The 72089-nt window shown below is 39.3% G+C and overlaps 2 protein-coding genes and 1 long non-coding RNA gene across 3 annotated transcripts; 2 read left to right on the top strand and 1 right to left on the bottom strand.

Annotated features, from left to right (window-relative positions):
- The first annotated feature begins 14098 nt into the window (after positions 1-14098).
- LOC134215414 (uncharacterized) lies at positions 14099-24594 on the top strand. Its single transcript, XM_062694613.1, has 9 exons — positions 14099-14207; positions 17397-17611; positions 17864-18012; positions 18507-18606; positions 18858-19193; positions 19249-19363; positions 19426-19556; positions 19617-19855; positions 24409-24594. Exons 1-9 carry the CDS (start codon positions 14156-14158, stop codon positions 24503-24505), a joined length of 1434 nt encoding a protein of 477 aa, XP_062550597.1. The 5' UTR covers positions 14099-14155; the 3' UTR covers positions 24506-24594.
- LOC134215412 (uncharacterized) lies at positions 20655-22464 on the top strand. The gene is made up of 3 exons (XR_009980149.1): positions 20655-21001; positions 21903-22174; positions 22235-22464. It is a non-coding gene; the product is annotated as an uncharacterized LOC134215412 (long non-coding RNA).
- Positions 23467-24171, bottom strand: LOC134215413 (RNA-binding protein spenito-like). Its single transcript, XM_062694612.1, has one exon. The coding sequence runs from the start codon at positions 24154-24156 to the stop codon at positions 23665-23667; it is 492 nt and encodes a 163-aa protein (XP_062550596.1). The 5' UTR covers positions 24157-24171; the 3' UTR covers positions 23467-23664.
- Positions 24595-72089: the final 47495 nt, after the last annotated feature.

Raw genomic sequence — 72089 nt, 5'->3', positions numbered from 1 at the left:
TCCAAAACGTTCTTGAAATCAGGTCGTCAGATCTACAAGTAGAAGCGCAATGGTTGTTTCAAATCAAGCTAAGGTCATTCTGCACAGCTCAAAGAAATCAAATGACTTACCTATTGAAAATCAAAAACAAAAAGTCAAAATCGTCATCGGTGACATGAACGCACAGGTAGGAAGGGAGAAAATTTATAGCCCGGTCATCGGACCGGATAGCCTGCATACCGTTTCGAATGCCAACGGCCAACGATGCATAAACTTCGCAGCCTCCCGTGGAATGGTAGTCCGAAGCACCTTCTTTCCCCGCAAAAATATCCACAAGGCCACATGGAGATCACCTGACCAAGAAACGGAAAACCAAATCGACCACGTTCTAATCGACGGTAAATTCATCGACATCACGAACGTCCGCACTTACCGCAGTGCGAATATTGAATCCGACCACTACCTAGTTGCAGTATGCCTGCGCTCAAAACTCTCGATTCGATCCGCCGTTGGTAGCACCGCAACCGCTGCACTTGGCACGGTGCCCCTGGATCAGACAAACGACTGGTATGACTGCGAATGTAAGCAGTTATTAGAAGAGAAGAATGCAGCATGGGCGCAACACCGCACGGGGGCGAACGAGGCACGATATAAACGGGCGCGGAACAGACAAAACTCGATTTTCCGGAGGAAAAAGCGCCAGATCGAGAAGATCGAGACCGTGAAGAGACGGAGCAACTGTACAGCGCTAATAACACACGAAAGTTCTATGAGAAGTTAAACCGTTTTCGTAAGGGCCACGTGCCACAGCCTGATATGTGTAAGGACATAAACGGGAACCTTCTTACGAACGAGCGTGAGGTGATCCAAAGGTGGCGGCAGCACTACGAAGAACACCTGAATGGCGATGTGGCAGACGAAGATGGCGGTATGGTGATGGACCTGGGAGAACGCGCGCAGGCCATAATTTTACCGGCTCCGGATCTCCAGGAAATCCAGGAGGAGATTGGTTGGCTGAAGAACAACAAAGCCCCTGGGGTTGACCAACTACCAGGAGAGCTATTTAAACACGGTGGTGAGGCACTGGCTAGAGCGCTGCACTGGGTCATTACCAAGGTTTGGGAGGATGAGGTTCTGCCGCAGGAGTGGATGGAAGGTGTCGTGTGTCCCATCTACAAAAAGGGCGATAAGCTGAATTTAAGCAACTACCGCGCAATCACATTGCTGAACGCTGCCTACAAGGTACTCTCCCAAATGTTATGCCGTCGACTAGCACCAATTGCAAGGGAGCTCGTGGGGCAGTACCAGGCGGGTTTTATGGGCGAACGCTCCACCACGGACCAGGTGTTCGCCATTCGCCAAGTACTGCAGAAATGCCGCGAATACAACGTGCCCGCACATCATCTATTCATCGACTTCAAAGCCGCATATGATACAAGAAGATGGAGGAAGCCTACATCAGACTGAAGAGGGAAGCCAAGCGGATCGGACTAGTCATCAACACGTCGAAGACGAAGTACATGATAGGAAGAGGTTCAATGTGAGCCACCCACCGCGAGTTTGCATCGGTGGTGACGAAATCGAGGTGGTAGAAGAATTTGTGTACTTGGGCTCACTGGTGACTGCCGAAAATAATACCAGCAGAGTAATTCGGAGACGCATAGTGGCTGGAAATCGTACGTACTTTGGACTCCGCAAGACGCTCCGATCGAATAGAGTTCGCCGCCGTACCAAACTGACAATCCACAAAACGCTCATTAGACCGGTAGTCCTCTACGAACACGAGACCTGGACGATGCTCGTGGAGGACCAACGTGCACTTGGAGTTTTCGAAAGGAAAGTGCTGCGTACCATCTATGGTGGGGTGCAGATAGCGGACGGTACGTGGAGGAGGCGAATGAACCACGAATTGCATGAGCTGCTGGGAGAATCATCCATCGTTCACACCGCGAAAATCGGACGACTGCGGTGGGCCGGGCACGTAGCCAGAATGTCGGACAGTAACCCGGTGAAAATGGTTCTCGACAACGATCCGACGGGCACAAGAGGCGAGGTGCGCAGCGGGCAAGGTGGATGGATCAGGTGGAAGATGACTTGCGGACCCTCCGTAGACTGCGTGGTTGGCGACGTGTAGCCATGGACCGAGCCGAATGGAGAAGACTCTTATATGCCGCACAGGCCACTTCGGCCTTAGTCTGAATAAATAAAATAACCTATTGAAAATTTTGCTGCGTGCCCCATAATGACATTCTAGAATGCGCGAAATGTTCTGAAGTTCAGCTCGTAAGACCTACGCTACAACGACCTCGAAAATGTTTTCGGCAGCTATCAAAAGAATTTCTAATAATTCATTTGATTTCTTTGAACTGAGTAGGACGACCTGAGCTAAATTTGAAACAAGCATTGCGCTTTTACTTGATTGTAGATCTGACGACCTAACCACAAGAACGTTTCGGATGGCCTTCAGTGTATTGAAATGCAGAATGAGCAGTATAACATTTCTTGGCATGTATCCAAGGATCTGTTGGGAAGGTTTTTGATAGCTGCCGAAAACATTTTCGAGGCCGTTGTAGCGTAGGTCTTACGAGCTGAACTTCAGAACATTCCGCGCATTCTAGAATGTCATTATGAGGCACGCAGCAAAATTTCCCATAACTCATTTGATTTCTTAGAACTGTGCCGGATGACTTGAGCTTGATTTGAAACAACCATTGCTCTTCTACTTGATTGTAGATCTGACGACCTGAACTCAAGAAGATTTTGGATGACCTGCAGTGTACTGAAGTGCAGAAAGATCGGTATATCCTTTCTTGGCAGGTATCCAAGGAGCTGTTGGGAAAGGTTTTGATAGCTGCCGAAAACATTTTCGAGGCCATTGTTGCGTAGGTCTTACGAGCCGAACTTCAGAACATTTCGCGCATTCTAGCATGGCATTCTGGGGTACGCAACAAAATTTCCCATAACGCATTTAATTTTTTGAACTGGGCAGGATGACCTGAGCTTGATTTGAAACAAGCATTGTGCTTCTACTTGATTGTAGATCTGACGACCTGAACCGAAGAACGTTTTGGATGACCTGCAGTGTACTGAAGTGCAGAAAGATCGGTATAACGTTTATTGGCATGTATCCAAGGATCTGTAGGGAAGGGTTTTGATAACTGCCGAAAACATTTTCGAGGTAATTGTAGCGTAGGTCTTACGAGCTGAACTTCAGAACATTTCGCGCATTCTAGAATGTCATTCTGGGGCACGCAGAAAATATTTCAATAAGTCATTTGATTTCTTTGAACTGTGCAGGATGACCTTAGCTTGATTCGAAACAACCATTGCGCTTCTTCTTGAATGTAGATCTGACGACCTGATTTCAAGAACGTTTTGGATGACCTGCAGTGTACTGAAGTGCAAAAAGATCTGTATAACGTTTCTTGGCATGTATCCAAGGATCTGTTGGGAAGGTTTTTGATACCTGCCGAAAACATTTTCGAGGCCGTTGTTGCGTAGGTCTTACGAGCCGAACTTCAGAACATTTCGCGCATTCTAGCATGGCATTCTGGGGCACGCAGAAAAATTTCCCATGAGTCATTTGATATCTTTGAACTGAGTAGGATGTACTCTGAGTATTTTTATGTGCACATTACCTTTCGCTTCTATGGTAGAATTCAAGACCTGAACTCACGGATATTTTGGATGAACTGGAATGTTCCAAAATAGTATTGATTACACATATGTCTACAGTTTTTTGTGATATTTTTACGTCCTGTCTGGTTTATTTCGTGATCAGATTATAAGAAATATGACCATAAATCTTAGATCAGGGATATGGCTTTCAATATCGGTAATTACAGTAATCGGATAACTTGGAAACGTTCAAAATCACTTCTACTTGATATATTTCATGTATCTACTTTATTTTATGCAGCCAGAACTTTATTGCACTTGATTGCTGAAGAAATTTGGCCATCATAGCAAAAAATAAGGAAAAAACACAGACATTTTCGATACTCATGAACGCGGGGAGGGGTCTAGCGGGGCGGCACCTATGTCAAAAGAAAGCTCTACTAATCCCCTTTGAGAAAAGCCCGGGGTCATGAAATTTGGTCAACGCTTTACTGAGAACGAGCACTTTGAAGGAGGTGACTGTCGTCCCGGCCTTTTAAGGGTTAATAGAAATCTTTCGGAATTTGAATTAGGATTCTTTTTTGGAAACTCGTACAGTATTTTTTTAGAAATTTTTAATAGCAATTTTTCCAGTAATTCATCAAAAAATTTCTTCGGAAACTCTAGGAAGATATTTTTGGTATTCTAGGAGAGATCGACTATGATGGTGTTGTTCGAGGTTATGGCTTTCAGTCTTCTTATGCTCAAAAACGGGTTTTACGTTTTTATCCGACGTTTCGGTTACATATATTGTACCTTTATCAAGGAGTTAACTCAGTCCCGTTTTATTGTTACATTGTCTTAGCATAGAACGTTTTGTCACAACTTTATGTTAAATTGCCCCCTCTATTTTTCGGTAGGGGCTGTGAAATTTGAATTTATCCGGGTACCAGGAGCTATCGTGTAGTACGTTTTTAGCGCCACTGTGGCCCCTACCGAAAAATAGAGATGGCGATTTAACATAAAGTTGTTTATGTTAAAGTCTTTATGAATTTCTGAACGATTATTCGAAGGAATTCTGAAAGGAATTTTTAATGGATTTTCCAAACAAATAGTTATTAGAGTTTACATGGAAATTCCTATATTTCTCCCGGAATTTCTTCGAAAGTCCGGACAGCAGTAAAGCAAACTCAGTTTCAACTCTAGAATCAATACTACATGCCAAGAAAAACTCCTAGAATATCGTGATTGCGGATATTCAGATATTCTCTCTTGGGAATTAATTTCGTAAATACCTTAAATAATTCCATAGGAAAAACATTCTGAAATTAATTCGTTAAGTCATCAAGAAACCCTTTCTACACTCACAAAAAACTACGCATTATATTCATGAGTTTACACATGGATTTTTGCAATGGGGTAGCGAAATGGATTCCATATTTTCGACACAAATATTCCATGTGCCCACATGCATAGCATGTACGTTCACACATACTTTCCATGTGGGTCATAGTATCCATGTGTGAATTTGTATGCATATAAGTATGTGCCGATGTGTGATATGTATATTTCAAAATACATGGATTTTTGCCATAAAGTATGTGTCGATTTTCCTGAGTGTAGTATGTATAACTTCGAAAATTCCGTCAGGAATTCGAACGGGAATTTCTCCAGGAATTCCTTAAAAAAAAACTCCGCAGATGAAACCAGGTTTTTTTCTTTGAAGTTTCCCTCAGGAGTTGCTTCGGAACTTCTTGGGACCTTAGGAAATTTCTAAAGGTATTCTTCTGGAAATTCTTCTAAGATTAATTCTGACAATTCCATTAGGAATCCGTTCAGAAATTCCTTTTGGAATACTTTTAAAATTGTCTACCCTTCCCCACAGTTTGAATGGATTTGACGCTCCCTTCCTCAAAGAAGCAATTCCTCGGAAAGCTAAAAAAGGATTGCGAATCTATTTATTAGTCTGTTGAAGTAAACTGTTGAAAGGAGTTTCTCTCTATCCCGCAGGCTTCTCGTAAATGTTTCTGCTTACGGGTCCGCCACCTCCGTTTCCAGCAGTGCATTGAAAGCAGAATGGTAATTAAATTCGACTTTACTATTGAGTGGAGCCATATGCAGAGCAAGACTCAAGCCAGGATGGTGGATAACTACATTCATACGCATTTTTGAAAATTTCTACAAATTTCCTTCGGAAATTATTTTAACAATTCCACAGGAATTTTTCCAGGTATTCTATAAGACATTCTATTCCCTAGGAAATTCATCCAGTGTTTCCTTCGTAATTTCCTCCGCCATTTCCTCCCAAAATTCTAAGACGTGACGTGCCCCAGCTCCCGAAGCCAAGTTACCGTTTTGCATTCGCATATCACGAGGCTAGACACAATGATACTCCATGCCCAGGGAAGTTAAAAAAATTCTACCAGACTGGGAATCCAAATCCAACATTCATTATAGTGTTAACTTGTAGCCGCGTATATAAGCCAATGCGACCATATTGAGGTTATTGTACATGAGGTTACATATGAGATTTGAAGTTCATCGCTACGATAGTTGATTTATTGGTCTGTATCCAAGAAGTTCTTGGATGACCTAACATTTAACACGCTAATGCGGGTAAAAGTGACAGAGATAAAAGCAAACAAATCTGCTAAATGTATAATAGCTATAGCTATTTATTTAATGATAGATTGCTTTGGTTGCTAGCCTAGCGGTAAGGTGCGCGGCTATAAAGCAAGACCATACTGAGGGTGGATGGGTTCGATTCCCGGTGCGAGTCTAGACAATTTTCGGGCTAGAAATTTTCTCGACTTCCCTGGTCATAAAAGTATCATCGTGTTAGCCTCATGATATACGAATGCAAAAATGTAACATGGCTTAGAAACCTCGCGGTTAATAACTGTGGAAGTGCTGTAAGAAAAGCAGCGAGGCGACAATGTCCCAGTGAGGGATGTAATGCCAATAAGAAGAAGAAGAAGAAGAAGGTTGCTTTGGTTCGGCAGATGAAAACGCACTGCAAACTGTGATGTTTTTGTTGGCCAATCATCGGCGTGAAATACGAAATTCGGCGGCGTGGAGTCAATCGGCGTATGGCGCGCCGCCGATACCATGACCGGCGTCGGCGTACGTTAATCAATGTCGGCGGTGGCAGCGCACAGGTCTACGCCAGAGGACTCACAACTTGGTCAGCGACTATTACGTGATATATAGTGTATAGATAGACCCTTTGTCACCTACTGCAGCGCGGGATGGACGGTTCAAAGGAGGGCTCACGAAGGGTATACTGCTAGTGACTATCACGAAATACGTTTTATGGTCAGCAATACCCCTAACAAAACCACAAGGTGGGTCTGTAAGGCTGATCTAGGATGGCGTACCTCGCAGTTCGACCCAGAACTGCTGGAAAAATTACTACGGTGGGAAAATCACTCTAGATATTAGTGGCGATGAATTATCCGATGTCTTGACACGAGCATGTGATGTAACAATGCCCAAGAGGACTATGCCAACCGCCAACCGCCAACCGGTGTCTTAGAGCTAAAAGAAGATTGCGACGTACTAGAACCAAAGCGGACAGTCTGGGAATGACGCCAGCAGTTCCAAACAGCGAGCAGAGCTCTGAACTACGAAACCAAATGTAGTAAGAGAGCGTGCTTTGAAAGGCTGTGCAGGATGGCCACCGATACTCCATGGGGGAATGCATACAGGATAATGATGTCTAGGACTATAATAGCACACCTTCCGAGAAATCCCCGGAGATGTTATCCAGATTGTCGAAGGTTTGTTCCAGAAGCATAACACATCGGACAGGTCCACTACACCGTACGAGTCACTGGACGTGGTACCGCTAGTGAATAACGATGAGCTTATTGACGCTACAAAAAAAACTTAAGCTAAATAAGGCACTGAGTCCGGATTGTATTCCTATCCTGGTCTTTAAGCACAATTGCGTCCCAGCAGTCCCAGCAGAAAGCGGATCATCGAGAGGCCGCCCCAATAGCACTCAAAAGAAATTTTCACGTAATTCGTTTTTTTACTGTTGGTGATGCAAAGTGAAAAGAAAATCAACATCAAATTGACATCAGTGGCTGTACTGAAAATGTATTCTGAATGGTGGCGACTTAGCGGAAAATCATCGAGTGACTGTCGGGCAGCAGCAGCAGTCAAGTGGAATTGCCAAGTTTTGACGAACGTTTGATTGCTATGAGTGATTGGAAAGGTGGATTGAAAAACGATTCTTTTAAGATCAATCATCTTACAGGGGAGAAAATTTTCTTCAAAGTGAAAATCATAACCGCTTGGCGACTGCAGAAAGTTAGAGTTGTTAGCAGTGAGAGCGCGCGTCGGAGGAAGACGCTGTATTCGCATGGAACAGTAACAGTAACACTGAAGTGGAATTTTCTTTAAAAAATCTGCTGGGGCTCTGAAAAGGGCCTTTTTGGGTGGAGCTATCCTCTCGTTTTCGTTTACTTGGAGCTGGTTTACTTGATGCAGATTCCTGTGCCATAATGTTTGGTTGTTCAGTGCTTCGTTCCAGTCGTTCTGCCGATTCTGTTGCGAAAACCGGAACCGTGGTCAGTACCCACTCCTTCGGCGGCCGCTACCATTAGCATCGATTCGCTAACTCCGCTTTTCGTTCGTTCGATACCAGTGTCATATTTCATCAAACAAACATTGCGCGGAAATGGAAATGGAAAATTGGAGCATAATTTTGCTTAAAAACGGATTGCGGCATAAGATGTTTTCGGTACGGTAGAGAAACATTCTCGGCTCTCTGGGCATAGTGTATTCATTGTACTTGCTACACAAGATACGTATTCATGCAATTAGTGGGCATATACAGGCCTTCAAATATTAACTGTGGAAAGTAGGCCATGTTCCAGTTTGAATGTAGAGCCATTGGAGAAAAAGAAGTTTTTGAGAGAAATGAATTTTATTCTGCAATATTCAAAATCTGTATAAAATCTGTTGATTTCTGAAGAATCTGTAATCTGTATTTACAGATTCTTGGTTCAAAATTGACTCAAAAATCTTTATCATTACAGAAAAATCTGTATATGTGGCAACACTGCACATATGGAATTGAAAACAGAGTGAGGAGGAGGATCTGTTGTTTATGTCTATGGTGGGTGGTGGGGCCAGGGATGCCAGATGATATTTTCAAATGTCTTCACAGTCGTTTAAAAATGTCTTCAAATGTCTTCAATATTAAAGTTTTGATTTTCAGCGATTATTTTCAAAATCCGATAGATTTGTGAATTCTGTCATCTCCTTGTTTTACTGATGTGGAATAATGTTTATTGTTTTAACATTCAAATTGTTAAAATACAAGAGAATATTATTAAAAAATCTCACGATATATTAAAAATTTCACGATAATGAGTTTCCCTTGGATTTTCTACTGAGTCTTTGATTAAAATTCCAACGGATTTTTTAACTGAATTTCCGCACATTCTTTTTTTAGGAAGAATTACTTGCAGGGATTCAAAATTTACCGTGAAAAACTTGAAGAAACACCCAGAGAATTTTCTGAAGGAACTTCCAGATAAATTTCTAAAGCAACTTCCGGATAAATTCCTGATGGAGCTTCTTATTACTTTTACGAATTTTTCTGGATGGAGCTTCTAATTACTTCTGGAAGATTCCAGAAGAAATTTCCCGAGGAATTCCTGTTGGAACATCCAAAGGATTTAGGATCCGGAGAAATTTCTGAAGGAACTTCAGAAGAAATTGCTGGAGGAATTCTTGGAGGCACTTGAGAAGGAATTCCTGTAGAAGCTTCGGGATGAATTCCACAGAGATTTTCTGGAGAAATTCCTGAAGGATTTTTCTGATGATTTTTTGAATATTCCTGAATATAACTGAAGAAATTTCTGAAAAAAAAACTTCTGGAGGAATACTTGAAGGTAGTGCTGGATGAATTCTTGGAGGAGCTTCTTGAGGTATTACTGCAAAATTTTTTGAAAGAAATCCTGGAGGAAGTCTCAGAGAAATTTCATAGTATACTTTCGAAAGCATTCTTGAAGAATATTTCAGCAACATACTTGGAGAATCTTCCAGAGGAATTCCTGAAAGAACTTCCGGTAAGTTCCTTGAAGGAGCTTCTACAGGAATTCCTATTATAACTGTTGGAGGATTTCGTGAAGGAACTACAGGAGGAGTACTAAAGAAACTTCTGGAGTATCTTCCGAAGGAATTCTTGGATGTACTTTCGCAGGAATTTCTGGACGATTTTACGGAGGAAGAACGACATGTTTATACATGTTTTTTTTATGGGAAATCCCTGAAACTTCCGGACGAATTCCTGGAGAAAATTCAAGAGGAATTCCAGTAAGAATACCAGAACGATTTTTTGAAGAAATTCATAGAGAAATTTTCAGAGAAAATACTGAAAGAATCTCCAAAGATACTTCTAGAAAAAATACTAAAGGAATTCAAGGAAGAACTTTAACGAAAGTGTGTAGGGAATTTTCTATCGAGTCTATAAATTAAAATTCCACCAATTTTTTGCGGAATTACTCGGAATTTGTTTTAAAAAGATATTCCTGTAAAAATTTACCATGTGAATTCTGAGAAATATCCATTTAACACCAGAATAATTTCGACTTGTTCAGAACTTGTGGAAATTAAGAAGAATTTTCTGTTTAATTTTTGGAGGATCTCTTTTCCTTTATTTTCCTTTATTTCTTCTTTATGGAAATTATTTTAAATTTCCACGATAATTTCTACTGAATTTTCAATTTCAATTCTCTTGAATTTAGACAAGAAACACCTCATTAGGTCTAAAATGCAGTTATCAGTTAAGAAGTCGCAGAATTGATAAGTAAGTAATAAAATTTTATTTTATTTTCACTGGCTTATTCCTTGTCTTCAAGCACAGACGAACAGACGTAACACTAGAGAAATTACCATCGACCATGACTTCAACGATCAATTTGAAATTGATTGATTGCGCGTTTCACAACTAGAGGCGCTAGCGTCGTAATCCTTCGAGTTTGACATTTCACTTCAGCGCCTTCTGGTGACAATGTCATACGAAACATTGTTTCGTGTAACATGTTGCTAGAGGAGTTGGGCGATTAATTTTTTAGAAAAATGTTCAAGCTGTAACGTCTGTTTGTCTGTGCTTCAAGTATCGAATAAGTATATATGCCTTCAAATATTTTGAAAAGTCTTCAAAATGTCTTCACGAAATAAATGTCTTCACAGAGATTCAAATGTCTTCAAATTGAAGACATGTCTTCAAATCTGGCATCTCTGGGTGGGGCCTAAAATTTTGACAGCTTCTTGATGAGAGAAACTATGCGATGCCAGCGCCTCCACGAGATTGCCACTTGTGTTGCATTTCAAAACGTCCGTTAAATTCCTTACACACTATTGAGAACGGACTTGTATGTCTGTTCTCTGTGACATTATGTTACCGTAGATATTTAAGTAAATATATCGGAATCCGATATAACCTACAATAAGTTGCTATGGGTCTACGAGCCTTGTATAAAAAGTTCTTTTATTGAGTGAAATGTTTACATATCGGTACAACTTTGTTATTCATGAAAGGTAAAAATCGATAAAGTATAATATCGAACTCCAGAAAATCGATCCAAAACAAAGATAAATCGAAGCGAAAATATCGGTAAATGAAATAACGTATAGATATCGCCCATTACTAAATGCAGCTTCATCGAGACAGAGTCTAGGTATTATATAATAGACCTGTGCGCCGAAGTATTTGCGAGCGGCGGCGGCGTAAGGCCATTTTTACACCGGCGGCGGCGGCGTCGGCGGCGTCACGCCGTAAGCAATATTCGGCGGCGGCGGCGGCGGCGTGAATCGGCGTGAAGAACTTTGAGCAGAGAAAAAAAAATACGCGGCACATGATGCTTTTTTATGAATTTTAGGGTTTTTTTGTACAATTGCTAGCTCCAGTCAGACTGATGGGGTGGACATCCTAATAGATTGTATCTCCACAGCAAAAGTTTGCATTACATCCTCCACAACGACATTGCCGCTTCACAGATATTCCTCAGAAAATTCGAAAACGGTATTACCTATAAGAATTCATTTAGAATTTTCCCAATGAATTCCTTCATAACTTCCTCTAAGAATTCCCTTTGAAAATTTATTTGAGTATTTCTTAGGAAATTTGTACTGAAGTTTCTCCAAAAGTTCCTTCAAGAATTTCCATAAAAATTACTTTAGGGATTGTTTCGGAAATTCCTTTACGGAGTCTTTTGCGAATTCGAAAACTCTTTTTTTAGGATTCCTTTGAAAATTCCTTCAGGAATTCCTTAGAAAATACCATTTGAAAATCGTTCGAGAATTTCTATAGGAATACCTATGGACACTGCTTTAGGAATACATTCGGCAATCCCTTTAGAAGAAAAACTTTGGAATTTGACTTAGGAATTTTCTAGAATTTTTTAGGATTTTTTTTTAGAACTTCCGTCGGGAATTTCTTCTAGGAATTTCCAATAAAAAAATTTCCAGTAATTCATAAAAGAATCTAGGAAGACTCTAGGAAGATATTTTTGATTTTCTTTCTTAATTTCTCTCTGGAATTTATTTAGAACTTTTTCCAGGAATTCTTTCCGAACTTTAAATAGGAATTTTTTCGAACATTCCTCCAGAAATTCATTTAACAACTCTTCCAAGAATTCCTGTAGATTAGACCTATTCATGTTTTCAAAAAGTATCGAAATTTGACTGGTCAGGCCAGGATCACGATTCTTATGCTAAAATAAGCCCGCTGTCGAACAAAGAAGCATGGGAAATTTTCGGAAATTTCGTTTGTAAGCTCCTTCAATTTTGTTGAATCGTTGTTTAACTGTTTTCAATTGAAAATAAGTTTGACACTCAAATAACTTCTTTGAAAATTCATTTAAAAATTTCTCTAAATTAGAATTCGCTCCGGAATTATTCATGCAGGAATTTTGTACGGTTTACTGAAGGAGTTTGCTAAGGATTTAGGAATTTCCTAAGGATTTCCTGGATGAAGTTCCGAAGGAATTTCTGAAAAAAATAAATAAATGGCCTTTCCGGAGGGTATTCTGAAGGAATCCCTGGACGATTTGATTCCTGGTGGCTTTTCTGAAGAGATTTTCCAAGAAATTCCTGGAGGAATTTCCGACTCAACTATTGAAGGAACAACCGAAAAAAAACTTGAAAAGATTTTCGAACAGAATTTTTAAATTAATTTCTGGAGGAATATCCTAAGGAATCCTATAAGGAATTTTCGATGGGGTTTTCAAACAGATAGCTATTGGAATGTAAATAAAAATTCCTATATTTCTCCAAAAAATTCTTCGAAAATCTGGACAGTAGTAAAACAAACTCAGTTTAGACTTTATGAGATGACGGATACTCGGATATTTTCAAAAATTCCTTGGGAATCAACTGCAAGATTTTGTACAATAATTCATTAGGAAATATATTACGGAGTTAATTCGGTAAGTCATCAAGAAACTCATTCTAGTAAATCTTCAATAATTTCTAACCATGTAGATGGGTACACTTCCCCACAGTTGTAATGGATTTGCCGCGCCCTTCCTCAAAGAAGCCATTCCTCGGAAAGCTCAAATAGGAATGCTAATATTTTTATTAGTCTGTTGGATTACACTGTTGAAAGGAGATTCTTATATATTCCATAAGACATTTCATCCCTCGGAAATTCATGTAGTACTTTCTTCGGAATTTCCTACACCATTTTCTTCCAAAATTCTAGGACGAATTGCCAGATACAGTCAAACCTCCATCCCGAGCAGGAGAAATTGGCTCAATAATACCTAATTCTGGTATTGATACCATACTCTGTTATGAACTAGCCCTAGATAAGAGGTAAAATACCAGAGGAATAATACCAAAAACTAATATGCACAATACTTAAGCCATAACAAACTCAGTTATTAAATTGAATTTTAATACCAAATGCATAACCAATTATTATTCGTTTTGAAATACTTAAGCATGGTATGCCTCAAGAATTCTGCATATAAATTTTTGGTATTATTTTTGGTATTTCACCTCTTATCCAAGGCTAAATTATACCAATCTCTGTTATCGAGGTCGTCGCTCCTGCTCAGGATGAGTCGATGTTCTATGACTCGATATCGACTCATGGAAGCAAATTATGCCGTTTCAAAAAATATATTTCAGGGTTACTGTGATGGTCCCTTCATACAGCTTTCCAAGGATTTTCTATTCCACTCCTTCCTTATATTCCACTCCTCCCTTCAGGAACGTTTGACTGTATCAGATATAATTTCCAAAGGAACTCCTACACGGAAGATTGGGAATACCCATTAAAAGGGTCCCATTTACCCATTTTTCATATCAGTACCAAGTTGTCATAAAATGGGTATTTTTCCAGAAACAAATAAAGGGTACTTTTACCCCAATGATGAATACATGTTCTCGGATAGGAAATGGGTAAATTATCCCCATCAAATTCAAAACTGAAGTCGTCGCCATTTTCGTATGCACGTTCTTGCATTCAGCAAAGTTTTTTTTTGTATTTGCACGAGTTTGTTAAACTTGCGATTGAAAAAGTTTTGTTTCGTTGCGGCGGATATTACTAATTACCATGGATAAGTTGAAGGAACAAGTTGACGGAGCAACATTCCGTAAATTGGAAGGTAAGCTGCTTTAAAAACTATCAACACACTCCTCCGTTTGCAGCTTTTGTATTCACTACCTTTTACAACATATCCGAATATATAATCGCCTACAGGGTTCTCTTGTCCTGTACCGGAATGTGCTGAAGCCGCGCCAGGAAATCTGGACGAGCTGAAAGTGCACCTTAAAAGTCATAATTTGAACACAAGCAGAAAAAATTCCATTCCTTTGCGGTGCTCGTGCGGCTCTATACAAAATTCATTTAAAACGTTAAGGGCTCACGTATTGAAGCACCATTCCCAAGCATCATCGTCCGTAAAGGATCCTCTATTGGAACACCAACCAATGGAAGTCGTTGAAGAGTATGCCAAGGAAGCAGCAAAGAGAGAAAACGAGTGGTCCGTCAAGAATCCGTTCTTTTTATAGGTGAAAACCTACGAAAGAAGACATTCGTGAAATAGCTTCTAAAGCGGTTTCAAAATTGCGTTGTGATCTGGCCTTGACAGAAACAAAGGTCAAAGTGTTCATGGAACTATGTGATCAGATCCTGTCTTCCTATCAGCGGTTCTCGGTAGGATTAGTTGCAAATTTTCTAGCTTCTACGGGAATGAATAAGAATGAAACCAGTAGAACTCTAATCGACGACTTGGAAATTTCCAATATTTTTGAAGATGTCTCGAATCCTATGATGAATTTGTCCTATCTCTCCGGTAAAGTAAAACGAAGTTTACCAGAACCAGTGGAAATTGAGCTAGGGGTACGAAAAATAAGTAGAACGACACGATATCAGACAGGGAACAAAACACGGTGTCATAAGTTTACTTCTGTGCAAAAAGTTTCAAAAATCAAGGATAGAATGAACTATGTTCCTATTAAGGATACTTTGGCCTTAATTTTCAGTAATCCAGATGCCAGAGAGATGCTACAACAAGAACATGGTTCTACTGATAGTGTAATGCGTGGCTTCAAGGACGGATCTCTTTTTTCAAACCTAGAATTTTGCAGGAATCATCCATTTGGAATACGGTTAGTTCTACACATCGATGACGTTGAGTATTGCAACCCTCTAGGCTCGCGTAGGGGCAAGCATAAGCTCACTATTATTACTTTCAAAATTCAAAACTTCAACCCTAAAATTAATTCGGGCTTAGACAGAGTTTACGTAGCATTGGTAGTCCCTTCAAAGTGTGTTAAGAAATATGGGTTTGCAAGAATATTGAAACCAATGTTGCAAGATTTAATGGCGTTAGAATCTCAGTCCGGCATTTTGATCCCAATCAATGCAACCGATAACTTCACACTTCGTGCATCTGTTGTCCACGTGCTCGGAGATACTGCTGCGTTTCATGAGCTATTTGAGCTCATGCCTGCTCAATCCAATATTTTTTGCCGAGCTTGTTACATTTCAAGATGCTCCTTGCATGCTGGTAACTTCGGATTACACCATCAGCTCCGCACGCGTGAAAGCGTTACCAACGATCTGCTGGCATTACAGAACGGAACCTCTACACCAGCCAAATGTGGAATAATACAAGCACCAGCTTTGCATGTTTTGAGAAACTTTCACTTTACTGAGAATCTAACCTTTGATCCAATGCATGACGTTTTAGAGGGTGTAGTTAGCATGGTATTGAAAAAAATCTTGAATGACTATGTAAATGTTAAAAAACTAATTACAGAACATATTTTGAACAAACGCATTGAAAGTTTTGACTACGGTCTAGCAGAAGTTAAGGACAAGCCTAGTGCAAACTTTACAGCGAAATCTCTCAAAAGTAAGAATAACTCGATAAGCCAATCGGCTTCACAAATCTGGTTACTCCTACGCGCTTTTAACTTTATTTTTGCAGATATTGCTCAATCTAATTACCTCGAAATAGTATCATGTTTACTGAAAATAACTTTCTATGCATTCTCTAATGTACTCACATACGAACAGATTAATGATTTAGATTCAACCATAACTAGATTCTACTACAATTATAAATTATGTTTTCCACTCACCAAACCTATCAATAAAGTTCACCATCTGGCCCACTACCCAACGGTTATCAGACAAAGCGGCCCTATTGTAAACATGGCATGTTTGCAGTTCGAGGCTAAGTATAAAGAATTGAAATCTCTTACAAAAACATGTGGAAACTTTCAAAATCTTACTTACAGTTTAGCAAAAAGAATAAACTTCAAACAAACTGCTAAAATTATCGACCACGACTATGAGGTAGATCAAGCTATAGTCAAGTCATCCACTGTTACTCAGAAGAAAAATCTTGAATGCTCATTTTTACTGTTTGATTTTCCAGAAGATGTAGAAAATGTACAATGTATGACCATTAACGGTGTCACTTTTCGACCAGGGCTTGTAGTGAAATACCAAACATGTAATGATCAGAGCTACGGCATACTTAATAATATCTTGAGAATGAATGAGCAATTCACAGTCATTATACAAGTACTAAATGTGATCGAATTATGTGAATCACTTCTGAGTTACAAAGCTGAAATACTAAATCAAACAATTCGAACATCTCTTCATAAAATATCGACAAAAAAATGTTACAGTTTGTGGAGACTATGTAACACAAATGACGAATATCTTTACATCAGTATGAAATATAATGATTAAACTTACTCAAATACAATTTTTAAAGTAATATTGTTGATATCTCGGTATACATTTGTAGCTTGAAATCGAAAAATATATAGCAATTATAAATAACATCGAATAAGGATTTTGTTAACATACAGTTAATAAATATGTTTTGCTAATTTGAATTTGTTCAACATAGAGTGTTAATCATATCTAAGATACACTAGCCGTTCGATAACTGCATCGTCTTTACTATTCAGCTAGCGAATACCGTTCGTGTTCATATGCACTGCCACAAATCTTGATCTGCTACCCTCACTTAGGTGTCAGCCAGAGTAAATGCGACGAGCGACGCGACGCGACTCACTTAAAGGAATAACAATTATAATCAATGAACTGTTTCTCCCTTACGCTCAATGCCCACGCTGCGTGATTTCAACGCCGCGTCGACGCTATACATATGCATCGACGCCACAACGTTTTTGTTATCGTACCGATGCACATATCGTCTATTTCATAGCTACGTATGAGTTACGTGTTTATCGAGATTACGACGTTATTATTTGTTAATCTAGTATTCCGGTATTATTTATGTCTCTTAAATTTTCGTTGCCAATAGCTCAAAAGTTTACAAACAATTCGTTGATGCACGTCAATACGCGGCTTCTGGAGGAGATCGGAATCGTTGAGAAGGGTCCACAGGTTCTCATTTTAAGTGTGGCGGCCGAACTAAAAGAAGCCCAAGCAGGAGCGCATTCCATTGCACCAGAGCCATCGACATCTCAAAGTGGACCATCGCATAGAGCACTTGTTCCTTCTTCTGAATCAGTAACAGTAAGTATTCAACTTAATGGCAGTTATTTACACTATTAAGATTCCCCTAAACACATACGACGCGACTGTCGCTGTCGCTGGGTGACTATCGCTACGTTCTTGCAAGCATGCAAAGATCCATTGACACTTCCATGTCAACGCGACAGACAATCGCAGTCGCCAAGTGCCAAAGACAATCGCGATTTGTGTGTTTCGGAGAACCTTTATAGCGAGCTTTACAGTTTATATTGATATGAGTCCAATTTCTTTTAGCTGCGACAAAATTTGGAACGAGATGCTATATGTCGAGGTATTCTGTATAAGAAGATTGATGCTGGAATTATACCAAACCACAAAGAGTTGTTGTCCATGGTACGCACGCTGTGCAATGGCATGGCATCGAAGCTATTGAATGAGAATATGTAAGTCAGTAATTTATAATCATCTTTAGGGGTCGTTCAAAAATGATGTCACGGCTTTTAGGGCTCTACCCCTAAGATTTTGTGACAATGCATATACTACCGTGAATCGTATATTTGTCCCATATGAATAGGAAACCCAGCAAAGATGGGACAGCTATGCGATTCACGGCAGTATACAAGGTATACAAAAAAGCGTAGTGGACGTCATATTTGCAACGCCCCTTAGCGGAAATTGACAAATGTTAAACATCTGAAATCCTCGCGCAAGTTGAATTCCCATCAAGAATGCACAGGGACGAGGACTACAGCAGTTGGCAAATTACCATACCTACCTTGGTTCATGTTATTGAAATTATTGCTATTAGAAGTGTCATTAAGTGCCTCACAATCTCTTATTAGTGAAACATAACATAGAGTTTTTATTTCAATTTATTAGTTTGCTTGCTTCTAGCTTATTTACACATTCATAAATAACATTGTGATTTTTATTTAAGCTACCCGTCTACTGAGGAGAAAAAAAATTTGGCGAAGAAAATTATTGAGACGTTTCCTTTACTGGCCGCCACCAAATTGATCGACAACTCCCCGGATTATGTAAGTATATTCAAAAGTACAAGAATCCTGCATTAAACTAAATTTAACTCTTGCTACTAATTTGTGATGAGATTTAAAAAAAAACTTCACGTAGTATCTAAAAATAAATTGTACATTATCCTAAAAAGAAATTTCAAAACCTTAATTAAAACATAAGACGAAATAATTGGTGGAATTAGACTGAATTAGGCAACAATAATGTCGAAAAAAAATCAGATTTGTACTTTAATAGATTTTCTTATTTCTTTTAGTCATACTTTTTCTGGAAGAACGCTGGGAAAGGACCAAACCACGAACACTCCGGACTGATTCACACACATATGCGGAACAGAGCAAAAAAATTGAAACCAGAGGAGAAAAAATTCATCCACAAAAAGAAGGGCGAAAAAATTTGCAACGTTTCTGACGAAATTATGGAACTGGCGGGTGAATGTTCTCAGAAGGATGGAACTGCTGCCAATTTCAACGTTATCATCAAGTACATGGAGCAAACACACTCACTTTATCTTATGATGATTCAGAACAAAAAAGGATTTCAGTTGATTCTACAAACGTTCCCACATTTCAAATCATTCTATGGAGTAATGGTAAGTTCGTTTTTCGTTTGATTTTGAAAATATCAACATCTGTCGTTCATTATAGATACAAAAAACTTATGAGCGTATTACACCAAACTATGATCGCGATTGCATCCTTGCGCGAGTTTTCGCTAGAGGGCTGATGTTCGAGCAAGACATGTTCGTAGGAGTACAAGACGGTAAATATAGAATTATTACCTAATAATTAGTCAAACATAACGTACCATTATACCACCTACAGATAACCTTCGGGGATGCTTGCGGGTCATGGTGATGTTGACGCGCAGAGGAGTGAAACACCAGAATAAAAACATCGACAACAGTCTAAATATAGAGCATCAGCTTGCATCGGATCTGATTCGTTTTGTACCGGTAATAATAATCAATTCCACCTGTTCATAACATTCCTATTTAAAGGTTCATCCATTCCAGGAAACAGAATCGTCCATTGGTGAACAGCTTGCTAGATATGTCGCCTATTTCCACGAACAGCATGCTCCTGTTGCCCCTCATATCATCTGCAAAGGAGCAGAATATTTTTTGTTTATCGCTGGCGAATTGATCGAATGTGGAGAGAGTTCAGTGCAAGCGTTGGATGTTTTCTTCAAATGCTTCATCGTCTTTGACATACCGGTTCCATCTCCGCTACAAAAATTGCATGATCTGGTCGAGATTTCATCATTGACGAATACATAGACGGAGTGGTGGCCATTTTTTCGGGCACCACTATATACCCCTGGGGAGTGACGGATTACAATTATTACAATCACTCGACCATTGAGAAGCCCCTCAATTCAAATCACGTCAGTTTGACAACAGTTGTCATTTCCATTTTTGTTTACCTCCTGTTTCTGATTCAAAAATCAATTCGGCATCAACATTTCAAAAGGGCGGAACTGACAATTGTAAACAAATCTAGTTTTCATTGTAATTAGATATAAAACATCAAAATTAATAATCTAAATCAATACTGATTTCAGATCTTAAAATTCTTTAATTTAATCTTTTTGCGAATCGATGTATGTAAAAATTTCTATTTTTGAAGTCTCACTGTTACATACGTCGCTTTAACATATGGGAACTAAGAGCGACCTATGTAACAAAAAAATCAAAACAAAACAAAACTGCAGTTGCGTCAATCGTGCACTATGGAAAACCGACCAATGTACACCGACGTACGTGTAGCATACCGGTGTATGTATAATTTTATCGTTTTTCACAATGAATTTGAATGAACTGAGCTTTACTGTGAAGCACGCTTATTACGTGTCTTGTAATGATGCATGCCAGCGGAAAAAAGTATTGAAAAAAGATTTAGTTTTAAAACAGTTTTAGAAAAAGTTTTGCCAACTTTCAGCAAAGCATTTCTCGAATCCTCATATTTGTTACATACGTCGTTATGAAAAATTATGCTTGAATTGGATTTTACGGAACGTCATTCTTGACTTGTTGTTTTGCTTTCGTGTTTTTCTCAACAGCCGTTGCTAATGAAAATTTGTGGAAAGTGCAGTAAACCACAGAAAAATTAAAATACGGAGCAGAACTGGCCCCGAACATTAGTGAAGACAAAGTGAAAAACTAGGAAAACAACGTATGGGTACGAGTATACTGTGCCTGAATCAGACCGTGAGTTTTGGACATTTCCAGGCCGAGAAAAATGTTGCGCAGCAAGAACCATCCGAAGGCGATGTTTCGCGAGATTTTCAGTACGAATTCGATGGTACCCAGGAAGTGATGATGATTATAGACATGCCCCAAAAGTACCGGATGCGATGCGATCATGGGAGAAATAAACGGTTACTGTTTAGTACATTCATGTAAGTTGATATAAACTGTGTTAGTTGCTACAGTAAGAAGAAGCTTTGACACCGAAACAGAAACACAACTTGGCTATTTCTTGTGAGAATAGTTACTAACTACTCTACTAATCTAAATTGATAAACTAAACTAAAGTAAAATGAAATCAAAATTGAAATAAAAATGAGGTTGATTTAAATCTTAATTTGGTTTCAATTAAAATGAGCAAATATAAACAACAATGAAATTGTTTTTAAAATTAGAAATTGAGTTTTAATAGTTTAAAAATAATATTAATTAAAATTGTAGAAAATTTTTATGTGAGTTGAATTAAAACTAAATTGAAATTAAATAAAGCTTAAATTAAAATGAATTGCAATTAAATGTAAGTTAAGAAAAACCTAATCTAAAATAGACTTGGGAATAAATTTAAACAAATTGATTCTGTTTTTCAATTAAATTGAAATAAATTTAAAATAAATTGAATTAAATTTAAGTTGAATGGTTATTTTAAACAAATTTTGTTAAAATAAAAGTTCAATCAGGCCGGAATAAATATAAATTCCTTCATTTGTACTATATTGGTCTAACGGGTGGAAACAAAAGATATTTTAGTTACCAGATAAATATTGTCGCTGTCGTCGCTGTCCGGAACATCTTTTGCTGGCGAGGATAGGGGAGCTAAATGTCAAAGAAGGAAAATCCATACGATTTGACAGCTTGGTACTCAACATGTTCCGGACAGCAGAACAAAGCGAACCCAAGCGATAATCTTTATCTAGTAACTAAAATATCTTTTGTGGAAACTTAATTAAAATAAAACAATATTTTATAATAACTGGGTGAGTATGTAGTTGAAAGATTGTTCGATGCGATTTGATCCATTTCCCGGCCTACCGATAACTACTGATTTTTCTTCAGCCAGGCTACCGATTCATCAAAAAATAATCTGGTCACCCTACTGTGAACTGCTGTAAACAGCTCAAACGCTACTCCCATTGAATTCCGTGAAGTAAAGTCGCGATCGCAAGACGAAAAAACCGAGCGAATACCATACATCCCACCGTCGGAAACACCCAACGTGAAGCTGCCACATCGGAGGACAATAGCAAGCAACCACCTTGTGACATGGATCGACAGGAAAACCTGGAGAAACAACGCTTTGAATACCAACGTCACTTGAAAGCCAGCCGGTAAGTAATTGCACTATAAACTCTGCGCTATTTTCATACTTACATTTCCTGTTATTTTAGCCTGATGAACATGGCAAACCTCCGAAAAACCCAAAGTGTCCAACGAACACTTGGCAATGCCCGCAACCAGTAAAGCCAGTGGCCGTCAGATGAACATTCGGACTGCTCCATATACTGAACCTATCACCAATGTGGTCCCCACAACGCGCATAGAGTGAGCAAAATCTCGTCAGCAAATCGACAGCTGCCCAGCAAATCGGAACACTCTCGGATGATGGACAATCGGCAGCACATGGACATCCACAGCTCAAGGGCGGTTTCCAATAGAAAGTCCCTATTATGGACCACCTTGGTAAAGACTCAGGGTGGCCATTGAACCAGGAAACAGACGGGAAATTGAAGTCATCGGCAAAAAAAGTGGAAAGACCCGGAAATTACATGCAGGGAAAAATAAATTCTCGTTAAGTAATATTCGAAATTCTTCAACGTTTGTAATGAAGTTCAACTTCATAAGAAAATGTTTTATTCTTTAATGCTCATTCCTCAGGCGCATTCAAAATGAATTATTTGATTTAGTACATGGTATTTGTGAGGTACAAAAATTAAATAGATCTTCCTCAGATCCATTTTGAGTTCTTCTTCTTCTTATTGGCATTACATCCCACACTGGGACAGAGCCGCCTCGCAGCTTAGTGTTCATTGAGCACTTCCACAGTTATTAACTGCGAGGTTTCTAAGCCAAGTTACCATTTTTGCATTCGTATATCATGAGGCTAACACGATGATACTTTTATGCCCAGGGAAGTCAAGATAATTTCCAATCCGAGAATTGCCTAGACCGGCACCGGGAATCGAACCCAGCCACCCTCAGCATGGTCTTGCTTAGTAACCGCGCGTCTTACCGCACGGCTAAGGAGGGCCCATTTTTGAGTTATTACTAGATTATTTTGATTGCAGTTTCGAGTGACATCGTTTGTCTGTGCACACTCCATAGCACATGCGCCTAGAACGATTGACGTCGCTAACCGCACGGCCACTTAGCCCACAATTTGAAATTTTGAAGCCAAAACTTGAAATTTTGAATGTGAATATGCTCTCATTTTTTATCTAGAAAGTGATAATATTCAATTTCAATGATAAAAAAAAAAGTTGTCAATAGCTCTTCCCAAAAGAAAAACATTTTTATTGGTAATTGTACATTTATTACGTAAACTATTTTTATGAGTTTTTCGAACCCAACTCCTTTATCTAAGTTTGTTTTCCATACACATGTTTTTCAGTTATATAATGCGTAAGAGAACGACGGACCACCCCTCCCCAAGTTTTAATTCAACTATAAAAAAAATAAATTTTAATTATATCAAAGAATAATTTAAATTAAATAAAAAAGAAACTGAATTTTAGACTCCTGGACTATAGGGCAATGAATAATTGCCAAATATGCTCCTGATCGACGCCATTCATCATTGTCCCCGTGGTGCGGTGGGCCATCACGATGAAAACCACCACGTCCGCGGAATCCTCCACGGCCGCGGAACGGTCTTCCAGCATAGCCGTACGATGAATTTTCCTCGTATGATGCACCGCCTTCCGGATATTCGTAGTGGGGCCGCGACGATATTCACCGCCTTCCTCAAAACCTCCACTGCGCTTTGAGATGGTGTTGTTCCGTTATTAGCAAAATCGATACGAATACGACGATCCGGTGCCCCTAACGGGAATCCACGCATTTCCTTCACAGCAGCCGTAGCAGCATCAATAGAATCGTACAGAATGTAGGCCTGGGTGTCCCCTTTGTTATATTCGATCTTTTTGATGGCACCAAAACGGTCGAACTCACGCTCAAACTGAGTAATCGAAGTCCATGCGCCAAGACCACCAACCCAAATTCTGGTCGTCGGAGTAGCTTTACCGTATCCTATCTTGCACTGGAACTTGCCAATGTACTGACCGGACAACTCAACGTTAGCTCGGTGAGCCATGTCCAACGTTTGGTAGCAAACAAAAGCATTTCCAGTTCCTGCTGAAACGAACCGAAACGACGTCGCAAGGTGAGAGGGAGAAAAACAAACAGACAAACTGTCAAAACGTCAAGAGGGGTAAGTCAGCGCTCGTAAAATATTTATGTAATTCGTCACCCACGAGGGGTATTTTCTTCAAAATGAAGAAGAAGACATGGTGCCCGATTTTCTTATGGCTTTGTACCGGACATTTCGGTCTATGTATTCGTCAATGATTTCATGCTATAAGGTTCGGAAACATAGCACGAGACAGTCCGTTAACAGACTGTGCGGAATGCTATTGGAGTCCTGCAAGGCGGAAGAGGCTTGATTGTGCTCGAGTATTACCGGACAATATGACAAAAACGTCACCATCAATGTAAAAGTTAAACCAAGCAATAACATGCTTTGGATTTCTGATATCGCTGAAATCTATTTTTTATAATAAAATAAATTGAATAAGAATTGAAAAACAGCAGCCTTTTTATTTGTATTCACAATGAATAATTCTGATGACCTAACCTCAATCCACAATAAAAAGTTTATCAAAAGCGTTTTTTACCCATTTTATGATACAAAGCCGAGTGTTAAAATACCCATTATTTGAAGTTTAAGTCGAATACCCATTAATGAGTAAATCGCGTTTACCCATTTAATGAGTTATGCCGCTTTTCTTTAAAATGGGTACGAAAGTACCAATAATGGGTACTTCCAAGCTTCCGTGTATAGGAATTACCGACTTCCTTGAGTTTCTTAAAGAAATGCTTTGAACATTCCTCCAAGAATTCCTTCAGGGATCCAGAAATACCTCAAGACTCTAAGAATTCGTGTATTTCTTTAGAAATTCCTTCAGGACTTCCTTCGAAAATTATTTCAAGAAAACCAAGAAATTTATTTGGGAATACTTTATCAAAATAAAGTATTGTGAACCTATTTATTATTCTGTTGGATTACACTGTTGCGGACTTCGCGTAAGTGTATCTGCTCTGCTTCGGAAATTCTTCTAGTAATTCCTTCGGAATTTTCTCCGCCATTTCCTTTCAAAATTCTAGGACGAATTTTCGGATATCTCCGTACGAATTCCTAGAGCAATTTCCAAAGGAACTCCTAAAGAAATTACCGAAAATCTTTAAAAAAAATCTTTGGACATTCCTCCAAGAATTTCTTCGGAATTTTCTCCAGGGATTCCTTCAAAAAATCCTCCAAAAATTACTACGGGGATCAATCCAGAAATTCCTCAAGACTCTAAGAATTTTCTTCACGTATTCCTTCAGATCTTCTCCAGGACTTCCTTCAGAAATTATTTCAGGAAAACCAAGAAATTTGTTTGGGAATTGTTTATCAATACATATACCCAAAAAACAAATCTGACAATTATTGTAAAAAATCTTGGCGTATACAATTCTGTAAGCTTTTCATACAGATATTGTATTAAAATAATACAAATCTGTAAGATTTCTATACAACAATTGTATTAAAAATCTTCCGAAATTGTATATGCCAAATTATTATACAGCCTCTGTAAGGTTCTTATGCAGAACTGTATTAAAATCTATCAACCCCTGGTTGGGTGATAAATTGAAACCAGTTTGTTTTCAGAACAATTCTGGCAATTAGGAGGAGTTAAAAAAATGTTAAATTGTGTGGGTCACATGCCCCATCGTGCTCCTGCTCCATAAGCCAAGTTACCATTCGCATATCCCGAGGCCATCAAAATGCCCAGGAAAGTTTAAAAAAATCCTACCAGACTGGGAATCTAAATCCAACATTCATACCCGAGTAGAAGAAAATAGCTCAATAATATCACATGTTTATTAGATAGCAAAATGAGATATGAACATGATTGATATAAGAGATAAAAGATCAGTCGACAATATCAATATTTTGCCCTAAAATATTATGAGGATTCAAGTTATGCTATTTGTAAGAAGTGATCAATATCATGTGCCATTAGTTTGCTCTTATCCATAGCAAGTCTTGATATTTAAATGATATTTCGGTGCAATTTTTGATATTATTGCCTGTTCTTTTATCTCTTATATTAATCAAGTCCATATCATGTTTTGTTATTCTGTTCATGGCTTCTGCCCGGGTAGTGTTGACTTGAAGCTGCGTATATAAGCACTAGACCAATCAAGATATGTAACATTAAAACCTTTAAAAAGATGATGAACCACCCAATACGACAAGAATGAGGTTATTCCACATGAAGTTGAGATTAGAAGTACATCGCTACGCTCGTTGATTTGTAGGTCTGTAACCAAGAAGTTCTTAGATTTGATCTAAGAGAGATCTAAGAGATCTAACATTTAACATTCCAATGCGGGTAAAAGTGACAGAGTTAAAAGCAAGCAAATCTGCTAAAGGTATAATAGCTATTTAATTAATGCCTGATAAATTGCCTTGTTTCGGTAGATGCAAACGCACTGCATACTGTGATTTTTGTGTTGGCCAATCATCGGCGTGAAATACGAAATTCGGCGGCGTGGAGCTAACCGGCGTATGGCGCGCCGCCGACACCTTGACCGGCGTCGGCGTACGGCAATAAGTATCGGCGGCGGCGGCGTGGCGCGGCGGCGCACAGGTCTATTATATATAGAGTAGGCGGTTGAGGGTTCGTGTCCTTCAAAGATACGTGGATTCTTTTTCGCAATATTAGTATCTATTTGTCCATTGCGGTAACATATTTTTAATGTATTAATTAGGTACTGTTAGTTTACGAAAACACAAAAACGAATCATCAAACCGATTTATTCCTATGCCGATCAACATAAATTCGCATAAAAAGCACCCTTTTGGACCATTTGCTTCCACTAACTTTTAGCAAAGGCCATATTTGCACGCGCTGGATGAAATATGGTTTTATTACCGCAAGGCGGGAGCAGCACTCACGAATGGCGTGGAAAGTTGCATAGATGGGTGATAGGGGCGGAGTTTGAGTCTGCACCAATCACGGTTTCGTTGCCATAGAAACAGTAGCCCAAAGCGAGTGCGCCACGCTCGCGCTCAGGCAGCTCAGCTTGACGGGGGGAACACCAAGCGGGCGGTCTGTCATAATACTTGACGATCGTCATTTTCGATCACGTTGGGCTCGAAAAGGTAAACCGAACGAAAAGCCGTACAGATTTGCAGACGTCGATCGTTTGTGCTTCATTTCGCTGTAGTTTTTGGTTGTACATTCCTATTCGGTTTGTTGGGGAAACTGTTTGGTGCAAATCTTGGCGGATCACAGACGTGTAAGCCAGGTAGGCCACGGTCGTCAGCAGCTGATCAGCTAGTGCTACATCTGTTTGATACCGAGGGGGGAAATAAACTGAGAATGATGCACATTCAGCCTCGTTTGCATGTGAACCACAGCAATTCGTAGCAATCAAGTTATGATTCCATGATTATCGTCTTTGATGAGGATAATAACAATCATCAAATTCATTATTTGTGTTTATTCATCATCCACCGTCAATTCCGGAGCATCAGTGCAGCGGTGCTTCCGCCGAGCTCCGAGGGAATTTGGCTGTCGATGTCTAGTCATATGGAAGAAAGGGAAAAGGTGTGAAGTAAGCTGTGAGCGGTATTAAATTTACAGTAAATAAACGTAAATACCGATTGCACGACCGTTTATGCGGTTTTAAACGATTCATTAAGTTGTTGAAGCGATGGACATTCATTAGGAGCGAATGAAAAGGTGATTACTGCTGCTTAGCATACATATAATTCGGTTTTATAAGGGTAACAGATCTGGAAGGTACTGACATATACCCGCATGGGTAGTATAGTCTCTGTTAAAGCAGGTGGATGGTGTTTTAACGTTTTTCAGACACGACATCACGCGTGTCATTGCACTTGTAATATGGTTTTGCTAAATGGTCGTATAAGTGGGTGCGCACAGTGTTTAATTAATTGAAATTTGTTTTTGGAACAGTCTATGATCTGTCCATTTTCATTTTGTTTACGGTTTTCTACATAATTATTTCAATATGCGTACACGTTTTCTCAGAACCATATTGGATTTCATTTGGACGTCATATAATTTGCTCGAGATTCCGCCGCGGCCGTTCAAGCAGCACCTGGAGTGGGTGATGCTCCGAAGCGCAAATCGATAATTTGATTTAATTTTTTTTCTAAGCTATCTCAAGTCGGCTAATTTGAAGAAGTTTGCGGAGTTTCTCTGCCAACTTCTGATAGTCTTCATTTAGCAAAAACCGTTTCGAATGTCCGCGTTGAGCCCGGCGGAGAGAAATTGTTTAATAAATGCATTCATTCATTTCTGGGGAACGGTCGGAATCAATGTCGAGCCGGAAAATTACCCCAAAACAGAGGCCCGTATCAGCTCGCAGGCCCAACATCTGCAGAACCTAGATGAGCTTCCTGCCAGCGTTATTCTGCGTAAAGGCGGATGGGACGAGCTAGACGACGACGAGACTGGATCTAAGGATGCTGGAGAGGGTACATCGACCAGGCAGGCGACACCGACCAGGCGATGCGACGTCGGGCCAGATAAAGTAACTAAAAAGAGAAGATGATTTCAGACACAGTTGCATTACGCTAGGAGAAATGTCAAAAAAGAGAAAGTAGAATTACGAAAAAGTTTCCACAGCGAGATATGGGATGCAATTCTTTGAATAATTTAAAAAAAATCAAAATGGTATGTACCTATTTCAAAATAATTTTGAGCACCGGGTTAGACTTTTGATTATCTACATTGTACATATATTTATTTGAGTCTTCATGATAATAAATGTTTTTCTGAAATTGATCCCGGAAAATGTACTATTTCTGAGCTTGTAATTTTAAAAATTATTTTGAATTCCGTTGGCTATACCTTGCCGTGGTAAATTTTTTTACAGCATTCATCCGGTTCTCCTAGCCCATGCTTAGAAAACGAAGATAGGCGTATAAAGGATGAGCCGGGCAGAAAGGAGCGTGAGCGTTTGTGACGATGAGCACAATTCAAGCTCTATCTGGAATAAGGGCGAATGTCGCAAGAGAGGATTCTCTTCGTCGACTTCCCCTCTTTTTAATAAAAGTGACAAGCAGCGGATTTCTTTGTGGTTTTTCACCTCAGCACGATAAAAAACAATGCGAATTTGCATTCTGAGGGGATAAACTGCAAAGAAATCCTCTGCTTGTCACTTTTATTTAAAAGAGGGGAAGTCGACGAAGAGAATTCTCTTTTGCGACATTCGCCCTTTTACCAGATAGAGCTTGAATTATGCCAAATTGGCTCACAGACGGGAACAGGAGAGCAAGGAACAACATCCAAAGCTACCCGTAAAATTTCCACCGATCGTAACCTAGACATCGACGCTTTTGAAGACATTTTCACCGTCTCCAACGATTCGCTGTCCATCAGCAACACGGAAATCACACGCATACCAGCTGCGCAACCGGAAGCAAATAGATCATCTGGCGCAGTCCCTAAGGCCCTTTTGCCGAAGGACAACGAATCGAAGACTTGTTACAGGGCATTTTATCTTACTTGTAAGTGACAAAATTTATAAGTGGATTTGTGCATATTCCATTCCTGAACGTTCTGTGTTTGGGCCTGAAGATAGGCAATAAAATGGTAATGAAGAGATTCCCAGACGCTGAGAGTTCCCAAATAGGATCTGAATCCTACACAAAATTGAGCTATGTATACAGGGGCTTGGCTGTTGTAGACAAAATGCAAAACGCAATGAAAATACATTTGCGGGATTTGACTAATGGACAATCAACTTTAATGAAACCTCGTCATATTTCGGAATTGGCAAACACATTGAACGCTTCTCTCGGGGCACAGAGAGATCGCCAGTTATTTTAATTTATTGAATGTGTTGTTAACTGTTTATTTTTGTATGTTTATAATTTTTTGACGTAAACTACGTCTAAGGGGAAGCGTCAGATACAGGGTGTAAAATGAAAATTTGGGGACCGTCACGAAATCATGTAAGATTTGTAACATTAAGGTCACTCCTGACGGAATCCAATTTTCAAAGTCCTCGCGTTTTCAAGGGCACACCATTCGATACGGAAGCAACACACAACTGTCATTTTTATTTTTTTAGCTTTGCTGCGTCGCAGCATGCGTGAAAAAATAAAAATGACAGTTGTGCGTTGCTTCTGTATCGAATGGTGTGCCCTTGAAAACGCGAGTACTTTGAAAATTGGATTCCGTCAGGAGTGACCTTAATAAGTCCTTTATCTTTAAATGGATTTAAAAGATTTAAACATCAATCGATTCATAAAATCTGCACCAATTTGCCAGTGCTATTGAAACTTTTGAGTATCATCGCTATTGAAAATTTCAGTTCTTTCATGCATCATGCATCCCCTATGCAGCGCGTTCCAATCCTTGGTAATTGCCTACGTTTAGGGTATTATCAAGTGTTGAACTGGGGTGTATAAAATGGGGTGGCCCAGCTGCTAGACAGTGGGGTCCCTACTCCCTCACAGAGTGGGAGATGCTGCTAAAGCTGGGTAGTAGTGTCGGTGGGATTAGAGGCCTGAATAGGAAAAACGCGGATAGAAAATATGACTCTGCCAACACTGCATCCAATCTTCTTCATCAAAGAACAACACATGAAAAAGAAAGAAATGGTTTCTGTAGATAAAATCTCACAATCCGCTATTTTATATGTCCACATCACATAACAATAGAATCCAATAAACAATGTAATTTCATTTCATAATCTATAAATGACTTGCATATCCATATTAAAATACATTCAATTTAGTTTATTTAAAAATGGCAGAAAATCGAATTTGGCCGTTTTCTGTATTTGAGCCCAAGTTTTGGCTGCTTGACAGGTCTTTTGTTCGATTGGCGGCACATACCTATCCGCGTTTCTCTTATTCAGGCCTCTAGGTGGGATAGTTCCTTCTTTTCTATATAGAGCGGAATAATTGGTTCATTCAGTGTACTATATTTGGTTATACGTAGTTTACGTCGAGCGGTCGTGTCTTGTATACAATCCCAAAATTTGTATGTAATAGACTGCACCGAAACAACAACGGAACAGGCTCTCAGTACCTCTACCAAGCACCCCCGCAAAACGGGCGCTTTCGAACGTCTCCCCGCGGAGATAACTAAAACGCAAACGCAGAAAAAGGCGAAACAAAAGAGCAATTGCTAACTGCTGGAACAATCATCTTCACGTCCATTTCCGAAAAATACAAAGACCCGCTGTACGACCCGATTCGAGCCTGGATTTGAGCCTTGAGTCTTCTGGACATCATAGTCCGGATTCAAATGTCCCCTATACCCTTCCAGCATCAGCACTCACCAATCCGGAAATATACGACCAGATTCTGATGAGATCACTCGGTCCCAATGTCGGGATCGGAATCGACTCATCCTCCAATAGCCACCTTCTGTCTGCCGTCGGGGTGGCCCTGGCCGTGATTGGTCAACCAACGGTACCGGTCACCTTGTTCGTACCTTCCCAACCGCCTATCTTCATTCGCTGAGCCATTGTTCCCGTCTGGCTTCTCTCAAAGGATGAACAGTCCTAGTTCCAGTGAGCTTGGGCAGCCCAAGCTCCGCAGCCCGGTCTTGGGTCGTTAGTCCCACCCCGTACTCGTCGTAATCGTCAGGGTAATCCTACCAGTGATTGGTCAACCAACGGTACCGGTCACGGGCAGCAAGTCTCCTTGTTCGTGCGCTTCCAGACGCTTGTCTCCATTCGCCGAGCCATTTTCCCGTCTGGCTCTCCGCTGAGAACGAGCAACTCCAGCCCCAGTGAGCTTGGGCAGCCCAAGCTCCGTAGCCCGGTCTTGGGTCGTAAGTCCCACCACGTCAACCCCAGCACTCCGAGCCAGGAAATAGTCGAACGCTCATTATTCACTACATCCACATTCCCTACACCAGCGCAACTGAAGCCCACCAACTTCTGCTTACAGTGGAACATGAACGGATTTTGGAATAATCTTCCGAATTTAGAACTGCTGACCCAGCAGCTCACCGTGGGTCATAGTGCTACAAGAGATCAATAAAGCCTCGGTTGACGCGATCGGCAGAACGGGGGGGGGGCTGTTGGCGTGTTAGTTACAAATAGATTAACCAAGTTCAATACCCGGAACATGGGCAATTAACTTTGATTGAACTGAACCTGAGCTGCGTGCTCTTGCCAATGCAATGCGATCGGGACTGAGCTTGACCACCGACTGGCAAATAGCAGACACAACCTTTCTTGATCAGTACAATTGCTGATGAAGAATGTGCGTATAGCCACACATACTAAATACTCACGCTCCTCTAATGTGAACTTCTACTATACACATGTGAAAGTGTTGGCTTGACAAATGGATTTTGAGTTATTCGACTATGCATCCAATTTGACAACCTTGGGCTGATTCAGTAGCAGCAAAGTTGCGAAGGCCGACGAAGGTCCTTCGTAGCTTAGTTGGTTAAAGAACCAGTCCAGAGTACTAAGGGTCGTGTGTTCGAGTCCCATCGAAGGGAAAGTGGTTACCTCCAAAACATTTTGACGTAGAATTACGTCTTTCGGTAAGATAGGGGGGTCATTCCAAAGTTTCAAATTTGGGACCGTCACGAAAAGAGGTCAGGAAGTCCGAGCCAATGGCTCAGCCGTTTTTCAACGGATTCTGGAGATTTTGGTATGAGTCGATCAGTAAACTCTCTAAGATTCTATACAACTATTGTAAACAATTGATTCAATGCATTTGACTATTGAAAAATTCAATTTCGCCGGCCAATGTTGAAATTGCACTTTAACAGTAAATTGCCTACATTTCGGCTATTAGCCATCCGGCATGAACGAACATGCATAAAATGTTGATCAAATTTCGGATCCACAATCGTACTATACGTAATTTTACGTTCAATTTGCGGTCGTATCTTTAATACAACCCCCTACTTTTTTCAAATCAAAATCTCCTACTTAATGTACATATTCACATCTGAGTTTTTAGAACATTGTAAATTAATGTCCAAGTCGGGTGGTTTAATACCCGGAACATAGGCAATTCACTTTGATTGAACTACAGTTGAAACATAAACCGTACCTGATTCTGAACTGCGTTCATCTCAACAATTTCTGTGTCCGTTTCAACTTTTTTACGGGAATCAAAAATACTCCATAGAAATCATTGAAAGAGCTGAGCAGAATAGATACATCTATTATCTATAATATATATTCTGCTCAACCCTTGACTCTGTTGTCACTTTTGTTGCCTCCGGCACATAGTTTTATATTAGTCGGTGCATGAATCATTTGAAGTGGTCCACTTCATCGGTTTCCGTATCCGACACTGTTTCTATCCTTTCCAGCTCAATTTCGGCATCAGCGCGTGTTTTAAATTCCCTTTTCTTCACACAATTGATTCGTTTCCACTTTGGAGACGGAACGGAAAACTCTTTAAAGTTTAGCCACTACGTTTTTCTTAGGCCAGTAAAGAATTTCATTCTCTTCCCAGCCTGATGGAATTACAGTCAAGCAGGTCTCACCCCGTTCAATTGTTTGCACAATTTTATGCGACATACTATTTCACAAAAATGTTTAATATTACTGCGGAAATGGTTATCTACTTCTTGCTGTTATGTTGTAACTGTAAAATTTTCAACTAGCAGCAACTTAGTCACAGTTCATGTTAAAAACAACTAGAAAGTCTCGAATATAGCGAGTTGGTTTTGCACAAACACATTTTGGCATAAATTTTACCTTCATAAATCCCGTATTTGAACGTTAAAAATTTATTAAAGATTTTATTGAAGGCAAACAGCATTTTCAATTATGGCTAAAATTAATAGGTAATTATTGCTCCGCCATACTGTTTTAATGCCTTTCGAGCAAAGGCGTAGGATTGGCAATCCGGAGATGGCGAGTTGGATTCTCGAACCGGTCTAGGATGTTTTCGGGTTGGAAACTTTCTTGACACCCTGGGCATAGTGTATTTATTGTACTCTTGCCACACAAGATACATACTCATGCAATGGCGGGCATAGAAAAGCGTTCAATAAAGAACTGAGGAAATGCTAATAGAATACTTAGTTGAAAAGCAGGCCAAGTTCCAGTTGGAATGTAGAGCCATAAAAGAAGAAGAATATGTTTTAGTTAGTTGAAGAATATGTTTAGTAAATTTTCTCATATTCAACATTATTAGCATTAGCATTGTTACGGTGTAATTCGTAGATTGGGCACTAGTGATACTCATGTTTTACTTTTGAGATCCTTATCTAGAATGCTATCAGAAATCAAGAAGGGGAGTGGTCCTTGATTCCAGTCTTAAACAAAAACATTATTTCACCAAAACAAACAATGAGCAGTCTTGTATATTATAAAAACCCAACTTAATCCATCGAGTGATGATACTGCCTTTCTCGCATTTAGCCAAGACACCAACCTTATATGGCGCTTATATAGTTCGATTCTATTTTCTTAATAACTTTCAAACGCAATGGTCGATCGTTATCAAATTCAATAGTGATCAACAAAGTTTTGTCCCCTATCGAATGCAACTTGTTGCGAGAAAATCGGTTAAGAATTACTATATGAAAAAGTGTCTAATGTTTTTCGGTTTTCGTGTGCACACACACACACACACATCAACAAGGCTGAGAGCTCTCAGCCGCACCAGACCAGGGAAATAGAGGGGGATGACGCCTCCTGGACCCTGATCAAGAACAAGAAGAAACCGAAGACGTCAAGGGCCGAAAAGAAAGGCAAGAAGTCTAGGGTAGGCGCCAATCGCTCCAGGGGCGATGCCCTAGTCATCAAAACGGACGAGGCTAAGTACTCGGACGTCTTGAAGGCGATGAGGAGTGACGTCAAGCTCGGTGAACTCGGCGCCGACGTACGTCGAATAAGACGTACCCGGATGGGCGAGATGGTCCTCGAGCTGAAGCGGGGCGTCTCGCAAAAGGGCGCCGCCTACAAGAAGTTGGCGGAGGAAGTCCTAGGCGAGACGGTCAAGGTGAGGACACTCCCGACGGAGGTGAATCTAAGGGTTAAAGACCTGGACGAGATCACCGAAGTCGAAGAGCTCGTCACGGCACTGCGGCGACAGTGTGAAGTGGAGACGCCCACCGCAGCCGTTCGGCTACGGAAAGGTCCGGCAGGGCCACATGTAGCATTAGTTCGGCTATCTGCAGCGCATGCCTCCAAGGTAGTCAAGTTAGGGAGCGTCAAGGTGGGATGGTCGGTGTGCCCTGTGGGCATATACGAGCAACCCGAAGTTTGCTTCAAGTGCCTGGAACCGGGGCACAAGCAAAGGGACTGCGAAGGCCCTGACAGAAACAATCTCTGCTGACGCGACGCTGCGGATTGGAGGGACATAAGGCACAATAGCAAGCACCCCATGAGGGGTTCGATGTGCCCGGCGTTTAAGCGTGCTGCAAAACCACAGTGCAGGTAACGCAGCTGGCTTGCTCGGCCTCGCCCGAGTGTTTGGTGTGCGCAGGTTTAGAGGAAACGGCGGAACACGTGTTGTTCGTGTGCTCACGTTTTCGCGCAATGCGTGACCACATGCTTGCCACATGTGGTCTGGACACTACCCCGGACAATCTAGTTCGGAGGATGTGTAAAGATGAAGCTGGCTGGAACGCCGTTTTATCGGCTATCGTCCAAATAGTCTCGGAGCTACACAGAAGGTGGCACGTGCTCTGTGGTCGAACTCGATCCTTTTATCGAACAAGTGGCCGCGCGAAGAACAACATGGTATCGTCGCTTTCGCGGCGTCGGTCAACCGGGCGGTTTCCGAGCCCGAGGACGGAAAGGGGTCCTCGTCGAGGCTGGGGCAGGCGTAGGGACCGCGTCGGCAAGTCCCTCTGTGTGTTGGCGAATAGACCCTGTCGCAGAGAGGTCAATTTGGGGTGCATGCGGCATCATCATTCTTGATATCAGTCGTGCAGAGGGAAGCAGGCGCGAAGTCGACCCTTCCCACCTTCCGAGGACATAGGGCGTGGTAAGGCCATCTGGAAAGCCGGCAATGCGCTGGCACGATGGTGTCCTTCTAAAAAAGCGAGTTACGATGTTCGGTGCTGCAAGGACACGCAGCTAACCTCGAGGGTGCGTTGTGCACTGGCCCCCCTTTGAAGCATTACTTTCTGGTTGTACCGGCTTGGCGGCAATGGAAACGGTTTAGCGGGTCGGGGATGTAGTCCTGCCTCCCTCGTTTGCTGTTGGAGGTGGTCCCTAACCCCGCACTTCCTGGACAACAGGATGTCTGTTGAGCAGATTCTCCCTCCATTGCTTAGGAAGAAAAAAAACACACACACACACATACACACGGACATACATACATTTGTTCAGTTTGACGAGCTGAGTCGATTGGTATATAACATCATGGGTCTCCGAAACTTCTATAAAAAGTTCGATTTTGGAGTGAAATGATAGCCTTTCGGTACAACTTTGTTGTACGAGAAAGGCAAAAATCGAGAAAACAGAATACATCATGAGAAATTTTTTTTTGACGTAAACTACGTCTAAGGGGAAGACTCGGATACAGGGTGTAAAATGAAAATTTCAAAACTGGAGACCGTCACGAAATCATGTAAGATTTGTAACATTAATAGGTCCTTTATCTCTCAATGGATTTTAAAGTCTCTATCACTCGATTCGCAAACTCTCTACCAATTTGCCAATAGTATTGTATGTTTTGATTATCAACGCCACACTATTGAAAATTTCTGTTCTTTAATGCATCATGCATTTCCTGTACAGCGCGTTCCAATCCTTGGTAATTGCCTACTTTTAGGGTATTATCAATTTTTGGTTTGGGTTGTATGAATGGGGTGGACCAGCTGCTAGACAGTGGGGTCTCTACTCCCACAGAGTTGGAGTTGCTGCTAAAGTAGTGTCGGAGGGATGGTTCCTTCCTTTACGTAGTTTACGTCGTGTGGTCGTGTCTTGTATACAACCCCAAATTTTTTAATTTTTGTTGCGAATCCAAACATTTTCTGGTATTTTAAAATTGCTGACGGGCGCATTTATCTCATGAAAGTTTTCAGATACTTTCTCGAAATATTTAATTCGGCACATGAAAACTAGGCATCGTAAATAAAAAAATCGAATATTTGTACTATTTAATTTGGACATACATTTACATTATGAAAAGGGAATTTGAATTCATATTATTTCTAGACCAACGTTTGAAAAGTACGTAACAGCTAAAATTTATTCCTTCTGATTCTTCGTCCACATATATAGCTACACTCCTGGCCAAAAGTTTGGGTTCACCATAAAAAAACATGGGCAAAAAAATTTGGCCGAATTTTCGCCGTCTTACATCCGATTTCGGGTATTGTTAGCTCAGTACATAGATTACGAGACATTAAATACATTCTAATATAAATAATCGCAATAAACGCAAGGTAGAATGCGTGCACGGTACATATTATGCCCAACTACACATTTTAGTGATGCTCTTTAATGCTTAAAAACAAAAAAAAAATCGCTTCGTGTATTCAACAAAATGTTAATATTTTTAACTGTTTGTATAAATTTAGATTTCATTAAAACCTCATCACTCCAGGTTTTCTTCAATGAACTGTTCCATTTGCTAACAACAATGTGTTGGCGGAATTCTTCAAAGATCCTCGTCTAATTGGCAGCTTAATCGGATATTACCGAAGCTTTCCACATCGGTGCGCTTTGATGTCCGGAGCGCCAACACCAGACTTGGAGCTCTATTTTCTTCTGGTTGGAAGCGGTGGACGGTATCGCGTATCGTGGCAAGCAAAATTTCACACGTAATTATTTCATGCGCATAGATTCACGATAAAATGTTTTAATTGTTATCGACTTTATTGCCAATTTCATTGCTGATGGAAACGATCGACTATAGGTGCGGCTAGGCTTGTCAGGCTAGCCAACGCATATAGCTCTATTCTGCGTGGAAATTCATGAAAAATGATTGAAATGTACTTTGCTAGTCATCGTGAGGTGCGTGCTATTTCCGTTAAGAAATTTAGCATCGAGATTGAAATCTAGCAGCTCGTAGGGTGAGTTTCAATTAAACATTGATGATTTGTAAAGCACAAAACATGCTGCAGAACATCTCTGAGCCAGTAGTACGTTAAGTCCATAGGGGAGAGGTGTCGTTAATTTATCTAAGCCCAAGCTAATATAGGGAGATGGGCTCAAACCGGATATTATGACATTCAAATTTACTCTGATGATCAGTAATTTATTGTTAGTCATGGCTTATATTATTTTTGACGTTAAGCTTTCAAAAATTCTAACATATTTTTTTAAAAATATTCTGCATCTCTTTGAGTAGGTTCTTCTTAGTCTTTTAAAGCTGCCATTTAGTGGACAGGAATATTTCAACATGGTGAAGTATAGGAAGTATATTTAAAAATGTTAATAACAAAGAACACATTTAACTACGTAGGGTTAGAATTTTGAAAAACTACATGTTGGGCTACTCATCAACACATGTTTGTTAATCAAAATAAATCAGCTTTTGTGTTGCTAATCTGAAATTTCTAACCCGAACAATCAAACTTTATGCTAAACTGTGTTTTAACGGTTTAATAATCATTTTAAAATTGACGTCTTATATCCTATATCCGACGTTGTAGAGTGAAATAAAAAAGCATCACCCAGCTCCTATTTTGTTTTCTCGCTTTCGTCAGGATCAATATTCTTCGCTTTTTTCCAGTCTCCTGATGTCACAATTGCGAATAGTGATTTGAATGGTGTTTCTATCAACCTTTCGATTAAAGCATGTCTGAAGGCTTGGTATAAATCACACCCACATACCTATAGAGGTGATCGGAGGAAGTGCCTGCTTCAGGATCTGCTAGATAGTTGAGTATATGATTAACCCTCTAGTGCCCAAGACCGCCTTTAAACGGGGTATTTTGATGTTTTTTTTGTAATTTTTAATTGATCAGATTTTGAAAAGTGTTTTAATGTTGATCAATAATATAAACTTCAATGCATGCTTAAATGTGGTTTAAAGTCAATTTTCAAAGCTTTACACATTTATAAAAAAAATATTTAAAATTGAGTAATATTTTGTTCTTCCGTGTTTTCGCTCGTATACCTTTGAAGAGTGAAATATTTGTAGTTTAGTATTTTTCTACATCTAACGTTATTCAATAGAAGGTTATAGTGGTGAATGTTACACGCTAAAATATTTATCAAACTCGTTACACGGAAAATAAAAAAATACCTCTGAAACTTTAAAAATTTCAATAAGTCAGCATTCTTAAATGTAGTTTAAAGTCAATTTTTAAAGCTTTACACATTTATAAAAACAATTAAAATTGAGTAATATTTTGTTCTTCCGTGTTTTCGCTCGTATACCTTTGAAGAGTGAAATATTTGTAGTTTAGTATTTTTCTACAACTAACCTTATTCAATAGAAGGTTATAGTGGTGAATGTTACACTCTAAAATATTTATCAAACTCGTTACACGGAAAATAAAAAAAAAACCTCTGAAAGTTTAAAAATTTCAATAAGTCAGCATTGGATAGGAATTTTCAAACTCTAAATATGTTGAAAAATCAAAAAAGGTCAATTGATTCAAAAACCCATTTGACTGGATAAAAGACTTGAAAAACAAAATTCTAAAAAATCAAAGTGTGAAGTTGATAAAATCGAGAATTAAAATTTGTTTATGCCCAAACTGTATACCTATAGATCGGTTTTAGAAAGCAAAATAGTGATTTTGAGCGAAAACAAACATTTGGGTTGTAGAGTGTTAATAATGTCCCCCACCCAATAGTTGATCTGCTTCGGTAGTAGAGTATAAGTAATGGTATTGATAGCGGAGCGTCAATAATGGAGCGCCTTCTGTAAAGGTTCCAAGAAATGGCTGATAACACGCTGCTTGTTATTGTGGACAAGTAGGGTAAAACGACCTATTATGGAGGGGTTAATCATCGCGTCTAAACAAAATTGAGTTCGAAAAATCTTTAGAATGAATTGGCCTTTTCACGAGACGTTTAAAAACAGTTGATTTTATCGTTAATTAACAGTTCTTCTATGAAGGTGACAGCTTCGGGCCTGTTCAGCGGTCGTAAACAAGTGCAGTCTCGGCAGTGTCTATTGTTTATGTAGGGCTTACATAGCTCTGGTCCTCACAAGTTCCAATACTCACGCTTCCACGGGTCTTCCGATGACAAATATTATTCCCCGGAAGCTATACCTAAGATAGCAGCCCCATCCCAGTGGATGGGAACCTTGGGCCAACAACTTACTGCTCCCGAATCATCAATTTGTTCGAGAATCCGATAATGAAAGAATACGGACCGAGGGTGGCATTGTGCATCTCGACTCGAAACGAGCAAATCATCCAACTGTCATACGAAAGAGCTATCGAAAGAAGATGCACAATGAGGCCCTGATTTTACGCACTTGTGATAATTTTGGTTACCAATGAATAAATTTAAAAGTGTTTGTATGTGGTGAATAAAACAAATAAATTCATATTGTATTATAGAAACCTTTTCAGTTCCTACAAGTAACAATTGGTGTGGAGGATCCAGGTAACGAATAAATAGAATCCTCGCTTCAGTCGCATTGTTAGCTACCTTCCTCTAAAAAAGCTGCCCAAGTGTTGCGGAGATCGTTTATAGTAGATATGACCTAGGTCGTGTACCACGTCAGGCATGCGTGCCGAATAAAAGAGGGGAAATCGCATTAAGAAGCTGCTTATCGTGTGTTGCCGCCACTCTCGCGGTAAGAAGTGCTAAAATACAATAATCGCTGGTTATGACCTACAGCATGCACTCCGTGAGCTGGAGTATGATCAATCTCACCTCGGCGTGGTTCGCTCCCTATCAGGAAAACCCGGGCTCTTATATATTCGATCCCTATCGGAGAAAGAACTGTGCACTTTTAGTACTTTGCCGGCGTTTTCTGGTTTACAGTAAAACGTTATCAAATATGTAAATGATATGGTAGAAAAATGAATACAAAAATTAGCATATCTTTCCAATGCATATGATTGGCTCTCTCTCTTACGCCAAGGGGTAATAAAATGCAAGTTTTTCATTACGGAAACTACTAATAACATATTGAAAGGTTTTCTTTTCTTCGCGTTAGGGTCTTTCCGTATCGACTATATACTGAGCTGTTGCAAATTTTATGGAGTGGCGGCTTTGGATTCGTCTTTCAATGGATTCTTGAGCATGAGGCTCCATTCTGAGGAAGGAGGGCAAAGCATCAGCCATCAGTTTGTAGTTTGGCAGGGTAAATGGGGCGGATTAGAGTTTACTCAACTTTGGGTAAAATGCATAAACGTGTATGCTGCAAGTGAGCAAAGGTGGTTGCTTTTGGAGTTATGTGGCCCTGAAAGCGCTATGTACCTTCTTTTGAAATTGGATTCCAACGGGATTTACCTTAACCTGTAGCACTTGAAGGAAAGTTGGAGGACTAAATTAAAAAAAAAACAACTTAATTCTCCGCGTAGTGCTACTGCCTTTCTCGCATTTAGCCAAGACACTAACCTTATATGGGTTTATATGATTCGATGTACCATTTCCTTCATAACTTTTAAATGCAACGGCAGATTGTTATCAAATTCAATAGATCAACTAGGCTTTGTCCTCTGTCGAATGAAACTTGTTGCGGGAAAATCGGTTAAGGATTACTATATGAAAAGTTGTCAAATGTTTTTCTTAGCTTCGGTACACATACACACATACACACACATACACACGGACAGACAGACAGACATATGCTTAGTTTGGGGAGCTGAGACGATTGGTATATAACACTATGGGTCTCCGAGGTTCCTTAGGGCGGTAGTTCCAATCTAGGTTATCAAATTTTTATTGTAAATATTAGTGTACATAGTAGTTATGTTATCATTTTTTTAAAAATTAATCAATGTCTCTTTAAGGCTATTCTGATACATTAGATAAACTTTATAAATTAAATTTAAATCCTAACCATTGCTATTGAACCGAATCAAAGATGAAGGGCCAAGTGGCCAAACACTTGTAATGTTAAAAATAATGTAACAAACAAAAATCAAAAATAAATTAATTTAAGTCAAAAGAGGTTCATATAACAAGTTCGTTTTAGGAGTGAAATGATAGCCTTTCGGTACAACTTTGTTCGTTTATTTTTAATTTTTATTTCAAACTAGTCGACCCGGCAAACGTTGTCCTGCATAGTAGGCGAAAATGTGCGTTTTAGACCGCCCATGCGAAATTTCCACACGAATCTTAATTTTAGTTTTTTTATGATTTACTCAACTTTCTGGATTAGGAAATACCATATAAACCCGTCGGAAACTATGGCGAACATATCTGCTGAAGGAATGAAGAAAATCCATCCAGCCGTTTTCGAGTTATGCGGATACGAACACAGACCATTTCATTTTTATTATATAGACTATTTTGATAAGAAAATTATTTTGAGCTTTTTAGTGGAATGTTTTCACCTGTCATAAGACGAGTTTAAACAATCCCATTGAATTCCACCACTTAATTGTATCCTGACAGATACGTATTTCGACCTCAACAGTAAGGCCGTCTTCAGTGTCTTGTACTTGACTCGACTTGACCTTACTGTTGAGGTCGAAATACGTATCTGTCAGGATACAATTAAGTGGTGGAATTCAATGGGATTGTTTAAACTCGTCTTATGACAGGTATATAGACTAGTTGACCCGACAGACGTTGTCCTGCATAGTGGGCGAAAATGAACATTGTGCACTGCCCAAGCGAAATTTCCATACGATTCTTAGCTTAAGCATTTCACGATTTAAACAACTTTACTCGTGATTTTCGCATGGAAAAATATTATATAAACCCGTTGGAAACTATAACGAATGTAACCGCTGAAGGAATGAAGAAAATCCATCCAGCCGTTTTTGAGTTATGCGGATACGAACACGGATAGAAGACTAGTCGACCCGGCAGACGTTGACCTGCATAGTAGGCGTGAATGGGCGTTGTGAGCTGCCCATGCGAAATTCCCTTACGAATCTTAGTTTTAGTTTTTCTCGATTTACTCAACCTTACTCATGATTTTCGAATGCGGAAATATCAAATAAACCCATCGGAAACGATAACGAACATATCTGCAGAAGGAATGAATAAAATCCATCTAGTTGTTTTCGAGTTATGCGGATACGAACACAGACCATTTCATTTTTATTATAAGACTAGTTGACCCGGCAGACGTTGTCCTGCATAGAAGGCGAAAATTGGCATTGTGAACTGCCCACGCAAAATTTTCATACAAATACAAATTCACGATTTACTCTACCTTACCCTTGACTTTCGCATGAAGAAATACTATATAAACCCGTCGGAAACGATAACGAACGTATTTGCTGAAGGAATGACGATAATTCATCCAGCCGTTTTTGAGTTATGCGGATACGAACACAGACCATTTCATTTTTATTATATAGATAGAAGATAGAAGATAGTCGACCCGGCAGACGTTGTACTGCATAGTAGGCGGAAATGGGCGTTGTGAAGTCACCATGCGAAATTTCCATACGATTCTTAATTTTAGTTTTTCACGATTTACCCAACCTTTCTCGTGATTTTTGCATTTGAAAATATCATATAAACCCGTCGGAAACTATAACGAACGTTTCTGCTGAAGGAATGAAGATAATCCATCCAACCGTTTTCGAGTTATGCGGACCATTTCATTTTTATTATATAGAAGAAGAAGAATAGAAGACTAGCGAAAGAAACCCAGCTTTGCCCGGGTGTTGAAAATGTCACAATGAACTATTTGCAGCACCGCACTCTAGATCAATTTCCGTCCGTTTGTTTTGTTTTCCTCAACAGCTGACCCAAAATAGTATTCTAATGATTTTTACATTTCTCGCTTAACTTTTCAAAAGGACCTAAGTAACATTTTTTCATGAATTAATTTGAATAGCGCAATCAACAGAAAAACATGAAAGGTTTTGATTGCAGTACTCAAATTAATTCATGAAAAAAATGTTACTTAGGTCCTTTTGAAAAGTTAAGCGAGATTTCCTCGTTAAATTCACCAACTTTTTGTATATACAAACCTTGCGGATCCAAAAAGCAATCGATAAGGAAATAAATCTTGCAAATCGATCAAGGTGTTCTTGAGTTAAATCGCCAGGAAGGATATCTCAACTCATTTTTATTATATAGATTCATACAAAATAAGGATTTAATAAGAATTTCAAGAAAATAGGAAGAGATCAGTTGATGCTTTTTTTAAAATTATTAACTAATTTCTGCAATCTCTTTTTTCTTTTTCTCTTGGCATCATTTCTGTATGTGTTCTCATTTTTTTCTTACTTGATTCATTTGTTTTTATTTAAAATTTCTTTTAAATTATTATTATTATAAAACAATTGAAAATATGTTATCATAATCCTGGGGAAAATTGATAATTTTTTTATTGTTTTGCAAATATTTCCTCCGTAAGGGAAATCAATGTTGTTTCATATTTTTAAGTAGGGTTATGCGCTAATTCGTCCATGGCGCTAGCATTCGTCATATCAAATTCTAAATCACTAAATACTCGCGAATCGTAAACTAAAATAATGAACTAAGCATCTGGCGAGATAGAAAAAAGTGTACACTACGATCTGCATTCATTTAAATTACATTCCGGTGTTACTTACTTGAAATACAGTTAAATTTAACTTTGCGGCAGTGACTTTTTCACAATTTCCTACGTTATCCGTGCGACGAAGGAAAATCCAGTTCGTTCACTGCTGTAGAAGACGCGCAACACCGTCACCAAAATCAACGTATTTCACTGATTTTCACCGCTTTTTTCACATAAATTTCTCACTGCGCACTAAATAAAAGCAATGTTTATTGCTGAAGTGAATAATTATTGCAAAATAACTGCCGGAAGGCGTTCAAATGATCTGTTTTTTTCAAACTTTAGAGCGTTTGAAATTTATTTTCTTCGACGCCTTGTTTATAGTCGAAAAACGCGTTGCCAAACTGGCGGTTTGAACTGAAATAATCTTATGTTACACATCTGATAATACCAGAGCGTTAATGAATAAAGCCTCCAGTGAATGATTAAATTTGTTAGGATTAAATCATTCAACTCTATGATTAAAGATTATGAATAATGATTTAATCATTTTTCACAATGATTAATGATTATGATTAACGATTAAATTATTTTTTGACAATGATTAACGATTATGATTAATGAATAAAACGTCTGGAGTATGATTAATGATTAAAGATCGGTATGATTAATGATTAATGATTATGAATAATCAAATTGAATGGTTTGCATATTGATCAATTATCAAGTAACATTTTTACCAAATTGGGTTATTGAAAGGTATAAAAATTGAATGATTATGATTAAAGATTAATGAATACAGGCGATGTATGCAATGATTAAAATTGATGATTAATGAATAAAATCAAAACAATTATGAATATGATTAATGATTAATGATTAAATGTAAAATTCTATGAATAACGATTAGTGATTATTGATTGAATCATATTTTTTGTATGATTATGATTAATGAATAATGATTGAATAGCCCATTATTCATTAATCATGATTAAATCTATGATTAATCACTAATGCTCTGGATAATACATCATGCAGTCAATAAAAGTGGGGTTTTCAATTATTTTCCGCTAGTGTAATAAAAGAAAAGTCTTCCAAATAAATATTTTTCATACACACTCGTCATTCACACTAAAATTGTCCACTATTCCAAAAGTTTGAAACAGGAGAAATAATTTCATTATAGAAATTTGTTGGCAGCACTACCCACGTACATGTTAAGCATGTGTGTTAGTTGTTTAACAGACTGAGGCATTTAACTGACAAACTGGCACAATCAAAACTATGTTTATGGGGTCGTAATGGGATTGCACCAGGAAATTTTTGTTAACTGGAACCGAAAATAAACGCTCAAGTTTGACTTTCAATATTGACCGAAATGATAGTTATTCTGCATAAATTCACATATAAGTCGTTCAGTTATCCAAGAAATGGCTTGAGCTCAGGAGCAAAGATTTGCAGTCCTGTTTTAAGTATGGTACATGCTCCTTATGGTACAGAGAAAGAATACGTAGATGATCAATTTTCCGGTTTCAAATATGGAACATGCTCTCTGTAGTACAAAAAACAGAATGCGTTCACTGCATATGTTCTTGGTCATCCAAGAAATCCCTGGAGTAAGGCCTTTCGATCTACACGTGTAACTAAAGATCAATTTTCCGGTTTCAAATATGGTACATGCTCTCTGTAGTACAAAGAACAGAATGCGTTCACTGCATATGTTCTTGATCATCCAAGAAATCCTTGGAGTAAGGCCTTCCGATCTACACGCGTAACAAAAGATCAATTTTCCGGTTTCAAATATGGTACATGCTCTCTGTAGTACAAAGAACAGAATGCGTTCACTGCATATGTTCTTGGTCATCCAAGAAATCCCTGGAGTAAGGCCTTTCGATCTACACGTGTAACTAAAGATCAATTTTCCGGTATAAAATATGGTACATGCTCTCTGTAGTACAAAGAACAGAATGCGTTCACTGCATATGTTCTTGGTCATCCAAGAAATCCTTGGAGTAAGGCCTTCCGATCTACACGCGTAACAAAAGATCAATTTTCCGGTTTCAAATATGGTACATGCTCTCTGTAGTACAAAGAACAGAATGCGTTCACTGCATATGTTCTTGGTCATCCAAGAAATCCCTGGAGTAAGGCCTTTCGATCTACACGCGTAACTGAAGATCAATTTTCCGGTTTCAAATATGGTATATGCTCTCTGTAGTACAAAGAACAGAATGCGTTCACTGCTTATGTTCTTGATCATCCAAGAAATCCTTGGAGTAAGGCCTTCCGATCTACACGCGTAACTGAAGATCAATTTTCCGGTTTCAAATATGGTACATGCTCTCTGTAGTACAAAGAACAGAATGCGTTCACTGCATATGTTCTTGATCATTCAAGAAATCCCTGGAGTAAGGCCTTTCGATCTACACGCATAACTGAAGATCAATTTTCCGGTTTCAAATATGGTACATGCTCTCTGTAGTACAAAGAACAGAATGCGTTCACAGCATATGTTCTTGGTCAACCAAGAAATCCCTGGAGTAAGGCCTTTCGATCTACACGCGTAACTGAAGATCAATTTTCCGGTTTCAAATATGGTACATGCTCTCTGTAGTACAAATACCAGAATGCGATACTGCCCTAGTGATACTGCCTTTCTCGCATTTAGTCAAGACACCAACCTTATATGTTGCTTATATGGCTCGGTTCAATGAACCATTTTTGTAATAACTTTCAAACGCAATCAACTAGGCTTTGCCTTCTATCGAATAAAACTTGTTGCGAGAAAATCGGCTAAGGATTACTATAAGAAAAGTTGTCTAATGTTTTCTTAGCTTTTGTGCACACACATACACACAAATACACACATTCATACAGTTCGTTGAGCTGAGTTGATTGGTATATAACACTATGGGTCTCCGGGCCTTCTATAAAAAGTTCGTTCTTGGAGTGAAATGATAGCCTTTCGGTACAACTTTGTTGTACGAGAAAGGCAAAAATAATGGGTACATTATATATTCAAAACAGGCCTTTAGATCGTTGGTTACGCGTGTCGATCTGAAATGATCCACTTCAGGTATTTCTTGGATATCCGCGAACGGCTTTCATACGCAGATTCTGTTACTGTGAAACCTCCATGAGTCGATATTAAAGATCATTGGCTATGCATGTAGATCTAAAGACCTCCACTTCAGGTATTTCTTGGATAACCGCGAACGTCTTCCATACGCAGATTCTGTTATATGTACTACAATGGGTACATAACATTCAAAAAACAAGCCTGTAGATCATTGGTTACGCGTGTAGACCTGAAGGCCTTCACTTCAGGTATTTTGTGGTTAACCGTGAAGATCTTCCATACGCAGATTTTATCATATGTACCACAATGGGTATATTGCATTTACAAAACAGACCTGTAGATCATTGGTTACGCGTAAAGATCTGAAGGCTTTCACTTCCGGTAATTCTTGGATAACTGCGAACGTCTTCCATACGCAGATTCTGTTATATGTACTATGATGGGTACATTACATTTACAAAGCAGACCTGTAGATCATTGGTTACGCGTGTAAACCTAAAGGCCTCCACTTCAGGTATTTCTTGGATAACCGCGAAAGTCTTCCATACGCAGATTCTATCATATGTACCACAATGGGTCTATTACATTTACAAAAAAAATCCTGTAATTCATTGGTTACGCGTGTAGATCTGAAGGCCTCCACTTCTGGTATTTCTTGGATAACCGCGAACGTCTTCCATACGCAGATTCTGTTATATGTACTACAATGGGTACATTACATTTACAAAACAGGCCTGTAGATCATTGGTTCCGCGTATAGATCTGAAGGCTTTCGCTTCAAGGATTTCTTGGATAACCGTGAAGATCTTCCATACGCAGATTCTATCATATGTACCACAATGGGTATATTACATTTACAAAACAGGCCTGTAGATCATTGGTTACACGCGCAGATCTGAAGACCTCGACTTCAGGTATTTCTTGGATATCCGCGAACGTCTTCGATACGCAGATTCTGTTATATGTACCACAATGGGTACATTACATTAACAAAATAGGCCTGTAGATCATTGGTTGCGCGTGTAGATCTGAAGGCCTTCACTTCCGGTATTTCTTGGATAACCGCGAACGTCTTCCATACGCAGATTCTGTTATATGTACTACGATACGCAGATTCTGTTATATGTGCTACAATGGGTACATTACATTTACAAAACAGGCCTGTAGATCATTGGTTACGCGTATAGACCTGAAGGCCTTCACTTCAGGGATTTCTTGGATAACCGTGAAGATCTTCCATACGCAGATTCTGTTATATGTACCACAATGGGTATATTATATTTACAAAACAGGCCTGTAGATCATTGGATACGCGTGTAGATCTGAAGACCTCCACTTCAGGTATTTCTTGGATAACCGCGAACGTCTTCGATACGCAGATTCTGTTATATGTACCACAATGGGTACATTACATTTACAAAACAGGCCTGTAGATCATTGGTTACGCGTATAGACCTGAAGGCCTTCACTTCAAGGATTTCTTGGATAACCGTGAAGATCTTCCATACGCAGATTCTGTTATATGTACCACAATGGGTATATTACATTTACAAAACAGGCCTGTAGATCATTGGATACGCGTGTAGATCTGAAGACCTCCACTTCAGTTATTTCTTGGATAACCGCGAACGTCTTCGATACGCAGATTCTGTTATATGTACCACAATGGGTACATTACATTAACAAAATAGGCCTGTAGATCATTGGTTGCGCGTGTAGATCTGAAGGCCTTCACTTCCGGTATTTCTTGGATAACCGCGAACGTCTTTCATACGCAGATTCTGTTATATTTACTACAATGGAAACATTACATTTACCAAACAGGCCTGTAGGTCATTGGTTACGCTTGTAGGTCTGAAGACCTTCACTTTAGGTATTTCTTGGATAGCCGCGAACATCCTCCGTACACATATTCTATTCAATGTTCCACAATGTACACATATCATATTCAGAACAGGCCAATATTAATTGAATTTATGTTATTTTTATTTAACACATAATTTGGTGTACTTGTAGAAATCGCACACCAATACCAACAGATTTATTTGACAGCAATCCATCGAGTTTTAGACTGGACGAATGAAAATTCTCATGGACGTAAACAGATTTTCATAAGACAAATTTGAAAAATTTGAAGGGTATTTTTGATTGCCGATTCTCAATAAACTATGATTTGTTCAATGCGCTAATAGTACACAATGAAAACTAGGAACTCTAAAATACGTGTTACATACAACTTAGTTAGAGTAAGTAGTTGGGCTGGCGTATAAATTAGATTTGAAAACCAAGCACTACCTACTACGACGGGAATTAGCTCACTACCCTACTACTACATATAGAACGTATAAGGCTGTTGTTCTTGATTATTCGATAACTTTAAACTTGTTTAAAATCTTTTTTGTCGAGTTATTATATTTTTCATTTTGGGGAAACTTTGATCATCAAACGTTTCGATCTATGACGCAAGCGTCTATAAATGTCTTAAGGTAGGCAATTTTGGGAATCTCTTACACTTAGGCGATTTGCATCGATTGTTTCGAGAAAGGTATCATCATCGATGGAATTATCTGGGTTTTCAACAATAAAAATCAAAATATCGAAACATAAATATGGATCAACCAAGAAAATTAGATTACTCATAACACATTTATTGTTGGACTTAATTTTTGCCTTTCGCGTATACTAAGTATACGAAAAGGCTAAATGATCGCTCCAAAAACAAACTTTTTATAGAAGATTCGGAGACCCATAGTGTTATAAACCGATCGACTCAGCTCGACGAATTGATGTGATGTCTGTGTGTGTCTGTGCGCACTCACGTACCAAAATGTAGCAAAAGTGTCACTCATTTTTCGGGCACTTCCTCCACCGATTTGCTCGCAACAAGTTGCATTCGACGCAGACTTCTATCCCATTGTTTCCTATTGAAAATTGGCCGGATCAGAAGGGCTCGGAAGTTATGGCCAAAATACTATTTTTTATTTGCACGAGAAAGGCTAGGTGGATTAATCAGGTTTTTTTGGTAATATATTTGTTTTGAGTGCTGTTTTGACAGTTTGCTGTGAGTTAAAAAAAATATGTTGAATTCATCTGAAAATTTAGTCAAGATTAGGATACCTAAATCACAATAAGTACTTGTATTAACAGAAAATTATAATTTATTCATTACTTGAAAATGGTTAAACAGACCAATGATAATCTCCCGGATTATGGTACCTACAGAGGTAAGCAAGATAATACAGTACTAGGTGCTCCAATCTGCCAAGTTTGTGGAAGAGAAGAAGGGGGGGAGGGTTGAAAAATTCATTTTCAGTGCAAAACGGAAACAAACCTGCTGGTTCTCCCATACTAAAATCCAAGATGGCTGAATCGTGAATTTGATCCCTGATCGAACCACCTTGTCCGTTGTGCACCTCGCCTTCTTGTTCCCGTTGGATCGTTGTCGAGAACCATTTTCACCGTTGTTCGACATTCTGGCTACGTGCCCGGCTCACTGCAGTCTTCCGATTTTCGCGGTGTGAACGATGGATGGTTCTCCCAACAGCTGATGCAACTCGTGCTTCATTCCTCCTCCACGTACCGTCCGCCATCTGCACCCCACCATAGATGGCACGCAGCACTTTCCTTTCGGAAACTCCCAATGCGCGTTCGTCCTCCACGAGCATCGTCCAGGTCTCGTATCCGTATAGAACCACCGGATTACTAAGCGTTTTGTAGATCGTCAGTTTGGTACGGCGGCGAACTCTATATACGATCGGAGCGTTTTACGGAGTCAAAAGAACGTACGATTTTCTGCCATGATGCGTCTCCGAATTTCTCTGCTGGTATCGTTATCGGCGGTCACCAGTGAGCCCAAGAACACGAATTCTTTAACCATCTCGATTTCGTCACCACCGATACAAACTCGTGGTGGGTGGCTTACATTGTCCTCTCTTGAGCCTCTTCCTATCATGTACTTCGTCTTCGACGTGTTGATGACTAGTTCAATCCATTTAGCTTTGCTTTTCAGTCTGATGTAGGCTTCCTCCATCCTCAGAAAGTTACGTGCCATGACACCAATGTCGTCGGCGAAACCAAATAACTGGACGGACTTCGTGAAAATCGTACCACTCGTGTCAATCCCTGCCCTTCGTATTACTCCCTCAAGAGCGATGTTGAATAACAGACACGAAAGACCATCACCTTGTCGTAACGGTTTAACTTCTCATAGAACGCGGTACAGTTGCTCCGTCTCTTCACGGTCTCGATCTTCCTGCTGGCACTTTTTCCTCCGAAAAATCGAGTTGTGTCTGTTCCGCGTCCGTTTGTATCGTGCCTCGTTCGCCATCGTGCGGTGTTGCAACAATCTCGCCCATACTGCATTCTTCTCCTCAACAAACTGCTCACATTCGCCGTCATACCAGTCGTTTCTCTGATCTGGGGGCACCTAGTGCAGCGGTTGCGGTGATTCCAATGGCGGATCAAATATCTCTCCAGCCATCTTCAGGAGACGCTGCGGCTAGCTGCTCTTCTGTTGTGAGTGCCACTTGCAGCTGCTGCGTGTAGTATTGGGTCTACCGTCTTGTAGCCGCCCAATGTTTAACCGCGGCGGACGACTCCGACTTGTACACCATCAAGAGTTTTGAGTGCAGACATACTGCAACAAGGTAGTGGTCGGATTCAACCCAACAAACAATTTAAGCTGAATAAGCTATTTATCTAGCTGAAAAAGCAAATTTTTGGCAGAATAAGCTCTTTTTCTGCTTTCAATGTTTGCTGGGAATATTCGCACTGCGGTAAGTGCGTACGTTCGTGATGTCGGAAAAGAATTTACCGTCGATTAGAATGTGGTCGATTTGGTTTTTCGTTACTTGATTTGGTGATGTCCAGGTGGCCCTGTGGATATTCTTGCGGAGAAAGAAAGTGCTTTGGAATACCATTCCGCGGGAGGCTGCAAAGTTTATGCATCGATATGGTATGCAGACTTTCCAGTCCGATGACCGGTCTATACATTTCATCCCTTCCTACCTGAGCGTTCATGTCACCGATGACGATTTTGACGTCCCGCAGTGGGCATTCATCGTATGTCTGCTCCAGCTGTGCGTCGGGTCTCCCTTCGTGTGGGCAGTGCACGTTGATGATGTTATACATAGTTGAAGAAACGGTCTTTTATCCTTAGCTTGCACATCCTTGCGTTGATTGGCTGCCACCCAATCACGCGTTGGCGCATCTTGCCCAGCACTGTGGAGCCGGTTCCCAGCTCGTTGGTTATGCCACAGCTGGGGTAGAAGGCAGCCGCTCGATGCCCGCTTTTCCACACTTTCTTTCCTGTCCAGGAGATTTCCTGCAGCGCTACGACGTCGAAGTTGCGGGGATGTAATTCATCGTAGATTATCCTGTCGCAACCTGCGAAGCCTAGCAACTTGCAGTTCCATGTTCCAAGCTTCCAATCGTAATCCTTTATTCGTCACCTAGGTTGTTGCCGATTGTCTCGAGTCAGTGCGTGTTTTCTCTTGTTTCGGACAGCAGAACGATCGCGCGATCTGCCGAAATATATAATACTAACATACTATTTCATTCTAGTGTGCTCATGAAGATACAGAGGATTCCTCGGTCTCTTGTAGCAATGAGTGTCGAACTAATTTTCCTCCCCTTATCCTAGTTTAACAGAGCCCACTGTCGAACCCCACCACATCCTAGGCAGGCACCACTACTCGCAGATGGCCTGGGGAGGGATCGTCAAGCTCTTGGATATAGTCCCTGCTGCCCCCATTGTATTGTGAACGAAGTTATTTTGAAAAGCGTGTTTGAAAATCTATTGTACCTTCCTTGATTTGCATGTTCTTTTGATCACCCATGCAGTATTGACTACAGAGTGTACAGCGGTGTGCACTATGGGGGATCCCCATACAAGCGAGCGGTCAAAAATAAAATTGGACTTTTAAAGTGATTTTCCACTTAGTTTTAGCTGTGTATGGTCGAAATAGCATGAATATACAATTTCAACCCCCCTTTGGGGATCGTCTATGAATTACGTAATTATTTTTTCATAGGTTCGATTAACGTGACAAAGCAAACCTATTTGGGAAGTTGAAATTTCGTGCGTTTTCTTAAGGAGAAGGAAGGGGGCTGTACAAAAACTAAGTTCAGCAATTTATGGACATTATGGCGGCGATCATGTTAAATGACATTAATTTCATGACATTCCGTGATATTTTTTTTGTTCTCACTCTCATGCCTCACAATTTGTATTTAGAACAATTTGTTTGACAAAGTACTAGGATCTGAAGGATCATAAAGCATTAAATGTTAATCAAATAATCAGAATTGAAAATAACTTTTGAAAAGGGTATTAGCAAATTAGAAATCGCAATCCCATGACATTTTTACGTGTACGAGTTGTTCCAAAAATGAGATTAATATATTCTCAAAAAATGTGGACATTCATTGTGGAATGTAAGAATGCTCCATTCTTCTGAAAAGCAAAATTCTTTTAATTTAAATAACAACACTATTTGAATTACTTTTGATTTGTTTTCATGATTTCTACAAGTTATATACAGCATCATTCTTTTTCTGTGTCAAGGTTTAAGTCTTCAATGATATTTTCTTCAATTCCATCAACGATGGAAGATGAGATAAATTCATCTAAAGTATTAGAAGATAAAGAACTTTTGAAAATCTTCAAATATTACAAAATTACGCATGGCATAAGAATAACTAAGTGAAAATTTTTTTCCAACGTCTCCTCGTTATCCAAATCGAGCTTAAAATGGATCTGATTCATGTAAGGCACGAAGGAAAATGTCAACATTTGCCTCTCTTGATCATTTTCTTGCATTATGAGTTCTAAATTTCTTCAACTGTTTATATTGACTTTCCGCTGGTTGTTCAGCCAGTGAACCTCAAAGTGTAGATGAGTGAATAAATATTTCCCTACCATTAGCCAGACATTCATGAACACTAGCAGGAATTTCATACGCTCCGTTCTAACTAAGATATTGTTCGTCTTTACTTTTGCAATAAACATGTCGGGAATTATTGATTCCAGGAGATTTATAAATATTTACATATTATGAAATCTCATATTTAGTTCTCCATCAGTAGCTAATGAATAGCTCAGAAAATTAGGTTTAGAGAATGACTCAAACCACTCAAGCCCCAAACGCATTTCAGCGGAATGGCGACGGAAACGGTAAAATTTGACAGGAAATATATGAGCGAACTGTTCAATCCTTCCGTTACCGTTGTGCTGCATTGCATTGGGGGTTTTATTCATTTACTCCTTTGAAAAGTTAATTAAATGAGCTCAAATGGTTATAAATAAAGTCGAAGTTATTACCAATAAATGTATTTTGACCATACCCTTTGAGCGCATAGTTCAGTCTGACCCATTTTCAATAGGAAACGATGGGACTAGATTTCCCGTCGAATGAAACTTGTTGCGAGAAAATCGGACACAAATAAGTGTCTAAATGGCGATTGCGTTCTTTTGCGCACATACATACAGACGCGCATGCACACACATACAGACATCACCTCAATTCTTCGCGCTGAGTTAGTTGATATATACCACTAGGGGTCTCGGGCCTTCTATCAAACATTCGTTTTTGGAATTAGCATTAACCTTGGAGTACGAGAGAGGCAAAACACGGTAAAAAAAACAAATGAAAAAAATCAGAGTGACTTAACTCTGTTAATTGCAAATACTGGCAAGAAATTCTTTCGGGACATTTTAGTCGAAGCTTTGTCCTTGATGTGTATCATAAAAGAACCCGGGGATTCCTGAGGAAAAAAAAGTTCTTCACTATCAAAGTTGAAAATAGCGTCGTTTTTGGAAAAAAAATATTGCTTCCGCATTTTTTTCAATTTTTTTTCACAGTGTAACCATTAGTTTTTGCACACCATTTAAAAGCTTATACAATAACCTTTGTAATGATGTATTAACATTGAAGAAAAAACATTTAAAAAATATTTCAATAAATAGTTGAAAATAAAATATTTTTTCAGAAAATTTGCTAACTTTTTTACCCATTTCTGACTTTGCCACCTTATATCTTTGGAACTAGTGCACCTAGAGACTTCAAATTCAGAATTTCTCTTAATTAGAGTATTGACAATGGAGAGAAAATATTTTAAAATAATTCGGAAGACATGACATTTTCGATTAATGACCGCCCGAAATCCTATAGTGGTGAGTAAGCTTGACGACAATATAATCAGTTTTCAAAATGAGCTGAGATTGAGAAGAACAGAAGATTTTCACTAGAATAATTTGCAATGAGCGGTGCGATAAGTGGAGGTTTATTATTCCTGTGGAAGTTTCCATTACTCATTCAAATCCCTTAATACGCGTATAAACCCTGGCATTCGCTTTTAGTTTATTTATCCTATTTTATATTAACAAAAACTGTTACCAAAAACGGGTGTTGTCAGAATCAGGGGTGGACAATAACGGTTGTTGCCAAAATCGGGATGTGACTGTATTCCATTCAATTCCACTACGTTGTAATCCTTACAGATACGTATTTCGACCTTGACTGTAATGTCATCTTCAGTGTCTCGTACTCAAGTCGAGTCAAGTACGAAACACTGAAGACGGCCTTACAGTTGAGGTCGAAATACTTATTTGTAAAGCTTACATCATGATGGGATTAAATGGAGTAGTACTTACTCGTCTTATGACAGGCTAAGTTTTTAGTTTCGTTTCGGTTTTAGATACGGAAGATTAAGATTACAAACGAATTCAATATTCTATGAAAATAATTATGCAAATAGTAAAGCTGGAATGGTTTCCTAAAACCGAGTGTAGTAAACCAACTAAACAATGTAGGTACAACCAAGATTTTTTTATGTACAGGTTATCCGACTTGTCAATATCCCCAACTCAGCCATCTTGGATTTTTGTATGGAACTAGTCGACCCGGCAGACGTTGTCCTGCATAGTAGGCGAAAATTCCCATGTGATTTTCCATACGAATCCTAATTTCAGTTTTTCACGATTTGCACAACCTTACGCGTAATTTTATCATGAGGAAATATCATATAAACCCGTCGGAAACGGTAACGAACATATCTGCTGAAGAAATGAAGAAAATCCATCCAGCCGTTTTCGAGTTATGCGGATACGAACACAGACCATTTCATTTATATATATATACTAGTCGACCCGGCAGACGTTGTCCTGCATAGTAGGCGAAAATGCGCGTTGTTAACTGCCCATACGAAATTCTAATACAAATCTTTATTCTAGTTTTTCACGATTTACTCAACCTAACTCGTAATTTTTACTTGAGGAAATATCATATAAACCCGTCGGAAACTGTAACGAATGTTTCTGCTGAAGAACTGAAAAAAATCCATCCAGCCGTTTTCGAGTTATGCGGATACGAACACAGACCATTTCATTTTTATATATAAGAGAAGATAGATTTATGCTCGTTTGTTTGCACTGAAAATGTATGTACCCGCCCCCCCCCCCCCACCCACGCTGGTTATTCCCATCTACTGACGAAGTCGGATAACCTGTACATAAAAAAAATCTTGGGTACAACATTAAAAGCAAATCAAATCATGAATCTTTGTGTTGAATCTTTTGCACATACATTTTGTATGTTATTTTATTATAGGGGAAAATACGGCTTTGGCAGGTTTTGTTCTATTATTGTCAGGGGTTTTTTTTGTCGACCAAATTTTATGAAATTTGGCCACAATATTCTTTGATATACAAAGAATGTTTAGGTCAAATTTGAGCATAATCAGTAATAAAAAACCCCCCTAACAATAATAGAACAAAACCTGCCAAAGCCATCATTCCCCTCCCAATTTTCAAAAAGAAAAATCCGGTTGCGATAAATTTAAAACTGCATGAAGGAAGAATTTTGAAGCAAAAAGTATGTGGTCACCCTGGCGTAAGAACGTACGACCAAAACATCGTTTCCATGATAGAGCCTTGCCCTGGCGACCTCCTCCTGAGGGAGAGAAACCGGTTCGCGCCGTTTTTATTACTTTCCAGAATAGTGATTACATGGGCATACGTTACAATTTTGCTCGTTTTTAGTAGATTTTAAATCGAAAATTAAGCATGTTATGTGCCCGCAACATGCAAAGGGATGCAAGCAAAGGCAACTGAAATGGGAACTTGGTGGAAGAGGTGGCTAAAGAAACGAACTGAAACAGCTTTGGTGTGAGATGTTATGGCGACGTGATGTTGGTTTCCATGCTGAATTTTGCACATTCGATGCCGTCGGCACAGGCGGCAGTGCAGCTCAGAACAGAGAGCGAAGCGAACCGAATGAACGTCACGCGCTTTTGAATGGAACCAAGCGGGAAAATGGGAAGCACGTGTTCGGTTTCGTTTGCTGTTCTGCTGGTCTTTGATATTGTATGCTTCTTTACCGATATGATTTGAATGGTTTTCGCTAGGCGCCAGAAGATGTCAGATCATTAGTTATTTTAATTTTGGATGTGCCATGCTGTGATGTGAAGGGATATTTAAATGCAGCATCAGGCTTAGATTACACTTAATACATATATGTAATACACTGCCGCTAATCGCAAGTCTAGCACATCTGTATATGGAAGCCCATATACAGATGTGCTCGACTTGCGGTTAGCGGCAGTACATATATGTAACATAATAACATATTCTGGCGACGTTGCTTAGAATCATTACTGCCACTGTAAGCATAACCGTCCCATATTGATAAGAAATCTATATGGGACAGATGTGCTTGCGGCGGTCTATCTATCGATATTATAATAATGTATTATAATATAGGATAAGTAATTCTTAGGTGTACCTTTATGTTCCGATAGTTCATCTTTTTCAGAATCATTGTTTGATACATGTCCCATTACAAATCAATAAAAGATGTGGTAGATTTATTTCAAAATCGGCAAAGTTTATTGAAATGTATTTTTTGCTCATAGAAAAAAAAACAATGTGGTTTTATAGTGGTGCCAGTAGTTGCATGATTGATTTTGGAATACATTTGCTACATGATGAATTCAATTTTCAAGTGAAAGGGATGGTATTTAAAGCTTTTTAGTTTAGAATGACAAAAGACGAGTTACTACTATCCCTTTTAATTCCAACACCTGATTGTAACTTCTCAAATACATATTTCGACCTCAACAGTAAGGCCGTCTTTAACGATTCATACTCGACTGTTTTGAAGTTCTGAAGTACATGTTTGCAAGTTTATTTATTTTTTGCATGCTTTCCGAAAATGTATCTATCATATAATTTGGAGCTCTTCCACGTCGTACATCAATCAGATTTTAATAACATTTTGTCTAGAATTTTATATCAGCATCTTTAAATGATCTTCCTATGCTGTGCCGTGAGACCTGTCATATAGTTGTCCATTTGTTGTCTTCTTCTATAATAATATAATTCTTCTATAATACTTCTGGATTCGTCTATAGAATGCATTTAAGATTAACACATAACACACATATACCAAAGATGAATATGATTGTGTCCAAGTGTGATTATATTCTCCTCGCTAATCAACTTGACTCCAGATCAGAAAATCTGTAAGATTTGTCTTAGTGGTGTGAAAAATTAATATTGTTTCCTATAGTGGTGCCATTCATTGATTTATTGTAAGACTCGCCTCTATTGGTAACCGGTAGGGCGACCATATGGAATATTCACAAAGGAGAACAACTCACTAAAATCGTGGCCACAAAGGAGGACATTTGGGTAAAAAGGAGGACATGAGAAGAATACGAATACAAATCTTTATGTGTTTGACATTACATTATTCGATTTTTCGTGTGTCATTTGATTAAGATTTTTATAGTTCGAAAGTTGCAAATACGATATCTTCTTCTCCTCCTTTATTGACATTACATCTCCAACTGGAACATTGTCGATTCCCAGCTTAAACTTTATTAAGTACTTTCCCAGTTATAAATTGTGAGCACCGTCTTTATAATGAAAAGGTCATATTAAAATAACTTCAACTAATTTTAATATCGAATGTGAACAAATATTGTGTAATAATAAACTGGTATTATCAGCAAGAGAAACTAGAATTAATATTTTGTAATAGTTAACTGACCGAATATTACACAAGCTGCCCAGTAAACCAGCGATGGTTTTTTTTCTGGAATACCATTGAAAATCTGTATACAATGCATGTTAGTGAGAATGGGACCACTAACTGGTCATACGAAGTTCTCAACTGTTGCCTGGAAAACGAGCAATGTGTAACGAGCAATGTGGTTCAGTTTCTAACTGCTAGGCCCTTATTTACTCCTCAAACAAATGTAGGGCATTTATTATTTTTTTATTGATGATAGTATTTAAAGTTAAAAAATTCTAACGGTGTAGTTCATTCCTCCGATCAGCTTCAGGTTCTTGAAGGAGATGGAGCCATGCTCCAGATGGACCAGGTAAAGCTGATCTCGGTACTTTCTGCCCTTGTCGTGGCGAGCGATTTTGTGCACGGCGATAGGCTTGAGTCCACTGCTTTCTAGCTCGGTGATAAGCTCTCCTTCATATCGTGGAGCCCTCGCAGCAAAGCCTTGAGCGGCTTCGTGCCGGGGAGGTCGTGAGTGTAAAACTCATACTTGTGGACCTGTAGGCACTCCACCGTATATTTGTGGTAATCTGGATTGGCAGGCATCACCTTTACTCCCTCACTGCAAAGCCGAAACGTGCACGTGAGGCCCTTTGCAATAAGCTGGCGGATTTTCGGCCGCAAATCCGGTGGATCGCCCTTCACAAACACGGGCGGGCACTTCTCCTTCCGCTCCGGTTGCCCCTGCGGCAGCTGCGATTGCTGTTTCTTCCCCTTTTTCGGTGGATTGCCGGCGTTATCAAGCGGCAACGGCGAGAACAAGTTGGTCTGCAAAAGCTGCTTGGAGGGGTTACCTGCGCCTTCAAAATCCATCGAAAGATAAAGGCGCTAGTAACGTTCAAAATCTTTCCTCACAGCGTAACGCTCTCGATTTCCAAAAATCTAAATGACACCCAGTGTAGTAAAGAAAGACGTAAGTCCTACGTCAAAAAAAATTCCCAGTCAACACAAAATCGTATATGAATGCAACATAAGATGCTAAAGTGAAGGCGATATACGTACATATTGTATGGGGAAGTACCTCTTGCCGCTCTTACCGGACCACTAAATTTGGTCACCTGTTTTTGTCTAAAGAATATATTTTAGTCAAAAGATATTTTAGTTACCAGATAAAGATTGTCGCTGTCGTCGCTGTCCGGAACATCTTTTGCTGGCGATGATAGGGGAGCTAAATGTCAAAGAAGGAAAATCCATACGATTTGACAGCTTGGTACCCAGCATGTTCCGGACAGCAGAACAAAGGGAACCGAAGCGACAATCTTTATCTAGTAACTAAAATATCTTTTGTACTGACCGTCATTAAGATGTCCGTAACAAAACTAGATATAAAATTATGTAGGTTAGGCGAAAAAAGTTTCAAAATAGTGTATGAGAAGGTCGAAAAAATTGAATATTTCCACATTTTGAAGAAACATCTAACATTTTGGCGAGGCAAAACGCCCTAGTGGCACTAACCTACAATGCACTTGCGTCTCCACGCGATATCCATACCAGAATGCTGATTCGCCGACGCGTGGTGCCTTGTTCCTTAGGAGCTGCCAGCTAAAAGGCGTTTTGCCTCATGAGTTTTCCGGCAACAGAATATCAGCACTTTTTTGAAATGTGAATATTATCAATATGATGAAGATTTTTGACAATTTTTGAATGGCATCAACTAGCTATTTTGTTCAACTGTTGCATAATGTTAAAATACCCATTAATAGCGTTACAATTAAGACAATAAAGCAGTGTTTGCTTAGCTAGGGCATATTGTCCCCCTTCCCCTAAAGTGTCAAGTTATGCCTCTGCGCTGCTAAACGACTAATACTCACGCCCAGTAATCTTGCTCTTAGAATATGTTGAATATGTTTGCTGGTTTCTTATATTTCTAGGGATGGTCATTTCTTATTGAATAAGGATGCTGACATGCAAAATATAGAAAATTTCGATTCACAGCTTCAGAAGGACCGATTTGCAAGTTTTCCTCACTAGTCGACTCGTCTAGAGGTCAGCTTTGTTTATAAATATGCAAAAAAACAGGTTCCCACACGGAAGCATTCAAGTACAGTAGCCGTTCGATAACTGCAAAATGTTTACTTTTCAGTTAACGAATGCCGTTCGATAACTGCAACGCATTCTAGACGTCAAACGGTTGTCAATCGACGTCAGATGCAATAAAAGTGCATCTAAATGTGCAGCCACAGAGAAACAGACGTCTCACTCAACATATGTTCCATCGTACAACTTTTTAACGGTTTATTTAAATTTTTGTAGGTGGTCAATCGGCCACTGATGGCGCTTTCATCGATTTTGCTTGTGTTTGACGTTTGCACACTACCGCCATCTGGTTGCCGCTTGGCCACTCACCGGGATTTTAGCATTGGGCGACACTGTTTTCGTGACGATGGTTTTGATTGCAATTTGTTCTAAGTGAGACGTCTGTTTCTCTGTGGTGCAGCGCAATGCAGCTGTCATTGAGTTTAACATCAGTTTGAAGTTTAGCGGTCCGATAACTGCAAAACTGTTGCAACTATCGAATTGCAGTTAAAAAGCATTGCAGTTAAATGACTTGCAGTTATCGAACGTCTACTCACAGACAAACAGACGTAACACTAGAGAAAATACCATCGACCATGACTTCAACGTTCAATTTGAATTTGATTGATTACGCAATTCACAACTAGAGGCGCTAGTGTCGTAATCCTTCGGGTTTGACATTTCACTCCAGCGCCTTCTGGTGACGATGTCATACGAAACATCGTTTCGTGTAACATGCTCGCAAGATGGTGGTAGATGAGTTGAGCGATGGATTTTTCAGAAAAATGTTCAAGCTGTTACGTCTGTTTGTCTGTGGTCTACTGTACCCATTAATGGGTATTTTCGTACCCATTTCGAAGAAAAGCGTTCTTCCCGGAAGGGTTTGGAATTAAGAAAATTATGAATAATGAATAAGAAACAATGGATTCATTATATTTATTGCAACGCATCAATGTCGGATAAAAGCGAGTAGAATGAAACCGAACTTTTGTGCCGCCTTAAAGGATGCCGCACACCTCGGGAAACTTTTCCAGCGGCTTTCGAGCCCCGTGTATTTTAAATGGGGCCGATTTGATTTTCCGTGTCCAAATTCCGAAAACATCGCATATGCAAAAATGCATGGGGAAAAAATCCGCGAACCAAATTCCCGAGGTGTGAGGCTACCTTAAAGGAGTGTTTTGATCGAGGGTTTGATTTTTCCTGTCCGCATACAGCCAACGCGGCCAACTTCCTGTGTGGTGCAAATCTGGCAAATCCTTAATCCCTTTATGTACCGAAGGATGCAATCCGATTGCGAGTTGTAGAAAACTAGAACTGTTGATAAAAATGTTATGTATTTACAAAGGGGTAAGTGACTCGGTAAGTGATGAATAAATGATGAAAAACTTACCTTTTTTCGCCGCTGGCGATGTCTTACTTTTTCGAAGCATCAACGGAAGCATCCCATATTGGAATATGGATGATGGACTTCTAAATAAATACAGTGAGCTCACTTGTTTTATTTTTTCAAGCACGGACTTTGGAGAAAAACATATGACAGCGGTGAATTATTAACAACGTGGGCCAAATTTACCCATTATTTTATTCGAGAAGAGATATTTCAAAATGGGGTAAAAATATACATTTCATGTCATCAGAAAAATGCCCATTTTTTAACATTTCAGAATCTTTTGAAAAATGGGTATTCAATACCCATTTAGGCTCTGTCTCATTTGGAGAATTAAACTTAAAAGTGACAGTTCGAAAATTAGCAAATAACCCAATCATAAGAATGGTTGGTGCTACCCAGCAATTCCAATAAGACATCGATGCAAAATGATTCGATATCTGTCAAAACTAATCTTGCTCTGCGAGCAGGGTTATTTGATAATTATTGAAATGTCACTTTTAATTTTAATTTCAGTTTAATTCTCCAAATGAGACAGACCCTTAATGGGTACTTACGCACGGTAAAAAATATACACGTCCATGCGAACTGTTCTGCATTTGAATATGCACTACTTTGGAATCAAATCAATATCAATAGCTGAGCTCGTCGCATTTAAAGACCACCACTTCCATTTGACGTGCACAATGTTTTGAATATAAAACAACAAAATAAAAAAATAGAATTACCACAGCTCAGATTTGAATAACATACCTTTGCTTGAAAGTCCTTCGTCTTACCATGACTCCATCTCACACTTCGAAATACCTCTTGAAATAAGCAGAACAGATGAAAGAACTGTCATCTATTTTTAGAACAACACCAATATCGCTCCACTCTTAAATCAATAGCCTTGAACCTGTGAATTCAATAGCATAGCACTTTCAATTCTAGTGGAGACATTATTGGTGCTGATCGAAGTGCTAATTATTTCAACATCCAGTGAGTAGTACTTTGATCAACAGTGTTGATGTTATGGAATTGTCTGCATTCAACACACTTGTGAAAGGTGTGACACCACTTCAAAATCAAAGGAATATCATTTTCAATAATAGTGATTTTAAAGTTGATCATGCAATAGATGGAACAGTTAAATTGAGCGTGTTGATTTTTTACCGTGAATGTCCGTGCAGGGAAAGTTGACAAACCAGGTCGGTGGCACGGCGCCATGTTTTTCTAGCCAACATCTCAGCGTAAAATTCATGATAGTATGTGTTTTGTTTACAAACATCACATTTGATTCTCATTGGGATACAGAACTGTCAGTGGGATACGGTCGCGTAATGTTGGCTACAAAACAAACCTATTGTGTGAGATAGGGATGCCACCCACCGGGCTGTGACAAACGTAAATAGTCTGAAGAAAACCATTACTCTTGAACTGAAATCGATCTAGAGTGCGTCGCTGCATCGATTGAAAGATTGCAAAAAAAAACTCGAGCAAAGTTGGGCAGGTTCGTCTAGTCTTATTCTATCGTATCTTCTTTCTCTAGCTAAAAATGAGTTTACATTTCCTTTCGTTTGAGACAATATAACTTACGAACGGATGGACCGATTAGCAAGATTTTCTCACTAATGAATTATTGGCAGTTGCTGGTTTTCTTCCCCCCGCTTCGAAGAAACTTCGAAAGAGACAATCTTAATACATGAAGAAAAAACAATGTCAGAAACTAACATATCTTAGTTTATTTCAACCAAAATATTATGTTGAATTTGGCCTGAACAACATAATATAAACAAGGTTAAATACACATTTTGCATTTCAAAAATATTACAGTTTTATATCACTGTGGTTAAGATGCGCAATGCGACACCGGTGTTTTTTTTTTTCTGCTGCTTTGCTGATCAGCGAGACAAATTAAAATCTTTTCTTAGAAACTGCTCGCCAGTGCTCACCCACTGCTGATGCTGTTTTCACTCAACTCGCAAGTGACTTTTAAATTTCCCAACCGCAAAGCTTGTTTGCATAAAAATGACTTATCTCCACGTGATGTCTTCTCGATAGTATTCAGTCCATACACCGTTGCGTTATTCCACCCGATGTTCCAGTATAGAAGAATAACAGATAAGGGTTTCTCGGTCTCAGAGTGTAGCACAAGAGCCTGACTATGAATCTATGATTGCAATGCATTTTCTACGGTTCTTGTATCCCGGTTGATCCCATGCAATAACAAATGGCTTAGATGGTGAAATTTGTTATTTTTTCCTACTAGAGTCCATTGTTCTGGATTGGCCTTTCAAGTGGATTTCGTTTGTCCTGGACTTGTTATCTTTTCCCAACACGTCGAGGACAAGCTTGGAAGTATCCTACAACAAATTCACGTAAAAATATCCAGAACAAAAGTCCACCGACCAGTGGGTGCGAGAAAACTGTTGCATATAGAATTTGCACTTTGATTGATTGACAACGGATTGGAAATAAATTAGGATAACTGACGACGACCTGCTTTGAAATGCACCGACACACATTTTGACATTGACATAATCTGACTTCGAGGGGTTTGCCGTCCTTTCCGGCTGCCGACGCCGCCGCTTCGGTCGATATGGTTCGAGCCAGAAATGTAGGCCGATGCGTTTTGATTGATGCCTGCGAGAGGAAAAGGATGGACGTTCATTTCTTCTTTTGTTATTATAGGTGTACCTCCGTTTTCGAGCACGAAACAGAATGTCCACTTGAAGACGGCACGTCAACCCAGTTGAATAGGAAATCCTCTTCAAGGTGGGAAGCTGATTTGATCTACCTGTCAGGACTGGCGCCACACGAGTTCTATTCACTTATTTGTTGTCTGTGGTCTGCTTAGTCTTCTCGAGTCAATTTAATTCTCTATGCAACTATGCAAAAATGTTTCAACACTGTTTTTGATGCCTCGGGCTGAAAGCCTCTTTAATAAAGTGTAGTCTTTAGTACACTTAGTGTACGAAAAAGTCAAAACATTTTATTTATTGAAAAAATATAATTTTGATGAAATTTGTTTTCAATCTTTCGGAGATGTAAAGTATTTGCTTGCGTATGCACCCTAGAAGTTAGGTAACAAAGAACTAGTCAATCAATTGAAACCAAGTACTTAACTAATTTGATTAGGTAATGTGTTCAGAATAATATGTATAGATGAAATGATAATTTTACATCGCATAACTACATTGCAAAAAACAATGATTGTAAAATTATATTTTAATGAAAAAACTGGACAAATCTCATTCGCTTCGAACTGGCGAACAGAAGTCATCAAGCTATGTTGAAACTTATTCATAAGGCGTAATTATAAATATTTTATGTTTTTCCTTCCACCATAATAACTTCGTATTTTCTTATTATGTACTAAGGTAGGCACGTTTTTGTTTAAGCAAAATAAAGTGGCTACCTTACTCGCAGCATCTAATTTCAGTGATTTATAGTTTTATTGTTTATTTGCAAAACATGGCATTCAGACGGTATTTGGCTCACTGTTTTCTTCCTAGCAAAATATTTTCCTAACTCAGTTTGTTTCGGTAGGGCTTTTGCTCTGTACGCAGTACATGGATTCGGACAGGTAAAAAATACATCGCAAGCCTAGATCAGCTGGACGAAGCAACAACTGCTAATCCTATTAAAGTGTTATTTTTGACCACGGGGAGTAACTTGTTTCTGCTAATCTAAAAATCTATTTTTCGGTCATCGTGATGCGCATGAAAGGTTTCAGCCAGAAACGAACCCCCTGGTACGGGCTCAAGTACGTGTGCTACTCTCTGCGTACAGTCCACTCGAAACATGGCAAGTGTCGCTATTTCTATTCCATCGCCCGGATTTCTCTTTTTTATGATTTTTATGATTTATTTTCTTCCTACTAGGCAGGCGCTCGTGGGACGTTTTTTCCCGATCCTTTGAGATCAAAGGCAGGTATGAGCTTCAGTAGGGTATCCCAAAATTAAAAACTAGAGTTAGGGCGCTCGATCCATAAATAATAAAATTTATTTACTTATTTTTGAATAAATTTGTAAAATGATTTAAAATCAAACATACAGGTATTTGTAAAAGATAAATAATGATTCCAAATATTTTTTTCGCAATTCGAAACCAACAACAAATGTTTTAAAACCAAGTAAAATGGCATTTCCAAAAAGATTTTTACTTTTTCTAGTCATGTGAATTTTGATTTTATAATCTGCTCTTCGCTTTTTTTATGACATACTCTATTAACCTACTCATGCCATTCCGTTGTAGATCAGAATAGTAATATCCGTAAAATATTGTCCGATTGTGAAAAAGGACTATTTTATGATCTGTCTGACACTTTTAACAAAGGAAAATGGGAGGACGTTTGTTTCATGTGCTTCAATACGTTCTCTGCTGGTAGGTTTTCGCCTTTTCTCTTATTCAGATTATATTGTTTTACGGCGGATGCCTTTTATAGTTCACCGAAAAATATTACATTTTCATAATGCTTTACGACAAGCTGGGTGGTTACGGTCCATAATTTTAATCGAATGTGAAAAAGTCAGTCTCTTCTGCAGTTGCATCTTTCACCTCGTTGCGTGCGTCGCAAGGTTTAAGTGGGACAGGCGTTAGAATTAGATACGGATTCGGGATCAGCATTGGTCGGCCACCCTCACTCGGATACGATGGTTGGGTGTGATTCTGACGATACCTGTTCGACTTGATCGCCGCCACCCGGAGGGACGAGCGTAATTAAAGTGAATTTACGATTGTAAACACTTTTGCGGTTCTTTTGCTCTTCATGGTCACAGTTCTTCGTCGTTTTCCGTTTTTATGGTTAAATGGTAGTTTTATTGATCAATAATGTGCAATAATTGGATCTATTTTACGAGTTGTTTGTATTCCTCTAGTGTTTTATTCTGCACAGCCCCTTACGGCATGTAGAGGTATGGTTTCCAGCTGTTTTTATAGTGAGAGATTTAGTCCGAGACGAAAATTAAAATCATGTGGAATGTTAGAATGTAAAGGTCGTTGAAAAAGAAGATGTGTAATGAATACACACTAATCAAACTAATAATTTTTTTTTCAAAAAAAAAACTCGCTCTCAATTAGACCTGCTGATGTTAAACCTAGATGAGATCATTTTTATTTATATCTAACGACGAACCTGCCCGATCTTGTTCGGGTTTTTTCGACCAGTCGATCGTTTAGTTGATTGCAGCGTTGCACTCTAGATCGATTTCAGTTCGAGCTTGATGGTTTTCTCCAGTACTCATAAAATCGCAGTGCATTTAGATTTGTTCAATTTTTCAGCTAAATCTTCTATTGTACCGCGCATAAAAATCTACTCCTCCGCTCATTTTAAATCGCAACGAAAAATAAGCGCCAGATAGTCACCTAAGAAAAACATACCTTCAGAAAAAAAGCTCTTTTGATATTTATGAAAATTTGTCGGCCACGTGGTGGATTGTGGCGGTAAATGCTTTGATAGCACGTGCTATTTGTACTGCGGATAAATTTTGCACATCTGTGGAAGCCTTGGAAAATGATCACAAAAGTTGTCATTTTGTTGCCAGGCACAATATCTTCTCATGTATATAAACGCAGCTGATCCCAAGACGAATTGATTGGTAAGAAAATTTTGCAAATCGGTCTATCCGTTCGTGAGTTATATTGCCTCAAAGGAAATGCAAACTCATTTTTATACATAGAAGAAGAAGACGAAGAAGAAGAAGAAGAGGAAGAATAAGAAGAAGAAGAAGAAGAAGAAGAAGAAGAAGAGGAAGATAAAAGAAAAAGGAGAAGAAGCAGATAGAAGAATTAGATAAGAAGAAAAATAACGCGATTATCTATCTGCAATCCTTTATCGGCCCTCACGGATTCCCGTCCATGTATGTATACACAAACGATAATAACCGCATTTCTCGAATGAAACTGCATTCAAAAGCCTTTTAGATCACAATTGAATTTGTTAACGATTGACCATTGCGTTAAAAAGTTATGAAGTTATGATGTACCGAACCAAAAAGGTTGGTGTCATGGTTAAATGCAAGAAAGGCAGTATTAAATTGTTTTTTTTTAATAAATCCTCCTTACATTTATTCATATTCCAATGGCGATAGCAATATGGCACCTTCCTCGATTCAAGCCAATTGTTGAGAAAGTGTTGAAATCCTTCAGGAGTCATAACTGCACTGCAGCGACGCAAACCCCATGAAACATTTTACCACCCAGGACAGTCAAGTAGAGTCAGGCCAAGATATCATGTTATATTTTAGTCTCGTTTTGGGTTTTTAAATATCCTCTATAAGTTGCACTTATTGAATTGAGTTTTTATAATTGTCAGGATATTGTCTTTTTTGCACTTCTAAACGTTCGCATCATCAGGATTTGCAGAAATCGCTCTCGATAGATAACGAACAACGATAAAAGAATCATAACAAGCCATGAAAACAAAACTATCGCACTTGTACCTGTATATAAGTTGGAAAAACTGATTTGGATGGGCGGCTTCCACCAGGTGGTTTGATAAAACACGTTTTTCTCGCTCATTTTATGTTGGGGAAAAATATATTTTTATCGCACAGCTGTGTAAAACAAGTATAAATGCATCATCAGAACCGGTGACCCCCGCGATTGGGGCTTATTAAAAAAATTTAACATAGGTTGTAGCCCCCCAAATTAGTTCATTATCGTAACAGCTACCGAAAAACGTCTCTCACGGTATGCTACCTATTGAGAGTGTATACAGACATGATAATTAAGAGATTTTCTCATCCTCCTTTGGATTCAAACCCTGCGCACCATTGATGCCTCAAACACACCTCTTGCAGCGCTACGATGCCGAATCCACGGTCCCATATATCCTAGAATGCGTGTGCTCTCGATGAACTTAAAAGTTTTGCATTACAATACCAAATGCATCACAAATTATTATGCATTTAGTATTGAAATACCTAAGCATGCTCGGGAGTAGTTTTTGCCGATTGTTCTGGTCCGTATTCTTTGCAGGGTCTGGGACCAACCCCCCTTGAGTTTTCGGAGGATCCTTCCACTTAAATTTCCGGTGGACTATGGCGCACAGTTTTGCTTTGTGATTAGTTTCGCTCGATCAGATTTGTACCTCCGGAGAGGAGCAAACCTTTGTCAGCATACGGACTATAGTTCTTACCGACTATAGAACCGCGAAATGCGGTCTATTTTATTCAGGCAGAGATGTTCTACACAGTTGGCAAAAAATCTGCTCTTTTATTTTTGACAATCATAAGGAGTTCGGTAGATTTTTTATTTATTACCAGACTAAGGCCGGAGTGGCCTGTGCAATACATAAAAGTCTTCTCCATTCAGCTCGGTCCATGGCTGCACTTCGCCAACCACGCAGTCTGGAGAGGGTCCGCAAATCGTCCCCCACCTGATCGATCCACCTTGCCCGCTGTGCACCTCACCTTCTTGTTCTCGTCGGATCGTTGTCGAGAATCATTTTCACCGGATTACTGTTCGACATTCTAGTTACGTGCCCGGCCCCCCGCAGTCTTCCGATTTTCGCGGTGTGAACGATGGATGGTTCTCCCAACAGCTGATGCAACTCTTGGTTCACTCGTCTCCTCCATGTACCATCTGCATTTGCACCCCACCATAGATGGTACGCAGCACTTTCCTTTCGAAAACTCCTAATGCGGGTTGGTCCTCCACGAGCATCGTCCAGGTCTCGTGTCCGTAGATAACTACCGGTCTAATGAGTGTTTTGTAGACAGTCAGTTTGGTACGGCGGCGAACTCTATTCGATCGGAGCGTTTTGCGGAGTCCAAAGTACGTACGATTTCTTGACTTGATGTGTCTCCGAATTTCTCTGCTGGTATCGTTATCGGCGGTCACCAGTGAGCCCAAGTACACGAATTCTTTAACCACCTCGATTTCGTCACCACCGATAGAAACTCGCGGTGGGTGGCTTACATTGACCACTATTGAGCCTTTTCCTATCATGTACATCGTCTTCGACGTGTTGATGACTAGTCCAATCCGTTTAGCTTCGCTTTTCAGTCTGATGAAGGCTTCCTCCATCCTTCTCAAAGTTACGTGCCATGATATCAACGTCATCATTTTATAAATTATCAATTATAATTAATTATAAATAATTATTATTATATTAATTAATAAATTATTATTATAATAAATTATTATTATTATAATAAATTATTATTATAATAAATTATTATTATAATAAATTATATTAATTAATTAATTATAAATTATCAATTTTCCGTTTTCACTACGCATAGGGGAGTTTGTGATAGTTAATCGGTTCTTGTTTGCCACTTTTATCTCACTACTGGGAATCTTTCCTTCACTTGCGACGAGTAGGAGCGCTATCACTCCAACCGATGGCATACTCACTACATTTCATTATCACCTTCATATTTTACGGCTGGGTTTTGTTGCCGCTTTGTCCACATTCAAGGCACACTCCTCGCACCGGTGTCTAAGTTCTAGGCCGAAGCCTGTTAGTCACACTAACAGATCACCATTGGCAATTTCCTATGCTTGCCGTTTTCTCACTAAAACTTAACACTTTTATGTCCCGGATTTTTCAAACTGGCAGGATCGCCATGTAATAACTGACTTCACAGTTATAAGACAAACACTTTGCCTTGGGACGTGATCATTAATTAGATATCAAGAGACGACGCACTCCGTTGATGGTTAGAATCAATCTGATTTTATTTTCCATATGCTAATGCTACGTCCCTACTCATACATGGTATGCGGGGTGGATACGTGACCTTTTCTGCAATGGTCAGCATAAATACGGTCGTCGCCCGAGTGGCATGATCGCGGTTATGCTGATCATAATGTTTATGTTATTGGATTGTAATGTGCGCTCTTTCAGAAGGCTCGTATCCACCACAGTCGGCGAAATCAAATATCTGGACGGACTTCGTGAAAATCGTACCAATCG

Source organism: Armigeres subalbatus, chromosome 2 (assembly GCF_024139115.2).
Source record: "Armigeres subalbatus isolate Guangzhou_Male chromosome 2, GZ_Asu_2, whole genome shotgun sequence".
Classification (NCBI taxonomy): Eukaryota; Metazoa; Arthropoda; class Insecta; order Diptera; family Culicidae; genus Armigeres; species Armigeres subalbatus.
The sequence above is the reverse complement of the archived record's forward strand: the minus strand, read 5'-3'. Positions and strand labels throughout refer to the sequence as shown.

Excerpts from the sequence above, each read along its gene's own strand:
- LOC134215414 (XM_062694613.1), top strand. The coding sequence starts at position 14,156 with ATGGATAAGTTGAAGGAACAAGTTGACGGAGCAACATTCCGTAAATTG. Across the intron at positions 18,607-18,857 it reads TCGACAACTCCCCGGATTAT|TCATACTTTTTCTGGAAGAA; the intron begins GTAAGTATATTC and ends TATTTCTTTTAG. Across the intron at positions 19,557-19,616 it reads ATCTGATTCGTTTTGTACCG|GAAACAGAATCGTCCATTGG; the intron begins GTAATAATAATC and ends CATCCATTCCAG.
- LOC134215413 (XM_062694612.1), bottom strand. The coding sequence starts at position 24,156 with ATGGCTCACCGAGCTAACGTTGAGTTGTCCGGTCAGTACATTGGCAAG.